Raw genomic sequence first — 68,288 nt, 5'->3', positions numbered from 1 at the left:
ATTAAAACTCAGTTCACCACCCGGGAAGGCGCCTACAAACTCCTCACTCACTCCGAATATAGCCGCCCCAACAGGGTGCCTTTTAATTCACAAGGTTCTAACCCCGTTAAAGTCTCTTTCGTCAACGTCAACGATCAGTCTGGCAACGGCGACAGAATCTGTTTCAATGTGGGCCGGGAGCTGTACTTCTATATCTACAAAGGCGTCAGAAAGGTAAACACGATCCTTTCCGTTTACAACTCAAGTTTTTCCTGCTGCTTGTTTGTAAAGCTAACTGTGTAGATATATGCTGAGTGATCTGGTTTCTGTGGAACTGGACTGAATTGCGAAGTCTGGGTTAGTTTGTGGATTGATGGCAGCCAGTTAGCTGCAAGCTAACATTAGCATCCGTGTTGTGGTATGCACAACACAGCTAGCGCGTACTAGCATGCTAAGTGGCTAGCAGTGTTAACCAGAAGTCCCCTACTAAGCTGATAGCGTCCTAAGCTGATAGCGCAGGCCCCTCTTCACCTACTGTGGACGCCCCGTGACTGTGAAGGCAAACACAGCCCAAAGCCCTCTGATTAATATGTGCAAATGTGTTAAGAACTAAGTGGTTAACTTGTTTGACCTCCGCTGCTCTTCAGCTCGGATGTTTAGTGACGTGACACTCAAAGCATTGGTGTAGACGGAGTCCCTGTGATGAGTGGAAAGCTAAGCTTATAGACCTGTAAATGTATGACTCAGCTGTGCTTTTTGGAACGGTGGTGTCATGGTACTGACCTGCTGCGCATTGGAATATATTTAGTGTTGGGTAGCTAACGTTAGCTTTGTCATAGACCTGTTTTCGTGTTGGCCCGCCAGGACACAAGTGCAGGGTTGTTTTCCGCTGGCCTAAATCAACACATTCTACGGAGGCATTGACAGTGTCTGCTAATTAGTATTGCTCCAGTGAGCCAAATGTTTCTACTTAGTTGGTCGGCTGCTCTGTTTTTCTTTCTTTCATTTTTTGGGGGATGAGTGCGATGGTGGACGGTAGTGGCCACAACGCAGTGCAAACGCGAGTTTTTCCAGGCTAAACAAACAAGCGACCACCAGCGTCTCAGATTTTGCGCACTGATTTGGCCGGCGTTGATGGCAGACAGTGCATCACGAGTGTTGAGTTAGCTGTGTGCTTCATATAGTTTGGCCCGTATTCCATTTGTATTGGCATGTAGTTGTGTACCGAAAACAGGACATGCCATTGTTTTTGGTATTTATCCTGAAACCCTACGCCTCCTGTGTCTTGTGGGTTAGTTGAGAACAGATGTTTTTGTCTGTGCTGCTTATTGAACATAGCTATGACTGACTTACGCTGTCGCACATCCGAGCCAAGTAACTCGGTTTTGATAAACAAGCAGCAAGCCTGCATAGGCCAGCAGGTAGAAAATGGCAGATTAAAGCAGCAGACTACTTGTTCGAAATGCGATCCCCGAAGTCTGCATTTTTGTCGGCTCAAGGAAGAGAGTGCTGAAGGTGGTATTTGTGAGGATTTCCAAGATTCTCACTCGTCAGGATTCCTGAACATGGCTTGGACAGCTTAATAACCTGGCTGTTGTGAAACGTTCAGGTGAAAGGGTACTCTGTCTCTTGCAAAAAGCCAGTTGATAAGATTTACGCTATTGACAACCTGGTTGGATGCTCTTCCATCTTGCTGTCATATTTTGTAAAATAAAGAGTACACCAGGCCTATGACCTTCCCAGAACCATAACTCTTGTATATAAAAGATCCATAGAAAACTTTTCAGTATCTGTTTGCTCCTGTGTGTCATTGTACTTGGAATCTTTGCTGGCAAACTCATTCAGATGCTGTGAAAATATGCGTGTTCTTTCATTGATCTCTCTCTCTCTCTCTCTCTCTCTCTCTGTGTGTGTGTTTATATGCATATGTGTCTAATGGTGTGGTGGCGGTGGCAGGCTGCCGACTTGAGCAAGCCAATCGACAAGCGGATCTACAAGGGGACGCAGCCCACGTGCCATGACTTCAACCACCTGACGGCTACGGCCGAGAGTGTTTCTCTGCTGGTTGGCTTTTCAGCTGGCCAGGTGCAGCTCATCGACCCTATCAAGAAGGAGACGAGCAAGCTCTTCAATGAAGAAGTAAGTGTGTGTGTGCGTGTGTGTGTGTGTGTGTGTGCGTGTGTGTCAATATCATTGAAGATGCTATTGATGAGTCACTCTATTGAGACCACTGCAGAAGTTGATTGATGTGGTTGAGTGTTTACATAGCCATGGTTTTTGTGTGAAAAACATGGAGACATGAGCTGAAGTGTGGCCCTTGACTGCTTGATGTTTTTGTATCAGGTTGAATGGGTCATGAGTCTGAGTTCTGCCTTTCATGTAGAGTGCAGGCATTGCTGCTGCATGGTATTTTCACAGGCACTTGTAAGGTTTCGAGAGTATTTATCTGTAGGAACCCTTCTGGACTGTAATAACAAGATGTAGTTTTTTCTTAACTGTTTGCTTTGCTGTTGTATAACAGCCATTGTGTTAATCAGTATAAATATGTAATGTACTTAAAGTAAACTTGTGGTTCAAGTGTTGAGATTCTTGCAATAACTCAACTCCTTCCTTCTTTCCTGCCAACTCTCCCCACCCTTTTCTCTCTCCTCTTCTGCCACAATAAACACCCTGACTTGACCTCCACCCCCTGCTCTACTCTGAATACCCCCCCCCCTGCACCCGTCTCAGAGACTGATAGACAAGTCGCGAGTGACGTGCGTCAAGTGGGTGCCGGGCTCGGAGAGCCTGTTCCTGGTGGCGCACGCCAGCGGCAGCATGTACCTGTACAACGTGGAGCACACGTGTGGCACGACGGCGCCGCACTACCAGCTTCTGAAGCAGGGCGAGAACTACGCCGTGCACACGTGCAAAAGCAAGCAGGCGCGGAACCCACTGCTGCGCTGGACAGTGGGCGAGGGCGCGCTGAACGAGTTCGCCTTCTCGCCGGACGGCAAGCACCTGGCGTGCGTGAGCCAGGACGGCTTCCTGCGCGTGTTCAACTTCGACGCGGTGGAGCTTCACGGCACAATGAAGAGCTACTTCGGCGGCCTGCTGTGCGTGTGCTGGAGTCCCGACGGCAAGTACATCGTGGCGGGCGGCGAAGACGACCTGGTGACGGTGTGGTCGTTCCTGGACTGCCGGGTGATCGCGCGCGGCCACGGCCACAAGTCGTGGGTGAGCGTGGTGGCGTTCGACCACTGCACCACCAGCGTGGAGGAGAGCGAGCCGCTGGAGTTCAGCGGCTCCGACGAGGACTTCCAGGAGCAGCCGCCTCCGCCGCCGCCCGTGTCGTCGTCTGCCACCGCCTCCTCGTCCTCGCAGTTCGGCCGCGACCGTGCCAACAGCACGCAGTCGCGACTGTCCAAGCGCAACTCCACCGACAGCCGGCCGGTCAGCGTGACGTACCGGTTCGGCTCGGTGGGCCAGGACACTCAGCTGTGCCTGTGGGACCTCACCGAGGACATCTTGTTCCCCCACCTGCCGCTCTCGCGAACGCGGACGCACACCAACGTCATGAACGCCACCAGCCCCCCTGGTGGGACGGGCGGCACCGGAACCGGCACGGGAGGCGTCGGGGGAAGCGGGACCGTCATCTCCACGGCGACGGCAACATCCACGACGACGGCCGGCGCCAACAGCAGCAACCCCAGCACCAACGGCAACAACAGCGGCGCCAACACGCCCTCGGCGCCCAACTCGCTCACCACGGCGGCCGCCACGCTGCCGCGTTCCAACAGCCTCCCGCATGGGGCGGCCAGTGTCGCCGGCGGCAACAGCAGCAGCGGAGGAGGCGGTGGCACCACCGGCGGCGGCGGCAAATCGGGCGGTGTGATGGACGGCGGGCTGGCCAAGTTCGCTACGCTCTCGCTGCACGACCGCAAGGAGCGCCACCAGCACCACCACCACCACCACGAGAAGGACCACAAGCGCAACCACAGCATGGGCCACATCAGCAGCAAGAGCAGCGACAAGCTCAACCTGCTGGCCAAGCAGAGCAAAACGGACCCGGCCAAGACGCTGGGGACACTGCTGTGTCCGCGCATGGAGGACGTGCCCCTGCTGGAGCCACTTATCTGCAAGAAGATTGCGCACGAGAGACTCACCGTCTTGATCTTTCTCGAGGACTGTTTTGTCACCGCTTGTCAGGAGGGATTTATTTGCACATGGGCAAGGCCTGGTAAAGTGGTAAGTCCCCTTTGAAAGCCATATTCCACCCTGTCTGTCTGTCTGTGAAGGTGCACTGAAAGGACCACCTCTCCATCTGCTGCTAAGAGTTTTCTTGTTTATCCCTCAACTGTTCGTATCTCTCATTTCATGCAACAGCTCAGAAGGCTTTCCCCACACCCAGAGAGAAAGTGTGTGTGTGTGTGTGTGTGTGTGTGTGTGTGTGTGTGTGTGTGTGCACACTTTGCCTGGTGTAACATTAGCTGCGCATGGTTTTGCCTTCTCTTCTGTGGCTACACAGGAACACCTCTCTCTCTCTTTCCTATTCTTTCTTTCTCTCTATCTCTCTCCCTCTCTTTCTTTCTCTCTCTTTTCCTTTCTTTCTTTCTCTCTCCGAGTCCCTCATCTCCATTTTTAATTGGCTTTATTTGTCTCTATCCCCTTTTCAGCTGCCTTTGTCTAATGCCGGTCTCATTAGTTCTTCATCCAGCCGAATACGCCAGGCTAGAGCGATCACTAAGATGCATATCTCTGCTCGCTGTGTGTGTGTACGTGTGTTTGCGCGTGCGAGTGTGCATTAGGAGTGTTATCTCTTGTCATTCGAAGGCAAATAGAAAATAGCTGCCTTTCCAATAAAGATCAGGTCTGCCTGGGCCAGGCCGTCCACTCTAATGGCAACTGGTCAGACTCGCAATGGGGACTTGGAGCAACACAGGATGTATTGACTGCTACCGCAAACACCTCTTAACAAATGTGTGTGCGCGGTGTAATTTATGTTTGCTTCCTGTATGTGTTTGTTTTGTTGCCATCATTTCAAAATGTTCTGCATCACTGAGGCCAGTGCTTCCTCTTAGGTGTGTGCAGACTCTGCATCTTGCGCCATAACAGCCAAATCATAGATTACAGAATACGGACACACAGCTGAAAGCCAATTTACATGCTGCTTTACTGTTAGAGGATGCTAAATGGTGGTCAATGTATTTATGACCCCCTTCAACTTACAGTGAGACACCACTATGACCTTGAAGTTCTTCAACAACCCTCGCACGAGAATAATAAAAAAAATTGTGGCAAACGGTCTGTGCATGTAAAGAAAATGGAAATGCATTTTAAGATCAAATTCAAGATCAGCTGCTACCTTTCTGTGACCTGTCCCAAATTATGCCAACTTCCTTTTTGTTTTTGTTTTCCTTTTTGCAGGGCTTATTGTCATCCCAAAACCAAGCCAACTCACCAAGTGGGACTGTAGTATAGCCACAATATTTCTGCTGCTAAGAATCCTGCATCACAGAGATGTTGAGGCACACAGAGGCGGATGCTGCTCTTCACCCTCAAAAAGCATTGCAAGTTTTGTTTTGTCCTTATACCCCTTTCCTTGATTTCTTTTTTTCTTCCTTTTCCCCATTTCTTTTCCTCCCTAGTTTTCACTCCCTGCTGAGATCTTTATGTTTTGGTTGTCACTTGTACGGCCCAGAGTTTGGTGGATGTGCATAGATACAGATGGGAAAAAAAGGGGTGTGGTGCAATTTTCTTTTTTCTTCCAAAAAGCGGCTGGTGTATCCCCGGATTTTTAAAGAGTTGTATTTATTTTAAATTCTTTTTTTTTTTTTTTTTTTTTTTTGGCTAACACACATCTGCTTCACTTTCTACCCCACATCCACTTCTGTTCTGCCTCCCCTCCCTCCCTTCTCCTCTCCTGCTGGATTTTGGATCATGGTTGACTAAATGAACCATACCAACTAATCACTGGTTAAGGATCCCATCCGGCCGATGTTCTCAAACAAAGGGAGGCACGAGTCTGAGGATTTCACCGCCCCCCAGATTCCTCCTCTCTTCCCCTCTTCTCCAACCACCTTTTCTTTAGACTCTTTCCTCATTGAGAACTTTTGCACTGATTTTTTTTTTTTTTTTTTTTTTGGTCTTTTGTTTTGTAACTACTATAAAGGATTTAAAAAAAAATGGGAAGGTTCAGGGGATGACCTCCATGCACTTGGCTTTGTTATCCTCTGTCTTGAAATTTGAAATCTGAAAAAGCTGGATGCTGCAATCATAGTTTTTTAAAACGAGAAAAAAAATGTGTTTGCACTTAATAGTTTATTAGAAGAGAATGGCTTTACATTTTTGTGTGTGTGCGCGCGCAAGGACTCGCAGACAGAAATAAGGAGGAGAGAATATGAACTGATAACTTTGTATCTATTGAGCATTTATTTTAATATTGTTTCAGATCAAAATCTGCTCTGTATGATATTGTACAATATTGTAATTCAGTGATTTGATGAGGCAAACAGCAAACTGATCAGTGCTCTAGTGGACGTTTTTGTCATCATTAAAGGAAATAGTGATCTTTCTTAAGCAGAAAACTATACATATTAATAATATTAAAATAATCTTAAATATGCAGGTTTCTGTTTTTTTTCTTTATTTTTCTTGTACAAATGTTCATCCAGAGGTATTTTGGTATAGGAGATTTTTTGTGTTAAATGCTCTCATTGACGAGCTGAAACGCTTACCTGTTGTTAACAGATTCACGAAAGAATGATAGAAAAAAAACGTAAGAAAGAAATATAGAAGTGTAATTCAGCAGAGGGGCTGTTCAGACTCTACAACTATATGAAGCTCAGGAAGTCTCAAGAAAAGACTAAAGAAAAAAAAAATAAACAAACACAAAAAAAGATGAAGATAGTTCATATTTTGCCTACCAACAGCAATGCTATTACTCAATGTAACGCTAAGTAACATCCAACTAGGAACAAATAGGTTTGAAGTTGAACAGTAGGACCCTTATCTGTGTGACACACTTAAATGTTTTTTACTGTATCCTCTTTTGTGACTACCAATCATTGTTGATGAAACCTACATTGACTACACTAACTGGGGAAGGGATGAAGACACCGACATGGTCATACCCTTGGTTTTTCAATGTGGTTGACATTTTACATTTCACCTTTTGTTCTGCATTAAAACGAGAACGTATATGAATGTGTGGCTCATGTTTCGATTACTGACAAACGACTTCCATCTCAAAGTTCACTTTGTGATTTGTGTGTGTTTTGTTGTATTATTATTATTATTATTATTATTATTATTATTATTATTATTATTATTATTATTTTATTTTCTCTCCCTTGTTTTATGTCACCAGTTTTCATGGTGTGGAGAGACCATATTTTTCACTCTGTCCTGTCCTGGGAATAAAGAATCCATATAGTTGCTTTCTAACTGGAAACAAATGACATGTTTGACATCAGCCTTTATTTCTGAATGAAAAGAAAGCTGATTATGTGGAAGGTATACCATGACCCTTAATGGAACCAGTTTTTTGTAGCAGCTAATGGTATTCACACAGTTGGTACTCTCATGGTGTCAGTTATGATTATGATCTTGTGAAACAACTTGAGAACCTTTTTGATATCTTTCCTTTTTAAAACCTGCCTGCTGCGTCTTGATTAACATTGTTCACCCTTTGGATTTGTTTCCCCTTCAATTTAATTGGCTCAAAACCCCATCATAATGGTGGCTCAGTGGGGCGGCTTGCCCTAATAAATATTGCAACATTTGCTGACCATTAGACTTTTAATATTCAGGAAGCTGGTTAGGGAATCAGTTAAATTGTAAGGAGGTTATTCATCTCTGACGTTAAAACTTGTTAGATGCACAATGGTTTCTTAGACATGAAAAGAGAGTGACCAATCTTAAAATGTCAAGTTGCGTGCTTTGCGTTATCTGTCTCAAAGTCATTAAGTTCAAGGAAGTAATGTGCTCTGACATTATACATGTAAAAAAACAAGCGTGCTGCTTTCTTTAAATGTTAACTACATTCTTTATTGCCATGGCATTTGTTTAAGCGGTGCAGGTGACAAATTATACACAGGAAAAGGTGAGCACAAGAGGAAGCAGAAGAACAAACAATGGCCAACACTTAATGCAGCGGGTGCCTATATTTATCCTGGACAATAAATGGGTTAGTTTTTACATTACCAATGGTAAAATGTCAGGAACGTACAACATGTCATAACTTCACATTAGAGAATAAGTGCTTGTATTTGTACTTGTCTTATGTGGGTGCCTTCGTCCTTGTTCTGATATGGTGATGGTTCGATCCTCATTGCTACATAAGTGATGTGATGCCAGTGATGGGAATACAGTCTCACCATTTTTATTCACCGTTTTAAAGGAATGCACAAATACTGTAGAGTAGTCCACTGGGTTAGTTTCACTGGAGCTGTGATGGTTCTTCATCCCTTGCTGTTCATGTCCTCACCACTAGGTGGCGATGCTTTTGGAATGAATTCTGTTCCATCCTGAACATGTGGGATGTTCCCTAGTGATTTCACTCAGGCAGGTCATGTATGGACAGAGTATAGGTAGTCAATGGTTGATCAGTATTCCCCACGCTTTCTCTCCAGAGGTGGCATGTAGTATGTTTTGAAAGCTGTGCGGTGAGGTTCTTTGGGCTAAAGCAGAGAGAGAGGACACCACAGGGTGAGGCAGGAGTAAACTGTTACATTCCACCAACCTACATGTAATTGTAAAGCTCAACAGTGCTACACTTGAACCTTATGTAATAAGATAGAACTTACCATGGGATAAACACTTTACGATATGGTCATAGACACATCCTGTGCAGTCAGTCAACATTACAGTTAATAATCCTTTGGATTTGTAAAATTGGAACATGACCATACTGCCATGACATGTTCATGATATGCTTTGTCTCATGACAAGTTAAGTTACACCAGAAGCTTTTTTTTATTTAGCATAATATGACATGGTCAAGTACAATTTCCTAGCTATGTTGTTCTGTTCTCTAGGTATCAGAATGGTTATACAGTGGGTGAAAAATGTCTTGTGCTGCAATGACTAGATATAATAAATACTGACCCCCCACCTGTGCGCCTGTGACTAGAAATGTGATGACATTTTCTGGTGTCGTGACATCTCACCTTTACCAGGCGTGAGTGGCACTTTTTCGAAGTGATGGCAGGCAGGGAACCCCTGTGCGTGATGGTGAGAGCAGGCAAGCTGGACACCGGGTAGGTGATTTTTGGAGAGGGGACGACCACATTCAGTTTGGGCAGCTCCACGGGGTACCGATGGGGATTGCATCGCATAAGCGGATCAGCCATGTGCTTCAGATGATGCTGCGGGACAAAAAAAAAACAAGGTAAAGTAAACAATATATAAGATGAGAGTATAAAAGGTCTGCTTTCTTTTAAAGGACAAGGGAAGAGGAGGTGCTTTGATTTGCAAGGTGAGCAGACAGTCATCTTTCCCACTCGACAGGCGCTAGAGTATGTGTTGACTCCGAGGCTCGGATGATCGGGGGGAGGTGAGCGGTTGGTTTGGTTAGTTTTATTTTTCCGTCACCTGTCTCCTTCCTTGTCTGGCGATGCGCCACAGCTGGTCCACGGAGTTGGGCGTCCCGCTGGTCTCGCCTCCATCGACTGTCCCGATGGCCCGCCGCAGGCTCACCGCACGCTTCTCTGCCATACTGGGAAAGGAGTAAAACTGTGAGTGCGTGCGTGAGAACTCTGGAAGAGCTCTACAGGGCTTTAGCTTTTCAGGTGTAGATTGGTCCATTTTTGAGATTTGAAAATATGGCTGTGAAAATGTTCAGATAACCTCAGACACAGAAGTTTTACTTGCTTTAATTAATCTCAGAGTCCATTAAAAATCTATGGCATGATGTCATTTAACATTTTTTTTATGCAGTTCTTCACAAATTAATTTACATGCCAGATTCTTGTGCAGATTCTTAATTCCACATTAATTACCTTTGGTATTTGTTTGCTTTCATCCATCCCCTGCTGCGTTCATTAAATTTCCCCCACAGCTTGACCAGTCATACATGCTTTATACATAATATTAATTTACTGAAAGGCCTAAATAACTTGATGTATAACATATGCAACTAAGAAAAAATGTAAAGTCATTGAGTGGTATTACCGCTGGTCCTTGAAGAAGGTGTGATGCAGGGCGCTCCGTGCACTGATGCGCTCGTCTGGGTCGTAGGCCAGCATCTGGTAGAGCAGAGACAAGGTGGGGGAGGGGCACTGGGGGATGAGATGGGAGAGCCCACAGCCCTTCCGCGGAGGAAAGTCGAAGCGCATTGCCCTGGACCTGCACAACAGCGGAGACAGGAAACACTTTCATTCGAGCAATGCACCTCACTCAGGAGGACGGCAATCCATCGGTATTCCCATGTCCTTGGGACCACTCGAATATGTTCTGGTTACTCCTTCGCTCTATCTGTCCATATGCATATCCTAACTCTCAGTATTGACTTAAACATTTACTCCAGGCTTAGTAGTGACTTCAAGTAGAATGCAGCCCTAACTCTCGGGGTCCCCCTACAGTTGAGAAGCCTAATAATCGGGTAGGCAGGTCGGTAATCGCCTATAGAGGGCCGCTCAAAGTGCCGTTCGTCATGATATGAGGTTATGTGCCATCAAAATGATTTTGGAAATGGTATCTTTAAACACGCTGTTAAGCCTCTTTTGCAGTGTCTTGTTAAAAGCACTACAACATAACATGAACTGGAAATGCATTTAAATTGCATCCATAACATGAACTGGAAATGCATTTAAATTGCATCCATAACATGAACTGGAAATGCATTTAAATTGCATCCATAACATGAACTGGAAATGCATTTAAATGGCATCCAAATTTCTATTGCAGGCTGAGGTAAAGAACACATTGGTTGCACTAAGTATGTCTGAGCTTCTTGCATTAAAGGCACCCTTAAGAGGTTTTTTTACCTTAATGGCATGAAAGAGATGAAAATGAGGTATAAAGCGATGAGATTTAAGCACATACGGTTTAAACTTCTGGAGCGTAGCACTGTCAGGTGTTCCCAGTACATCATGGATCTTATTCACCTGGTCAATCTCATTCGTTCCAGGAAATAGGGGTCTGAGACTGTAACCACAAAACACCTTGTCAAAGGCATGTATATAACAACATCTAAATCAATATTTCAAGTTAGTGTGGACACAAAAAGAGGCCCAGTTAACAAAAAAAAAACATTCACCTGATGATTTCATAGAAGACGCAGCCAACGCTCCAGATGTCCATCTTGAGTGAATAGTAGCCGTCGGTCAGCAGACACTCTGGAGCACGGTACCAGCGTGTGGAGATGTACTCGGTGTGAGGGGGCTGAGCGTACACACTCCTGCAGGAGCCGAAGTCTGCAAGCTTCAGGACGTCATGCTACAGGGAAAGGTCACTCATGAACTTGCCAAATGCTATTTTTGTACATTTCCTACTGGTTTTGCTAATATTAAGGGCACATGCCTGTGTAAAGGCTACGATCACCAAGGGGTATAACAGACTATACTTACTCTAATCAAAATATTCTCTGGCTTCACGTCTCTGTGAAAGATGCCATTGCTGTAAATGAGAAAAGCATTATCTCATCAATGACCAAATGCGACTTTGGCACTACAATAAAACTGTGGACTAGAAAAACATCAAACATAAAGGCTGACAAGGGTATGCTGATAGTATTTAGGGTCAAAGATTTAAAATCTTGTTTGAGAGTTCTAAAAGTATGCACTGAATCCAGGCAGGTCCTCAGAAAACAGATGAGGAAAAAAATGAAATCTGGCACACTGCTCCCCCCTTGAATACATTAATACCAGATATATAATTATATCCTCAGAGGTTGATGTCTCATACATTTCACAAAGTTTCTTCAGATCTTGTTTGGGTCACACCATCCGCAATCATTTGAACTGTTAAAGAATTTTCAAATGATATTAACCTTCAGTTCACATCTCACCTTACTTGCCTCAGCTAGATTAATCTTTATCCCTAAAACACTGTAACAAACTCCTATGCCGCACATGTGTTTTCTAGCCTCTATAGTTAATACAGGACTTACAGTAATGGAACACACAGGGCATTGGTTCCATCTGTCTTGCAGCTCACCTATGCATATGATCCAGGGATTTGCATAACTGGTACATGTAGTGCTTGATTTTGTTTTCGGGTAAAGGATATTGCCTCCCTGTAGAGAGAAACCTTATATTCAACCAAAGATGGCTGAACAGTGACTGGCAACCATGCTTCAAAATACACTTATGTAATAATATTTCAAATTAAGCCAACCTGGCCTCTCAAAGAGACAGGCTGTCACATGTAATATATCCTTTACAGATTTCAGTACACTCCTATGAATTCAGTGTTTAATTTAGTATATTGCCTAACTTCATGTAGGCCTACCTTTGATGAACTCGTAGATGTTCATGTCCATCAGTTCGCAAATGAGGGAGACGGACCCTGATTCCTGATCACTATAAATAAATAGTTAATAACACAAATTATGTCATTGCATATTTTCTTATCTTCAGTATCATTTTTGTTTGACATATCATTTCATTCATGTGATATATCTGAATAATTTTCTGAATAATCCAAAATACTTACAATACCAATTCATGAAGCTGGATAATATTCGGGTGTGGGTTCAGCCGTTTCATTGCTTGAACTTCCCTTAAGCTGTGAGCCTTCTCCAGGCTAGAAACATATAAAATGAGCCAATGAATCTCCATTTACTATGCATAAATTAGATAGCAACAATGCAGCAAATATAATGACGTCAGTAACATAATTTTGTTGCCCTGTTTTGGGGTAAATGGGAAAAAATAGTAGCCTAGTCTGAAAATCAAACACCAATTGAGAGAATGTACCTTGACCCTAGACTGTATACAAGGTCAGTATGAGGGCATGATGTCGAGTGATGAGTGAGGCTTCTCCAATTACAGTCCGAAGCTACCCTAAACAATTACAGTCTGAAGCTGCTCACACACCTAACCAGCAAGTCACCAGGTGCACTGTGAAGTACCTGTTAGCGAGCTGTTTCATCGTTTTGCAGGCATAGTATTTTCCATCCTTCAGGCTCTGGGTCTTTACTACTTCGGAGAACGTCCCCTCTCCGATTTTCTTGATTATTCTGTAATCTAAATGACAGAAGAACATACATAAACAAACAACTGAAAAGAAAGGTTTATGGCTATGTACCATATATGGGTAAACAACTGCCACATTAACATGAGTCAAACTACAGCACCGTCATGGGCTAAGTGAACAAGAAATTGTTATGCGTTGATTAGAAGTTAGCATTAGCAATAACTGCCATGCATATAAGGCTAGTTAGCCTATTCGGTAGACAAAACAAACTTTTTGATGTTACATTGTAAACAATTCCACTCCATTTGAAACAGTTTGTCTGACAAGTTGTAACTTACTATGCATTCCTCTGCAATACACTGTAGCCTATGCAAACGTAGAAACTACCCACAATACGGTTAAAAGAACTGACATGAAGCATTGTGGCAGTTACATTATCACCACGACGCTGATAGTAATGAAATAAAAAAAAAAAGGAATAGGCTGGCAAGCCCTTTCCTCAACAGTCAGCACTCGCCATGTTAGCTGCTGATCTCATTGTCTCCTTGGTAACCAGGCACGCCTAAACTCTGACCCTAGAGGTGGAGGAGGCGAAACAAGAAACTTTTCTACTGTCTGGTGACCGATGTCAGTGTCACTTGTCCTCTTTTGATCTTTCAGAGACATTGTCAAACATCATCGAGGCATAAGAAAATAACCTTGACATTTGTTTAAATAATACAAAAACGAAAAGAAGAAAAAAAAAAACATGTACTTAAATGATTCTAAAATTCAACAAGCGAACAGCGATTGTGTCATTTCACATGTAATAGGCCCGTCTAGCTCTTCTACATGGCTAACGTTACATATATGTGCTCCTTTGAAGCCTTACCTCTTTTACTGAGGGAGTTACTCAGGGTTGATTCAGACCTACGACAATGCCGTTCCCTTTTCTTGTCGACTTCCATGAAACTGCTTTATTTCATACTTTCCCCCTAAAATTATCGCGGCCGCAATGTCATTATTTTAACATGTTAAATAATCCATAATGGTTTAATGAAACCCATATTACAATTGCAAAAGCCTTTCCACAATCCGCAATGACAAGCATTGTGCACGTAACCCTATTTCCACCACTGAGCGGTTATCAAGAAACACTCCCTCGGCCTCTAGGCAGCCAGCGTAAAACATCTTGCGTATTCCCCGCGTCCTCTGACACTCAGCAGCATGCAGAGCAGAGGCTCCTATCTTGATAGGCACACACGCCCGACCGTCGACCTCAGCCTTGGCTCTCAAGCGCGCGAGTGCGTGTGTTTGCGCGCGCACGAGGTCAATGGGCGTGCGTGTGTGTTGACTTCACACGCGTTCACAGACGCCAGTTTAGCAACTGGGCTTCCGTAGACAAGTGTCCGCATGCGCAGTTGTGCCATGTTGCTAATGTGCAGAACTATGTGACTGTAGTTCAGCGTGCAAATGTTTTGATTTACATTGGAGTTAAAAGAACACCTGACAAAATGAAGACCAGATTCAATACAGTGGATATTAGGGCAGTCATTGCTGAAATCAATGCCAAGTAAGTGCTCTAATACTGTTCGTATTGTCAGGTGGGAGGCTTCCCAGCTTGCTTGATGTAGTATGTTAAACTAATGCTAGTCACTAACTTTGGCCTACTAGTTCATGAAACATTGAATTTGAAGCAAATAAACCTCTCCTGATATGGATCTAATGCATCTTATTACATGGGTAATTGCGTGGTATTCAACTGTATCCATATGTTTACGTCATCACTATATGTCTCAAAAGACAGCACTGCCCTAACAGCTTTCTCCTATCTCTGTACCGTGTTAGCTACATTGGGATGAGAGTGTACAATGTCTATGACATCGACAACAAGACATATCTCATTCGACTGCAAAAGTAAGTGCTGATATGTCACTGTGTGACCCTTCCATCTAGATACGACACCACAACAGTTCACAACTCACGAACTGAAGATGATATGGTCTTAATAGCCTTTAGAAACCAGTGTGAGGATGAACGTTAATGTGTCTGCGTTCATGTTTCAGACCTGACACTAAAGCTGTGCTGCTGATTGAGTCTGGAATCCGAATCCACTCCACGGAGTTCGAGTGGCCTAAAAATAATATGCCATCGGGGTTTGCCATGAAAGTAAGAATGTGAATATAAATGAATCTATACATGTTTTTCAGAAATTCTGAAGAAGTAGAAGAACATTTCCTCACGCTTTGTATCCATAGACCTCATTGACTCTCATGCCTGTTTCCTAGTGCCGGAAACATTTAAAATCCAGAAGGTTGGTGTCAGTCAAGCAGCTGGGGATTGACAGGATTGTGGACTTCCAGTTCGGATCAGACGAAGCTGCTTACCACCTGATAGTGGAGCTTTATGATAGGGTGAGAACCTTTGATTGTGCATTCCAACACTGGAGGATTTCTCCATTCTTCCTGGTTTTATTCTTTTCATTGGTGAAATTGATTTAATAGCCCAATTTATCTCCTTGTAGTGTGGATGGATATGTCTTAAACACATTATTTTTCCACCCACCATCACAGTCATTAGGGGACTCCCCAGCAGACAGAAATTGTGTCGCTTTTACATCATATTTTGACGAGTGACACTTGTTGCCTGGACTATAAATTGCCCATATTCGCCTTATTCACCCGGCGGCCAGAGCGAGGCTACAGGGTACACTTGCCGTTACACCTAAGTCCAGCAGATGGGGAGGTAATGCAGTCCGTTTGCAAACTGCCAAGAAAACTCCCTGAAGAAGAAGAACAGGCCAGTGAACCCTTCTTCTTTTTCAGTGAGCTTTTTTTTGGCAGTTTGCAAACGGAGTGCATTACCACCATCTGCTGCACTGAGGTGTAATGGCAAGTGTACCCTGTAGTTTCGTTCTGGCCGCTGGGTGAATAAGGCGAATTTGTCCCCTGGACTTCAAATTGGTGATGGGACTGTGATATTGAAGCCCACTAAACACCCGGTTCAATTCTGTGTTTTGTGTCAGGGTAACATCATCCTGGCTGATCACGAGTACACCATCCTGAACCTGTTGCGGTTCCGCACTGCTGAGGGAGAGGGGGAGGAGGATGTGAAGATCGCAGTAAGGGAGAGATACCCAGTGGAGAACGCCAAGCCCTCTGAGCCACTCATTAGTCTGGAGAGGTATGGTGGTGATGAGGCCTGTTTCCCTTATTAACTTTAAAAACTCCTTCACCTTCAACCAAAAGGAAATGTTTCTGTGAGGTCATCTTGCAAATCTTACTTTTAACTCAAGGGAAATGTCTCTATGAAGTTAATACACAATTCTCTAAATGTTTTCTAAATGTTTATTAAATTCCAGGCTAACAGACATTCTCTCCAAAGCTCCAAATGGAGATCAAGTCAAAAGAGTGCTTAATCCTCACCTTCGTAAGTAAAGCATATTAATTTATCCCACATACTTCATCCAGTCCCTTACTCTAACAATGCACTGTTGACCGCGATTAAAGAAATGACAAAACAAACACACAATGCACCGTGGTATATCACGGCAAATGTCGGTTACAAAATATGTTATTCTCCTAGGCCTAAAATACACAAGAAAACTTTTAACCGAGCATTGTTGTAGCAGCTTAAAGAGTTCAGAAGTTGTAGAAGACAGAATGTGAAGACATTGTTTACATGCATTTTCCTCAAAGAACGATTAAATAAGTTTGACATCCTAGCTTGATTTCGTTCTTACTTTGTTGAATTGGCTGTATTGTGAGTATTGAACCATGAGTGTTAAATCTTGTCTTGAAATATGTTGACTGTATCGTTGAGTCTGAGTTGACTGTATCGTTACTCCCCTATTCCAATATATTTTTAGTAATAGATCAAATATTATAACGCATAGGAAAATATTAACTTTTAATTTGACAGTGTTTTGCATACAGGGCAACTAAAGGGGGACAACATACCTTGAAATACTGTGTTTAAAGATATATTGTGACTGCATATGGCTAAGTTGCCTGTTATGTGGTATTATGTATAATCCCTATTTGTCACTGTGTTTAAAGATGTATTGTGACTGCATATGGCTAAGTTGCCTGTTATGTGGTATTATGTATAATCCCTATTTGTCACTGTAGCGTATGGAGCCACGCTAATTGAGCACTGTCTAATGGAGGTTGGACTCTCGGGCCTCATGAAAGTAGACAACCAGTTTGATGTCACACGAGGTAAATTATGTCATTTGGTATATGGCATGTGCTTGTTATGGGATGCTGGTAAACAATCAAGGGCTTGGGATGGGGTTAGGGCTTAGCTGAGTGAAGCATTTTTTAATATACATTTGGTATAGTGTAGTTTGATTAGGCCCTCCTTAAATGACTCTGCTACTTTATAAAGACTTGTAAGATACATTTGAAGATGTTGTTTTGGTGGTATAATGCATTGATTTTCTACAGATGTTCCTAAGATCCTGGAAGCACTGAAAATGGCAGAGGAGTACATGGAGAAAACTGCCACCTTCAGCGGAAAGGTGAGAAATAATTAATAAGCACTCGTATTTCCTTTTCTAATTGCCATTCTAATTAACCAATTAATTAAATAATATCTCTCCTTTGTGTTTAACAACAGGGCTACATTATTCAAAAATGTGAGAAGAAACCAAGTTTAGGTCCAGATAAGCCAGCTGAAGAACTGCTGACGTATGAACTTTTTAAAAATCTTTTGAATTTTGTCAGTCATAGTGTTGTGTTTATAACTGATCTGAATTTGTGGTTGTGCCCAGTTAATTATAGCATTCTTGAAATGTAGTAAAATTGTGAGATGTTTCTTATATCAGGATGATATAAATTATCATTGGTGTCATTTTATGGACATCTTTTGTTGTTTTATTCTTCAGGTATGAAGAATTCCACCCTTTTTTGTTCGCCCAAAATGCAAAAAATCCCCATGTTGAGTTTGATTCTTTTGATAAGGTGATTAACTTCATTTAGTTTCTCTTCAATCATTTTGGGCATTGATTCTTTGCCGTTTCTAAACAGCCTTACTGTTCCTTTTTCACCAGGCGGTTGATGAGTTCTTTTCAAAGATGGAGAGCCAAAAGATTGATCTGAAAGCCTTGCATCAGGAGAAACAGGCTATGAAGAAATTGGAAAACGTTAAAAGAGACCATGAAAATCGTCTGGAAGCCTTGCATCAAGCTCAAGTAAACACTTCTTGCATGTGTCAGTTTTTATGTAACAATGGTGATCATATGACACTCATTTAAAACAGAGACATAAGTCATTTTCATGAAATGGGCACAAACAGCATATTGGTTATTTGTTTATTTATTTTATTCAAATTTGCTTTTACCATTTTGTTGGTTGATCCATAAGTATAAGGTGTCTGTTTTTTTTGTCTAAACCTAAATTGATGTTGCATGTCTGTATAAGAAATCAGTTAGTGAAATCACTTGATTGTCTGAATTGCTTGTCAGTTTGACAATGATTGTTTAATGATTTGTTAATGATTACCCCATTAACCCCCACCGTGTGTGGTGTTGTGTCTTGTATGGTAGGAGGTGGACCGGCTGAAGGGTGAGCTGGTGGAGATGAACCTGCCCATGGTGGAGCGAGCGCTGCAGGTGGTTCGGAGCGCTCTGGCCAATCAGGTGGACTGGGCCGAGATCGGCCTCATTGTGAAGGAGGCGCAAGCGGCCGGCGATCCCGTGGCCTGCGCCATCAAGGAGCTGAAGCTGCAGACCAATCACATCACCATGCTGCTCAAGTAAGCATCCCGCATACACAGTACAGCACTTTCAAGATGCCTGTCTGGAATTTGGTGGAAATAAATCCTACAGTTCAAGTAAACATTACAGTAAATTGGATATTACATGTATGCTTACTCACCTGCAAGATGCTTTCATCCTTAGAAAAATATAATGTGTTTTGAGTACTATTATGTATCCTTCCTTGGGACTGAACTGATGTTCCTTATGTTAGGGCCTTGTACTAGTTAAGCTACAGACACACCATTTCATATTACACAGTAATTACATACAGTGCTGCTTGAAAGCTTGTGAACCCTCAGACATGGTCAGTTGTTTTTTCAAAAAAATCTGAATAACCTGATGTAATGCACATCCAAACCCCAATTTGTAAAGCTGACCTTCCAAATAATAGACAGAAACAACATTTTTTATATAGTTACATTATATATTTAGCACAAGTGGTTTAGTTCACAAAAACTGAAAATATGACTTTTGCAGAAGTATAAACCCATGTAGTTTCTTGCAGCACCTCCTTTTGCAACCACTACTTCAAGTAAACATCTTCTGGATCCATTAACCAGTGTCTCACATCTGGTTCTGCGGATTTTTGCCTACTCCTCTTTGCAGAACTCAGCCAGTTGAGAGAGGTTGGAGAGTCAACTGGCATGTACTGCCCGCTTCAGATCTAGCCAAAACATTTCTATTGAATTGAGGTTTGGACTTTGAATAGGCCAATCCAGAGTATGAGTTCTCTTTATCTTAAGCCATTCCTTGGTCATTTTGCTTGAATGCTTATAGGGTCATTGTCCTGTTGTAAAATGTATTTACAAAGGAAGTCTGTTTGATTAGTATGCTTTTTTGATTATTTCAGCACCCAAAATATGTTTTACATTAATCAATTACCTACTTGACTTTACCAATGCAGCTGGGGGTTCACGTGCTTATGTACATACATTAGTTCCAAGTTTCATGATTTTTTTGGCTTCTCACGCAATTTCCTCTAAACAAGTCCATGTATTTGATAAATATACACACCTGAGAGTTCATATTTAAAAACTGGTGATGATAAAATCATGATAAAACAACAGAAAACTCCAAACTGTTCAAGGGATTCACATACAGTAATGACTTTGTTTTAACAATAGATCAGTTGGATCATCATGTAATCGGTAGGTAATTATTTTGGGGGAGTTTAGAGACTGATAAAGTCTATGTATGTTGAGTAGGAACCCATACGTCGGCCCAGAGGATGAGGAAGTGGAGGAAGAGGAGGTAGTGGAGAAAACTGAGACGCAGAAGGGGAAGAAGAACAAGAAGAAGGACAAAGAACAGAGGGGCAAACTGCAGAAGAACAAGCCCATGCTGGTGGACGTGGACCTCAGCCTCTCTGCATATGCCAATGCTAAAAAGTGAGTAAGAAAGCCTCAGCCTCTTTACATACAGTATACCAACACAAATAAGTGAGTTTGGTGTATTGTTATTTTTAATTGAGTTTGCAAAACAAGACATTACAAATCCACCCGAGTATTTGCTGTCATCTAACTGGACGAGCTAATTTGCATTAGTTGATACTAATGAATACTACTGGCTTTGTCATTGCATCGTTACAATAAAATGATGAAAGACTGTTCCCTGTGATCGGCCGTTCTCTATGTATTATTTTTGTGACCATATGCTCCACCTTTGTTTTTGTCCTTGCTGTTTTTAATTTATTGTAATGTTTTTAATGTGTTTTTTTTTTTAAATATCTCCCCAGGTATTATGACCACAAGCGCAGTGCTGCAAAAAAGGAACAGAAGACAGTGGAGGCTGCGCAGAAGGTGACACAGTTGTTCTTCAGATCCTGGCTGTTTTACCAGACAATGGAGCCCAAAAGTCTATATACTGAGCTGTTGTATTCATCATTTCTGTCTCTATGTAGGCTTTCAAGTCTGCTGAAAAAAAGACAAAACAGACCCTCAAGGAAGTTCAAACTGTTACCAACATTCAGAAGGCTCGGAAGGTGTATTGGTGAGATGTTACATTGTGCACCATCCAGGGTCAATATTCCTGTCAGAATGCCACTGTTGTTATGCTTTAGGTAGTGATGGTGGATACATTGATGCTGTGCTCTGTCATGTTCTTTTAGGTTTGAGAAGTTCCTGTGGTTCATCAGCTCAGAGAACTACCTCATCATTGCTGGTAGAGATCAACAACAGAACGAGATGATCGTCAAACGATATCTGAGAGCAGGTACGTGTGTGTGTGTGTGTGCAATTGTATCCCCCCTGGCGTGATGACAGAGATAGAGTGTAAATAGAAATACTCTTCTCCTCAGGGGACATCTACGTCCACGCTGACCTACACGGAGCCACCAGCTGTGTCATCAAGAATCCCTCAGGTAACATAACTTCCAAAGTCCAGATAGCGCTCTTTTAATATAGACTTTTAATACTGTGTTGATCATGATAATTCTTTATTTGTGATCTGGAACCAAAGATACTAAGCAGACAGAATGCTGCAGGCAGTACATATGTTTCTTGGTGTCAGTGTCCCATGAATGTTTATGTGTGTCATTGTTTTCAGAAGTCAGAATCACAGTCAGTCTGTGTGTTGGTACTCTCTCAGTCATTATTGTCACAGATGACTGACTTTTTAATCCACGATGAGAACTTTGAGCAGCACTAACTACTCTTTCTGACAGGTGTGCCCGTTCCCCCACGCACGCTCACAGAGGCGGGCACCATGGCGGTGTGCTACAGTGCCGCCTGGGATGCCAAGGTCGTCACCAGTGCTTGGTGGGTCCACCACCATCAGGTGAGTCCCTTCCCACACCCCATCTGAACACATTCGCAGCTCACAATAGTTTACAAGTCAAGCCGTCAATATTTAAATTGCTGATCCTAGCACTTACCACCTGACTAGAACTGACACTTGACTGTTTAAAAACAGCACTCACTGATGCACTTATTCCTATTGTACTCTACCTTTTTTAAATTGTCGTAGAATTGTTGAGAGAATTGCTTTAAAAAGCTTAAACTGTTTACCATGCTGTTAGTCGCTTTGGCTAAAAATGCGTCAGCCAAATGTAATGTAATGTAAAAATTGTCAATATTGTGTTAGTCTTCTAGCCAGAGAACATTTGGGTATTAGGTGACATTGTTCTCATGTACATGAAGTGAACTGAAAAAGACTGATGAAACTGAAATGTCTGCCAAGGGAATATAAATATAAATGTACCTTTGGGCGATAATCTGGCATGGTAATTCTACTGTGCATTGACCTTTCGAAATGAACAGATACATAAATGTAGCAGAATGGCTTTATCATCCGACAGGGAGGGGGCTCTCTGGTGTCCTGCTTAGCTCACCAATATCTGCAGCAATCTGTCAGGAGTGCTATTATTGGTTGTTCCCAGAGGAGCTAGCATCTATATGGACATTGGGATTGTTGGGAAAGGCAATATGGTGTACTGAGTGTACAGGTGCCTTTGTGCAGCATTGAAAACAAGGTTGCATATAATTTGAAGTGTACTTGCTGAGGGTGCTTTAGTTAGGGGCACAGATGGTTATCTGTGCCCCTGTCAGCTATGTTCATGTCAGCTATGGGTCCCTTTCTCTCGCACCAGGTATCAAAGACTGCACCGACTGGAGAGTATCTCACCACAGGAAGTTTCATGATCAGAGGTACAAGGCATCATATTACACCTTCAATTAACTTCATTACATGCCTTAAAGCGATGGTTCGGAGTAATTTCACCCTAGGGTCCTTTGCACCATGACCCCGAGCCAAACACCCTCCCAGAACCTTTTTTCCCTTGGTCGAACCCTGGTCGAGTAGCGCTGTCAGAAACTAATGACGTTCTGCAGTCGTGATGGAACCAACTTTTATCTCGTAAATTACCCCACTAATAATGCCCGGAATGGTACGAAACTTCTGCAGTAGTACAACTACGACCTTTAGTCCAATAACGAGGCATTAGAAAGTTTGTAAGTGCACCAGGAGTTTATTTAAATAAGACTTGCCTGATTATCTGCTACTATACCGCTGCGTCAACATTTCTTCCGTGATTTGGGAAAAGCCTGTAAGACCTGTTTACGGGGTCATGGTGCAAAGAACCCTAGGGTGAAATTACTCTGAACCATCGCTTTAATATAGGCTCTAAATGATAGTACATGCATTACATGTCAATACACCTGAGAGAATGGCAGTGATTGTATAATGGATGAATAAACATTACTCACCTCTTTTGCATAACTAAAAATTGAATTACACGAATTGTTATGCAGGAAAGAAAAACTTCCTGCCTCCATCTTACCTTATAATGGGCTTTGGCTTCCTCTTCAAGGTACATCTTCTTATTCCTTAATTCAGCTTTTTCTATGAATGTCACGTTGTGAAATATATTGGTAGAAATCAATGTAAATACTATTGTTCAGCATTTACACATAATTTGCAAGTGATGCCTTTTGGTGTGTGTGTGTGTGTGCAGGTAGATGATGAGAGTGTACTTAGGCACAAGGGTGAGAGGAAGGTAAAGACTCACGAAGAGGAAATGGAAGATGTGGCCACCAGCACTGCAGAGCTGCTGGAGGAGGGCGAGGAGTTACTGGGTACGACACCATTCGTGTACACATGTTTACAAGCTCAGTTCTCTCATGACCACTCATGTATTCATGTATAGGCACACACAGTCATTTCCTATGTATTAGCTGCACTGTGTATAGACTGCAGGGCAGTGTTTTATGCAAACTAAAAACAAAACCATGTATTAACCGCAGTGCCCAATGAATCACAATCAGATCGTGCTTTAATCATAAAGAAGAATAAAGAAAATAAATCCATTTCCATATATAGCCCGCCCCTGTGTATTAACCTCATAGCTGAAGAAGTGTTGCAAAATCAATGTATAAACCTTAGTTAATATAGTCTTTTCTATGATTGTTAGAGGGGGGTGGGGTGGTTAAGTTGTGTGTGTGTGTGTCTTTAGGATCAGTGTTGCAAGGTGTTTAATTCTATGTTTATTTTATTTGCCATGTCAGGAGAAGACAGTGGGAATGAAGGGGAGGCAAATGGAGAGGAACAGTGCAGTAGAGAGAGCAGGCCAGAAGGAGAGACACCAGACCAGACCGACTCAAAAACAACAGCAGGTGAAGAGGAGGAGGAGGAGGAAGAGGAGGAAGAAGAAAGCAAAGATCTAGAACCACTGGTCGAGGAACCTGAGGACGTTCTGGATGAGGGCCAACCAAAGGCGATGGCAGAGCAGAAGATGGAGACAGAAGTTAAGAGTGAAGACGAAAGTGCGGATGTTGCTTTCCCCGACACGACCATCTCCCTCTCCCACTTACATTCCAACAGGAGGTGCGGACAGCATCGTCTGATGCAAAATTCGCTTGTAGAATTATTCAGAATTTTATTGATCCAATGTGGTCTTACACTATATTAACTTTTAACCAAGGTATTATCAAGGGCCAGGCAGTAATTATTTATCTTTATCTTTTCCCCCCTCCAGAGTGGCTCAAGCTGCTGGCTTTAAACAGGAGGTCTCTAACCAGGTAAAAATGTCAGTTTATGGTCAGCACTGAAATAAGTCGTCTTTTTTGCTCAGACTGTTCTTTAACTCAAACACTATTGTGCAGGTGGATGCCGATGGACAGGCTAGGAAACACTTGACTGCCAAGCAGAGGAGGTAAGGATGGGAATCACACCCGCTGCAGTTCAAAAGTTGATCTTTCTAACACATCCACTGGATCCCCAAGCTAATGCATATCTGGATGTATGGATGCATGTCTGCTTTTTGAAGGGAGATGAAGAAGAAGCCGAAGCATGATGACGCCGATGACCAAGACGAGCCAGAGACCAAGAAAGAGCCGGAGAGCAGCCAGAACAACAGCAGCAGCAAGGGTGGAGCGCCCACACAGCCACTGCTGAAGAGAGGCCAGAAGGTGACCGTCAAATACACCCGACATGTTGCTTCATCTGAAGGTCTCATATCTGGGCTTGTGGAACGGTATCGCATTTAAATGTGGACTGATTAATATCTGCGTTGGGATAAAGATATATTAAAGTCGATATCTGTGCTTTTTGTGTTCCCAGAACAAGATGAAGAAGATCAAGGATAAATACAAAGACCAGGATGAAGAGGACCGAGAACTGATGATGAAACTGCTAGGGGTAAGAATGCGATATCAGGATAGTAAAATGTATACTCACATATCGAAGAAAGTAAACAATTAAATATATTGGCAAGAGAAAATGCGAGAAATTTTGTAGTGAGATGTGTAATGGTTCAGTGCCTTGAACCTGTTGGCTGTAGTTCTGCTCTGGGTAAGAGAGATGGACTTGATTAACATACCCAGATGGACAGGTAACCTCTTGATTAACATGCCCAGATGGACAGGTAACCACTTGATTAACATACCCAGATGGACAGGTAACCTCTTGATTAACATGCCCAGATGGACAGGTAACCTCTTGATTAACATGCCCAGATGTTTGTATTGAGTGAGGCTGAAGGAAACAAAACAGTTCTGACTACGTAAGATTTTTGCCCTCATTTGGTCTAAAAAGGAATGGAGTGGACCTTGTAATACACAAGGCTGTCTTACATAAAAGATGAGAGAAAGTGCTCAAATCTATGATGACATTTTTTGATACAACAGAACGTACAAGATACAACAACAGAACGTGCTGAATGCAAATGAAATCAATGAATAAATAAATGCTAAATAAAATAAATGTTTGTCCTTCATGCCTTGTAGTCTGCAGGCTCGAATAAAGAGGAGAAAGTGAAGAAGGGCAAGAAGGGGAAAGGAAAAGAGGAGCCCATGAAGAAGGGGCCCCAGAAAGGGCCCCAGAACCCCCGGCCACAAGAGGGCGCTGTGAAGAGGCCGGAGCGGCCAGCCACAGAGGACGCCCAGGCAGGGGGAGAAGGGGCTGCCCCAGAACAAGATGACAAGGTGCTGGCCGCTAATGTTTGTGTTTGCTTGGTTTAGTTTAGTTATGTTGGATCATTTCTGTGAATGACCTTTCAAATACATTGGCAGTTAACTCCCTTGTTTCTTCTTTCTTCAAATAGGAAGCAGATGATTTGGACCAAGATAACCCAGGGGCTGAGGTGTGGTTATTGTTTGATCATCAGTGAAAATGCTGTTTTCATGATAGCATCAGTCTCTGTATTAAGTTGTAAGCTAAATGAACAAGGGCTCTCCTTTCAATACCTCAGGAGGCGGAGAACCTGTTGACCTCTCTCAGTGGCCAACCCCACCCTGAAGACGTGCTCCTCTTTGCAGTGCCTGTGTGTGCACCTTATACGTCCCTCTCCAGCTACAAGTACGTGCTGAACATCATTTAAGAGAACCAGGGGAAAGATGGAATTATTTCTTGAGCAGTTCTTTCAATGTTTAACACCTACAGTAGCAGGGCAGGTCATGGATTATCGGAAATATCATTGAATTTTACTCCAGTTTACTTCCATTATTACTTTACTTCCATTATTCCAGACATATCATTTTTGGCGCAATCAGGGAATTTTGTTGTAGCAGTTTAAAATTTACTTGCTGAAAAAAAAAACATTAATACAAATATTTTTCCACGCAGCATTGGTGTTTATATCTTTTCCTTCACTTTAATTATTGCTTGCTCCTGAAATTTAAGATTTTTGTCAAGGAAAAGTCATGAAATTTTACATTTGGCTAGAGTGGGAACCCTGACCTTGGTACCTCTCTGCTTACAGTGTCTAACTACTGTTGACTTGTAGCTAGCCTAATTCACAGTGCTATTCTTCGCTATGCTAACGAACTCTTCTCAGTCAGTCACCTTCAGACACCATGTTTTTTCCCCTCTTATCTGCCAGCTTTGTCTTAAAGATACAGGATTCAACTGCTCCGTAAAGATGAGGAAATCTGGTTGATGGCTAAACTAATCCTGTGTATTGTTTGGGGTTTTGTCTCATAGGCACAAGGTGAAGCTGACCCCTGGTGCACAGAAGAAAGGGAAAGGTACTTTAAAAATCATGTTTGTGTCCTTAAAAGTTTAACTAGACTTACTTCCAGAATAGTACTGACCTTTGCATTTCTGTGACAGCGGCCCGGACAGCAGTATTAAGCTTCATGCGTGCCAAGGAGGCCACGACTCGAGAGAAAGACCTCTTCCGTAGTGTGAAGGTAACAGCTGTCTGCGCACCTTTGTTCAGTCACAGCAAATGTTTAGAGCTACACTGACCACACAACTAAGGTTACTAGCGCAGTTTTGTTGTCTTTGTTCAGTGGTATTTGATCTCAGATTTAGTGAAAATATTTGTAACTGACGGTTTCTGGTACTACCATCCCTCATATGTTTGACTCCTTTCACTGCCCAGTGAAGATGAGAAATACTTACAGATCCAAGATGCATATTTATAGCCAAGAGAAAGTAGACAGTGGAATGGAATCAATGAAAACAGTTTTCAGCACAAATACGTCATAGCAAAAAAAGGCTGTGAAAGGACATGGTTAAAGGAACCGTATGTAAGATTGTGGCCAAAACTGGTACTGCAATCACTTTCAAATTACTGTAGAGCGGTGTATCCCCTCCCCCCTGACTGGCAGAGCTGGCAACCGGATCTGGATGCCGAAACACTACTGACTTCGTGATTAGTAGATAGGTGGAGGGTGGCGCATCCGGCCAAAACACAACATGACAACATCAACATCAGTTGAGGGCTGCAACTTCACATTTTAAATGACAATATCCTGGCCGGACTACTGTTGTCAGTGATATAAGTATTTGAAATGAACATGATTTCTTAATGTCTAGTAACATATCAGGGCCATTTTATGATTAATTGAAATGCATTTCTTACATATGGTTCCTTTAATAGGCCTGCACATGCTCTCTGTGATATGTGATGTGTGTATCCCATTTTGTTTTCTGTCTGCTCTGCAGGACACAGACCTGTCCCGCAACATGCCGGGCAAAGTGAAGGTCTCAGCTCCAAACATATTGGCAGCCAAGAAGAAATGAGCCTGCTGGGTGTCTGGCCTGGACCAAAGAATTTGATGGCTGATCTGTACATACAGTAACATGCTCGGGAAAGACAGACAGAAGCTATGAATTTTACCCTTACTGCCTGGTATGGATATAAAACCTAATCCATGCTCATGACTGCTCGTGGAAAGAGTGGACATTTTGTTGAGATTGAGGACCTCAGGACTGTATTAGGGGCGGCTGCTTCACCAACACAATTGTGTAATATCATTGTCATCTTACTGCAGTGTGAGGATATGAATATATTTCTTTTGCCTTTATTTGCATATTTGTGTGAAGTAAAGATAGAATTTTAATTGCAAAAACTTCAGACAAAGTTTGATCACTATCCTTTGGTTACGTTTATTTTCTCTCCATTCCAATTTAAAGGATTTAAAACTAAATGTCTAGACATCTTAATTTTAAAAAAAATGTTTCTGGAAATATTTTGTGCAAATCAAACGACAGAATAGTTGTTTTGTGTTCAAATTTGATCAAACTGCTACAGTACACTGTTTGCACGAAGTCCTGACCATTACATTTTTTGAGTGTTCATAAAACCAAGTGAAGCAGACATACATGAAATCACAGCAGAAAGAAAAGAAGCAGAAAAAACACACACATACAAACACACACACACACACACACACAGACACACACAGCATTTTCTTTGCAAACATAGGTCTGCACACCTTCAGAATACACACGCAGCACAGAGCAAGTCCACAAGAACAAAAATATATATAAATATATTTTGACATATGTACACAATAAAACTATGCATTCAAAAAGAAAAGCAACTCAGCCATCCTCACAAAACTGGCATCTTTCTGCTTCAAAATAAAAGGGACTCGAGGCAAGTGGACATGGGTACAAATCCCTCCTATCACAACCTTTTGTTTTGACGTGTTCTACCGCTGTGACTTGAATTGTCATCGTGTCCTGCCCTCTGATAACAAACAATGCTTACTCGCAGGCAACCAAGTAATTTCTCCAGCCTCTAGGGGCAAGACTGCGGCAGTAGACACACACACACACACACACACACACACACACACACACACACACAAATACCATACATCCAAGAGTGTCAGTGGCCTGCTCTGTTTAGGAGCCCATGGTGTTGACGCTGCTCATCCTCTGTTTGAGGCTGTTCAGCAGATGCTTGGGCAGGTAGTCCCAGATGGTCTCCAGCTGATCTCTGTGCTGTACAGCTGCCTCCATGCACAACCTGTGGAGCAGCAAATCATTCACAGTCTTAGGATACAGAGTTACAAGTGATATTATAAGTGACTGCAAGTGATATGAAGTATGATCAGCTCATTACTGTTGTTACTCAGACATGCTAAGATGATTTTGTAAAAAATGATGTGGAAATGAATGCAGGGGTTCTTTGTTTGATTGACCCGAGGTGCCCTGAAGGACAAAATGTTACATGATGTGAGAGGACCAAAGACCACATTTGTTTTCACACACTTTGTTATTTGTGACAATCAGATCTACCTGTCCTGACATGAAAAAATAATGGACTAAGGCTGAGGCAACCAGTTGCCGTATTGATTAAATGGCTTGTTTTATCAGTAATTTGATTTGATGGAACAACAGGTCAAGAATGTGGGTCAGTCTACAACAACAGAGTTCAGAGACTTCACTCACCTCGACAATGTCTTGGGCTGGACATTGAACACCAGTAGTTCATTGCTGTGGGCCTGTTAAGATAATGATATCATCAAGGGGTACTGCTGCCAGGTCAATTCAGACCGAGGGCAAAGGCACATTCAAAACAGTAACATGATTCTGTTTGACAGTCCGACTGCTTGTTGTACATTCAATTATTTATTTCCTGGGTAATTCATAGGTAAACTCAGTCATGTAATTTACCTTAGCACTCAACACCACCATTAGGTTCACATAGGAGCAAGAGCAACTCTAGACAGGGTGGAATACTCTCAGGGGGAAAAGGTGGCATTTACAACATTTAGCAATGCCAAGGCTTCGGTCCAGGAAACAAGTTCTACTTAAAAGGCGCTTTAAGCTTTAAGGGCTGTATTTTACACCCTGGCGGATGGCGTAAAACTCGTCCCCCCCCATCCGCGCAAAGTTTAAACAATGTTTATGTTTTAAACAATGCGCCCAGGGGTGTGGCAACAACTTAGGGAGTGGCCTGGCGCATTGTCTAAAAATCGCTATTGTACACCTGGTCAGAAGTCTATGGCGAGTTGTTTATATGTTATTTTAAGAGTGCATTGTCAACAGTCATATTGGCAGGTGCACGCACCATCCTTCGATCATTCATGAACGCACACCAGCGCACGTCCATGCAAAACATTACAAATTGCACGATTACAATGGGAAACATAATTAGAATAAAGATATTACGAAATACTGTACACCATCATTAGTAGTTATTCACCATCATTTGCAAATTGGTAATGACGGTTGAAAGTGATTAGGGGAGAGGCGAGAGACACGTATGGAGCACAGCTGAAGACGCACTGTCACGAGATATAAGCAATTCCTCTCCTCTGAAGGATGAATGTTGTTTTGTTTAGTCATTTGAGCAATATTTGTATTTGTGTTGAGAAAAAAAAGTGTTGCTTTTTTCAGCCTATGTTTTTCGATGGTAACCCATTGTCAGTCAATAGTGAAAGTAACTACATATAACTGTCTTGTCGTTGACTGACACCTTGGTGAAGTTAGTTTCACTTTGCCAATGAGTTCAAATAATAGACGAGTGCAAATGCGTGAAGGCTATGCTAGGTTTTAGTAAAGCATGGTTCAGTGAAATGATATTCCATATGGTCTCACAAGCAGCCTCCTTCAAATGCGCCGTAGAATGTCAAAATACCGATGCATTTATTTGACATCGCGCTTTGCGCCGTTAAAGGGAATGACGGATGTCATTCTCATTGGTTTAAATGATGTTATGCCCCAAACACACCCATATGACTGATTAAAAAACCTAGGAACACCTTGTTGCACCATGCACTCGACGTTTGATAACGAACCCCTCCCAATGTGGACTGGACATCCTACTAAATTTGAATGAGCTTTTGACGAGTGACGATGCGCTTTGTCATGATAGGGCCCTAAGTGATGTTACGCCGTTTCTAAGCTAAAGAAAATTTGTCACATACAGCAAACATCACCTCACCATCCGCTAGCTGCCTATGCTCTGAATACACACAAAAAAAAAAAAAACACATGGTCTCTTTGGACAGTCCAGGCTCCAAAAACGGCCTTGCCTGGACCATAAAAACAACAAACTGTTCCAGCTAGTCACCGACGAGACAATCGTTTAGAAGAGTTTCAATTGCACAAGAGGGAGGGGAGGGACATCACTCGCTTAGAGCCTTTAAACCCTCGTCCCCCAAAAAAGTGAATTCTTCAAATAGTTGCTTATACACGTACCACTTAATGATTTTGCGCAAACACTTTTTGTTGGCTAAGGATGTAACATGCAAAACAATTTTTCATTATACAGTTTACTAGTTAAGTGCACAATAGGACTGGACACTGAAGAGCTCATTCCATTTTGGAGGGTATGGATACTTACGGCTCGCTCACGGGACAGGAGATTATTGGCACAGCCTCCAAACACAAACACTTCTCCCTCTGGGCCATAACACGTCGTATGCCAGAGCCTGCACCAGGGAGAGACACACCACATCATCCTCCTCCATTGCAACCAGAGAGCCCACAGGCCCTTAAGGTGCACTACCAAACTACACTTGCAGGTCAAGCATTAATGCTTCAACCTAACAGCTGTTAGATTTTTCCATTGTAACTGAAATAGTAATTGAGAACAGACAGACATTACAAAATGTAACACATTAGCCTGCAGCTGAGAGTCTGTTTTCATTTTCCAGGTTTGCAAGCCATCAGCTGTTGAAATGTACAGGGCCTTAGTACCTTGGGTTCTCTGAATGCTTGTGCTTGAAGGACTTCCATTCATTCTTGCTGATGCAGTACAACCAGGCATCACCTGTGGACAAAATTTCAGAGCTACGTTAAAAAATCTGAAGAGCTGTTATTCTGTGAGAAAGACATTTACATTGACATGTCAATTAATTACATTTACTCACAGGATTCTGTAAAAGCATAACTATACTGTTACTGCATCCATACTTACTCAGTGTCTGTCTGTTAGTGGTGAACCCACCAAACAGGAATATGTGGTCTTGGGACACCGGTGTGAAGGAATGCCAGGAACGGCCTACCGGACCATTCTGGGGCACAGACCTAGGAAAACAGGAATACTAGCTCAGTACACACCAATGCAGGTGGAGATGGTGCTAACCTATGGAAATCGTGAGTACTGACAATAACAAGAGCTGTTGCTGTTTAAGGTCATCTTAAATACTGATTGAACACTAAGCATTATATAGGGAGTATATTTCTCATTTTCCTTGTTTCTGTGTGAGTGTGTAAGCAGAACATTTTCTCATTTTCATTTTCTGCTTAAATAAACTTACATCTCGCTCCATTCCCAAGTGTCCAAATTGATGTAATACAGGTCATTCAAGCGGTAATTCTGGGTGAAGACCACAGATAGTCAGTACACAATTCAAGCACAACAAATATGACTTTGGGAAAGTCATCAAAATGGGACAACAGTCTATTACTAGACAAATGACTCACTGTTAACTAATGTTCCTTTATACTTCAGTGGACTTAAATGGGTAATCTTCCATGATTGTGAAGGATTTTAAACACACAAAAGTATATGCACCTTCATTACACAGAAAAAGCCACCCCAGACAAAAGACTAGGTCAAAAGAAAACTGTTCACACAATAACATAAATGGTCTTCTGGGATATGTTTTGCTTTAAAGGATAAAGAAACATGTTTTAACAACTTCATCAACTCACCATATATCGACCCCCAAACACGTATCCTCTATTGCCGACAGTTGCACAGGCATGAGCTGCCCTCGGAGATGGCGAATTACCCTAAACAATGGGAGAGATAAGGAAGGTCGGTCATAAATTATTCACTCCTATAGATTATTTACACAATGCATGTAAATAGAAGAGTAAGTAAAGGGACCCGCAAATGGTTGTGAACAAGGACATGACTGACCAGGTAATGATTGTGTGACTGGTTTGACTTTATAACATACAACTGGGCCCACCTTTGTGACTGGCTGGCTCCATGTCAATGTTTCCAAATCCAGAATGTGGATATGGTTGTTCCAGCCACGTGCTATATGATTGCCCTATGACAAAAAGACATACATAAATAAATATCACACCAAAGTTCATATGTACAATGCCCTTTTGTCCCAACTGCTAATACATTTAACAACTCACCATAATGATAGAAGTCTCATCAAATTCAAAGGTCCCTCTATGACCCTCTTGTGCGAAGTAGCCATAGCCACCGAAATACACCAAGCTGTTGATTGAAACATACACCAAAAAAGTAAACAGAAAAGAATTCACAAGACTGATTCTCAACTTCATAATGGTGACATTCTACAATAAGAGGACTACTAAACCCTGACCACTGTGATTTTGAAACGGCCATATTGGACTTGTGGGTAAATACTTACCATGAACTTGACTTAACAGTTGAGTATTTTACTCTGTCCCTCACCTGTTCTTGTACACCCAGCAGCCCAATTTGTCTTTGCAGGTGGGGGCCAGGCCTTTGAGATTAGCCACCTTCTCCCAGCGCAGCACAGGAGACCTCAGAGGAAGACGATACACCTGAGGGGCAGGGGGCAGCATAGCAGAGGCACAGTCACAACAACCACCGCTTACCATCTAGCTAACCACATGATCCTACAGGTCACACAGGTAAGATAAGCCAATAACTGGGATAAGGTCATAGATAATATTACCAGTACAATCGTATGCTTTTGGTTACTCAATGGTTGGTTTAATTAAATATCCCACTTTTGTATGACTACAAGTCAAGTCAAGTTTATTTATATAGCGCATTTCATACACAGAGGTCATTCAATGTACTTTACATAAACAAAAGCAAAATAGCGAATAAAAGCATAGAAGGGCAATAGTCAGAGAATATTTTTATTCTCAAATGAAAGATGCAATACAAATGGTTTCTGTATTTAAGTATGACTTACTAGGTTGGTGTTTCCATTGGTATGGTGTCCTCCAAACAGATAGAGAACGCCATCAACACATACACCACAGCTGCCAGACATGGAGGCTGGCAACTCACCCTCGGTTTCCTGCATTTTCCTGCAGAGAAACCAGCATTAAATGACACTCAAAGAAATTACACACTTCAGGCCAATGAAACCCATCATAAAATCTGAACAGCATAATACAAAATAATTACCATCTTTCAGTTTCCATGCTGTAAATCCACATTTCACTCCTGGGCAGATACAGTTCAAACAGCCCCATAGCCTCTGCATTCTGATTGAGGGGAACAATTTTTTAGAGAATTTTTCAATATCGAGCATTAACTGAAATACAACTACTGCAAATCAATTAGGCGAGTTAAATTATTCAACTGAGTAAAAGAGAAAAAAAAAAATCAAGATGTTCCCATAAAGAAATAGTGGCAAACCTTGATGTTTAAGCCTTACTTGGAAGCATACCTTGTATCCTCCCCACACATACATGAAGTTTCCATCAACGACAGCGATGTGACCACTGCGCTCTGGAGGAGTGTCCACCTTTGACAAGTGTGTATCAGAGTCTACCACCACCTCCTCCTCTTCTTCCTCATCCCACACCACCCAGTCTCTCTCATCTTCATCTCTCTCAGAATCCTCGTCATCATCAGGCCCTATTCTGGGCATACCATCAGGCAAATCGTCCTCCATCTCGGCCATGCTCCTGATAAGCAATCAAAGCAATTCACAAGGTGAAATTTAAGCTCCTCTAATCATCCATCAATTGCTGGTGTGATGACACAAATATTGCAGTTATGTGCAATTTGTAATTTCCTCAACGGCTAGCTGAACTCCTATGGCAGCATCCGATTAGCAATGCTTTAAGGCTAGGTTTAGGCTACCCATGGTCTTTTTTTATGCCAACACCCAAACAACTGATTCAAAATAAACTTGAGGCTGAGAATTTCGACCACAGTCAAGTAATGCTATACTAGTTGAATAAGGTCGCGGTCTTCGTTAGCACAGCGTGTTTGAGGGATCAAAACAAATGCACATGTCAGCAGCAGCAGGCATGTCAACAAGAAAATGGCAATACGAACCAACACATACATAAACAACGGATGCGGTGTAATATGTATGGTTAACAAATTGTTTAAGGTGTATTCTTACCGTTTAAACCAACCAAACGTTCTTCAGTTCGTGCTAATGTTGATAACGTGAACGTTACTGTAAGCAGTACTGCTGCTGTTCGTTCTAGCTAATGCTAGCAGGTTAAACTAGGTTAACTACATACCTAGTGCAGCTGCATGCACTGGAGTTTACGAACACTAAAGGAGAACCACCTGCAATCTTGAGACCAAACGCGCCAAAAAATATTGTTAAAACAAGCCCGTGGTGGATCGGATTGAGTTAATTGCAACAGAGGCGAACAAATTATATTTGTTTAACTGCAGGAGGCCGGACCGGAAGTGAGTGGTATCACCCCAGATTGGCCATACATGTGATGTCACTGACAGTGAGAACCGAACCTGAACACGAGATGAAAAGTCTTGGGTGGCTTGAAAGGTAATTTGCATGATCAGGACCACCAAATTAAAGATTTAGCATCGCCAAAACATGTCCTAATTCATAAATAATTGAAATGCTTTGATAGGTTTTATGAAGATACTTTTAATTTGAAACTCTTAATGACATTTCTTGTGTCTGGTTGTGCCAACAAGAATAACTCACAAAATGAGACTATAAATCTAAGATGTTATAATTTTTCCAAGAATAATCTGATTATTTGGCTTCAGAAATGTAATGAGGGGTATAGCCTATCCTTCATCTTTAGCATAGTCAAATAATTTCTACAATCAGTCTAAATTCAACTGTTAATGGTTATGGTCGCACTCACACAATCTGTTTTTCAAAATGAGAAAATCACTGACCCTGAACCCTCACCATGACTTGATGACTTGGGTGTATGACTTAATAAGTGACTTGATGTGGCTTGATAGGTGCGCTTGTGCTCAGTGCCAGTGGCAAGAGCCTAGAAATCTAGACGCGCCCTAGCTCGTCAGGCTAACGGGTATCATTACTGTAGGTCACTTCAATTTCCCCTACACATTTAAGTACTTTTGTCAGTTCGACTAGACGAGCATAGATTACATGGAAACGTATACAAGCTTGGTCTTGTATAAAACGTTGTGTGGTGATGATGATTGATTTTCAGTGATAATAAATAATGGCAATTCTGTGATAATGAATGATTGACTGAGGAGGACTTTCTTTCCTCAAGCCATCCGCACCCTGAATACATAGAGCACTCTAAATACATTACATGGACTTGCCACACTTCATTTTTTTACCCCCTTCTCTCAATCTATTTATTAAATTATTTTAAATCTTTCTTCTTTATACTTATAGTTAGGGATACCTCCACAGGAAAGTTGAGCAGCTAAATGCCATTTCACTACATGTTTTACAAAGTATCTCTATGTATGTGACCAATAAAATCAACTAATCTGATTGACTTTTGATTAGAAAAAAATGTTTTTTGTGTAAGGGTTACTCCAGAGTGCATATACACATTTAGAACTGGTCATATCTGATGCCTATGTAAAAGAATACCGTAGTTATGTATAGACTAAACTTGAACATGAAAATAGCATATTCAGAAGCCCCAGATTTAAACCTATGAATTTACCTTGACCCACTACGTATATAACAGTACACTATTAGTATTTTATTTGGATGTCCCTAACAATTACATAAAACTTTGAATGTTTACTGTTGCAATTTGTTCGTGGTCAAATCAGATTGACTCATCTAGTATTGACATGTGGGCACAACAAGTTTGTCATATTTCATTCAAGTGACTGGCTTTTAGACTGTCACATTCTTTATTCATGCTTTTAACTTCACTGCCCGAAAGTAGGAACACTTGCATTTTTACTTTCAATTTTTAGTAACCTAAACATGAGAGAATCTTTTAAAAAATAAATATGAAAAGATTGTTTTTTATAGTGTCATTATACACTTTTATTGACAGTAACAACAAAACAGACATGAAAACAAATGGAATATTTTTAAAAAGACATTTCTAGAAAAAAATATTTTACAAGAGTGTAGTCGCACAACAAGATATTGAATTGCCAGGTCTGCTACAGTCCTTGAAGTTTGCTGTGAAGACAACAAATGCAAGCATTTACAAATGATTGTCAACAGAAATCAGCATTAAACAGATCTGAGTGGCAGAACTAACGCAAACATTTATTTTATACCTGTCCTCAGCTGTTCGATTAGAGGGGTAGTACACCTTAAATGTGAAGCCACTTCTGGGAAACGATCCCTAAAATAGCAAAACATGCAAATTAATGAATAAATCACTGACACTTTTTGTAGATGTTATGGATTAAATATATGAAATAGACAACAATGCCAGATTTTTCTACTGAAACCTTGTAAAAATTAATAATAAGAGCGTAATATTGAGATCTCCATTTTCTTCACAGAAATGACATACCGGATTAATACAGAGACAGTCTGTGTTGGTGATGTTGAAGGGGTCATATTTGTCAGCAAAGACAACGACATCTGGAACAGGGTAAACCCGCAGCGCATAGTCATACGACCAGTATACTGGGCTGACATACAACGGCAAAGGACTCAGATGACCTTGGCACAAGATGGTCTTCACAAACTGCAATTTATCAATCACAAAAAAAGAAACATTAAATGGTTAATAAATGAACATCCCTAATATGAACAGGGCTAAGGAAAGCATTCAATGTTGTGTGCACATGAAATCACTCTAAAGGTTCAGACAGGATTACTCACATGGTTTGGGATATCCAGATTGCCACTTGGCAGGCGCACGCAATTCCTGCACATTTTGTTTACCAAGTCTTCTCTGATCACTACGATCTCCTGGCTACAGTACTGGATTCTGGAGAAGGAAAAAAGATTTGGTAAGTCTAACAAACCAGGTATATGGTATTATTATTATTAATATAACCTTTATATAACCAGGTAAGTCTTGTTGAGATTTTCAAGAGAGACCTGGCCAAGATAGTTATATTAAACGATCACAAAACAAACACAAAAGAGGCAAACTCAAGTGCATTCCAGTGGAAATAAAAGTGCCATTAATTAAAACATTTGCAAGTATGGATGGACTCATGTTCCATGGCTTTAACATAACCTTTAAAGTCTTTTAAGGAAATTAGACACTGTAGTTTCAGAGTTTTCTGTAGGTCATTCCAAGTAGAAGGTGCAGCTAACATGAAAGCCTTTTTGAACAATGTTTCCGGGCTTGAGGTACATTCAATAAAATAGTGTTCTGAGACCTTAAGCCATAAGTACTCTGTTTAAAAGAAAGAAATGTGGATATGTAACATGAGAGCCTGCCTATAATGGCCGTATATATGAAGATATAAAGGCGAGTAAGCCGGCGATTTGACAGAGAGGGCAAATTCACTTTTGAGTAAATTGTACAGTGATGAGTGAGGGGTTTGCAATTTAAAATGAACCTTAAAGCTCCATGATACACAGCATCCAACATCTGAAAACACTGTGATGTGGCATTCATGTACAACAGATTACCATAATCAATAATAGGGAGAAATGTGGCATCGACTAGCTGCCTTCTGGCAGAAAAAGTAAAACAAGACTTGATATTATATGAATTATATGTTCGATGCAAAGAAATCTGCAGTGAACCTCCAAACAGAGCATGTTTAGAGTTGTTGTTGTGTCCTATAATCTAGAACACTAGAAAAGACTGTGTCGTGCACATGTAACATCTGCCCAGGCCTAAACCTGCAAATTGCAGCACCTCAGACTGAGAGGTTGGTGTAATAGATAGATAGATAGATAGATAGATAGATATAAATACTTTATTGATCCCTAGGGGAAATTCAAGGTCACAGTAGCATACAGACAACATACACTCACACATTTACTAACAGCAGAAAAAGTAATTAAAAGTATATAATATTAAAAAAAACACAACTAAGCAGGACTGTAGAAGATAAAGAATATACTTATATACTAAAATACAAATTATACTAAATAAAACTTAATCTAAATCAATTCTAAAAAACAGTATCCACATTAATCAATCAGGTGCGCTTGCAATGACTGAAGCAGGGACTGAGCCTGTGGTCCTCTGTGCATAAGGTAAGGTAAGGTGCTCTTTGTGAATGAGTGTCATGGTGATGGTGCAAATGAGTAAGTCAAACGAGTAAGTCAAACAGTGCAACAGTGCAAGAAGTCTATATATCTATGTATAAATAACTATATTAAGAAAGGTAACTATATTAAGAAAGGCATCAATAGCAAGGAGGCTAAAACCAATGGGTGGTAGCGTCTGTCACCAACCTGTCTCTTAAGGCGCTGGGAGGGAGATTTACATACTGCACAGCTACCGGACTGATCCAGCTGGCAACACACTGCACAACTACCGGGTCATACCAGCTGGCTATCGTTACACACACCACAGCATAGACTAGTAGACTCCATAATGCCATACTGATGTACTACTTGTGTGTACGACTTACTACTTTTCAGTCAAGATCAGTATGCGAGCAGTGTACAGTATGCCATTTCGGCATCAGCCTGAGAAACTGTAATATCAAAACTGAGACATCTGACATATCATTAATGTCTAAAATGACCATGGAAAGATGATGTTCTACCTGCATGGATTGGTGGTGAACACTGAGAACGGCACTCGCTGTCTGAACTCCTCTGTGATGTGTTCCGCCAGTGGAGGCCTGTGAGTATTTATTGTTCACACACATTCACCAAATGTTACAAAACAATCCAACCATTCACACCACTCGGACTGTTTATCAAAATACTCTAATATGAACAGTCAATGGAACTAAAATCTCATTCCAGATATTCTCAAACATGTTATATGACACTCAAGGCCCTATCCGAGACATGTAACTGGAGAAAATGGATGTAGCACTCTCACCTAGGCAGGATTGCACTGGGACCAGGGTCTTCAGGCCCAGGGACAAACACAAAGCGACTACTGCAGTTTCATAGGATAAAAAGTCTGTTAGAAGGTTCTTGATTCCAATATGCTTAGAAAACAAGATGGCTTGGAGACTTGTGTATCTTAACATACAGCCAAACAAGAGCAAGATACATATTTAGTTTGTGAACATCTACATGAATTTCCCCCAGGGGATCAATAAAGTATCTATCTATCTATCTATCTATCTATCTACATGACTTCTCAACAGGACAACAAAAACATTCAAGGGCTGTACACATACCTGTTATGGATGTTTGGATATTCACAGATCACATCAGCAAGAGCTTTCAATGATTCTATAAGGACAAAAGAAATCGAAAACTAAAACATCTTAAAAAAACAAAACAGAGGTGCCAGTGCGATGCATTTCATATCAAGATAATTTTGAAAACACACCTTTCAGTGATTTGATTTGGTTTCTTCCATATGGTGCAGAGGAGAAGTTGCCACAGAAGATGAAGCAGGTGGGAGGCATAGCTGAATATCCTACAAAGGCCAAACAGACACTGTTAATTACGTTGAAAACAATCAGCCAGAAATTAATAGCAATTTTAAACAAAAGATTTTTTTGATGTTTTGCCTTTACTCAGATAGGACACTGAAGAGTGACATGCATGTTGTTTACCATGCGTGTGGTTTATCAAAGTAGGAAAAAAATCACAATACCTGAAAACATAGTGTGAATCTTCTCCAGGACCTCTACATTGTCCAACCACAGGTCAGACACAATGACAAACATGGCATCTTCATTCTCTTCCTCCAGTTGTTTCAGCTTGGCAGAGGTTTTGACTGAGGTGGTGGAGGGGCCTCCAAAAAAGTTCATGTTTCCATAATAAGCTCTGTAGAACGAGTTGAGAATAAACAGTAATAATCAGTATAAACATTTAACATGCATTTATCAAACATTCATCAGTACTAGCCAAAAACGGTAAAGGCACCAAGAAATGGCAAGTGAAATGTGTTTGTCTGATTACCTTGTTGTGGAGGAGGGTTCAGTCGGTGGAAATCCAAAAGCATTTACATGGAAAACTGAATCCTCATACCATCCTATATAATAAGTACATTTAAGGGCAATTAAGAACAGTAACTACTCATTGAACTGTGACTGCTTTAAGAAAAAATATGTTTTGGGAGCAAGAATTGCGATGCGATATAGTGACAATTCATTTCTAACACATACTGGGTGGAAATTCATCTTAAGAAAGTTGAATAGCATAATATACACTTTACCTTCAGCAAGAACGAAGCAGGACTCTGTGTAAAGACCACTGTGGAACTGGTAAGGAGAGGGTTAAGGTACTCAACGACAATGGCAGGAAACTGGGGGGTATTCCAAGTATGTGGTTTAGAGACAAACCTGGATAAGTTAACTCAGAGTAAGTGGTAAACCTCCTACAACAAGAGCCCTATGGCATTGCTTTGTCAGGAGAATGAAGCCATACAGCTCTTCTATTAGGAGGTTTACCTCTTACTGAGTTAACTTACCCAGATTTGTCACTAAACCACATACTTGGAATACCCCCCTGGCTATGCAAAACGTAAACACATGTCCTACAAAACTACTGCTGAATGCCAAAGGATATTGCCTTCGATATGTCCAGCTGTACTGTGCCACTTGGATCTTCAAGATAATATTTGCCCTGATGATGAAAAATAAAGATAAACATGAGGAGGTCATGGAATCAGTGTCAAAAACAACAACAAAAAGACTAACTTTGCTTTACCTCTTTCAGTTGTGTTACCATGCCCAAGACAATGACTTCTCCCAGCTTAGACGTGCTTCCCAAGAGTGCTTCCACCGTTTTCAGCTATAGATCAAGTAAAACTTAATTACTTAAAGAACTTTAGAGTTTAATGTGTTATTTCATAACATCTTTGTTATGTTTGTTGAGGTGCCATTGTTTCTGCTAAATTATGCCAAATGTTCCATGATGGTCACATTACCTGGAACTTATTTCTGCCCTCCTCAGGAGCTGAGCCAATCACAGGAGGAGTGAAAAGTTCATGCCTGTGAGTGCGCTATGGAAATAACACAACTATTTCAGAAAAAAAGTAACATTATGCTGAACAACAACAACAAAAACAACAACAAAAACAGAATGTTTCCTACATGAGAAAGGCCCCACTAATGCTTTGCTTTGCCAAATGACTTAGTGTAAAAACAAAAATTTACAGAATGAATATATCAGACTGCACTGTATACTGCATACCATGATATTAAAACCCCAATGCTTTCTGATTCAATGCATGGTATAATTTCTGACTTATAGACTTTTAAAAAGGGAAGGTTGGTTGAGGCGCCAGACCTGCTGTAGGATGGTATAGCGTTCCCTGAAAAGCTCAGCTTTGTCCCTGGCCACGCCACAGAGGCTGGGTGATGGATGTGTGGTCATGCTGAGACTGTTAACAGAACCAGAATCATACAGTAGCATTAGAGATTAGCATCCAACTGAATGCATGGTCACATGCACATCATAAGGAAAATGGTCATGCGTATGATCTGTGTGAACTTACGGTACAAATTTCTTCCTCTCTGAACTGTAAATATATCTTGGAACATCGAAGGCTCCAATGATGTTGAAAACATTATCTCTACAAACACAACAGCAAAATGAATCACTTTCAAAACAAAAATAAACACTGCCGATGTAGTGACAGGCTGTGTTGTCTGTATGTAAACTTACATAGTTTCATCACATGACTGACTGCAGTCTTGCACAGCTGTCTCCACGACAGACAGTTCAATCATGCTAGAAGATACTGGCAAAGGAGAAAATTGTCCATTCATTAAAAATGAGCCATTAGACACAACAATAGACTGTAATGTTACCAGTAGTGCTAACAGCAGTTTTTCATAATCTAAACCAGTATGTGTCCTTACATGGCTGTTTTTCCACAGCATCCAGTATGCGTTCAATGACATCATTCAGATCAGTCTCACTCACAGATTCCAATACTTCCAATAAATACTTGCTGGCTTCCCTGTGAACGCACATCATAGTTGTCAATACCTGATCCCAGCAGGGCTGTACACACTCAATCCTAATTCACAGGATTAACACAGGTTTAATAAGCCTATTAAACAGCATTTCAACACGTATGTGTGGCATTTTCCTTGTCTACACAGAATGACCATGAACTTGGGGTGCTCATGGTTGTTTTAAGGAAAGAGTGATCATGTTGACAACACATTTCCAATAAAAACAACTCAGGAAAAGTCTTCTGCCTGCATTTTGTATCCTTGAGCGTAACGTTGTCAATCCAAAACATTGTTCTTAATACACTGACTGTCCATCTGGCTATATTAGCGGTGCTAACCATTTTTGACAGTGACCTGGTGAGCACAGAGCTAACAACAACTACAGCGTGCGGCATATCTTGGAACAGTATTTGTCTTCAGAGAGAACATGATTGTGGTATCATTAAAACAGCATTTATTTGATACATTTTTTTACATACGGTCGCAGCATTAATCCCCGCATCTTGAACCCCGAAGAAACTTTGGTCTTCACTTTCCGTACATCCATTTTCAGCTTTAACTGTTGGCGCTAAATTTCAACTTCCGCTTCTGTGTTCAGGTTTCCGACAAGAATACAAAGATATTTTGTCAGGGTGGCGACCATGCACTCGACCACTAGGCAAATAATTTAGCATAAATGACATGCGAGGCATGATCTTTTAGTTTGAGCTGCTGAACTATTTTAAGTCCCTTGTAAAAGTATCTGCTATTAAGGAAGGTGTTGCGACAGCAAAAATTACACTATGCTGAATAGGCCTATGCTTAAAATGGCAAGATTGGCTACTTCTTCAGTAGCATTTTTAACTGAGAACATTCTATCTAAAGTAGGCCTATAGCAGGACACGATAACAAACCCGTCTCTACCTTTTTGTCATGTTACTTTAACAGGTGAAATAATGGATAAACCAGAGTGATAGGAAACGAAGTAAAAATAACAACCAAACAGCCATTGTACATAACAAGACTAGTGTATCTCAGTGGATGTGAAATATCTTTGTTGACAGTGTTTTCTGTTTTGACCAAAATGAGGGTTGGATCTTTTTCAAAATAACAGTTTTCATATAACCGGAAGCATTCCTTTTAAGTCTTTAAAGCCACTAGTTATTTTTCTTAAGCACATTAAAATATAAATGATATAAATCCATCTTGTAAAGAGGTGCTACAGGGGAGATATTAGCGTAGAGCGAATACAAAGTTTCGCACCTTCAGACTTTCCCCCCCACTTCCCTGCCTTGGTAGACTTGGCTCCGCCTATCTACAATCTTTGGTAAATCACCCTCCTCTCCTCCTCTTATTTGTTTCGACCTGTCAAATCGTTCGCTGCATTTGATGACTGAAAACAAATTCTTATTCATGGGATATAACAGAATTATAATTTGAAATTTAGCTTATGGAGCCGCAAAGTGAATATCGTGAGGAACTCGTGGCCCGTGAAAGAAGTGGACACACAGCTGTTGTAGAGGGCAATTTCCTCTACGTTTGGGGGGGATACGTGGTGAGTGTACTGGGTAGTGGTTTGTTATGATTGTGGTTAAGTCTAGCTGTATCAACACCCTTTGTGAATTGAAGGCTGAATTAAATACAAATCTAAGTGAAGGTCTCTGCTCTGTGATCTTTTATTTTCTTTATTCTTTAGTCAATTGCTGAACATGAAATCTTCCTCCCAAACGATGAGATCTGGTTATATGACTTGGACAGTGGTGTTTGGTAAGAGGTTGTCTCAGAAAAGTATTTTATACGAACTCATAGCATATATACAAATATTTACCTAAAATACAGTATTTGCTTACATTGAAAAATATTTAATGAGTTTGCTTATTTGACATGTTCAATAATAAAATTGCATTAATTATAATTCTAGTCTAAAAGAATGATTCGCAACGTAGCATATGCCTTCACGTCCCAGTGTTTTTAACACACATACTTTTATGTATAGGGAAATTGCCACCATGGCTGGAGAGATCCCACCATCCATGTCAGGCATGTGTGGATGCTCACTCAGTGGCGAAATGTTCATATTTGGAGGTTGTGGTGATCATGGCCAGACAAATGAGGTTAGTTGACAAATATTTACTCTTCTACCATTTAATGATTCATATCATCTTCAAGTTCCAAGAGATCATACTGAAAATGGTCCTTGTTATCATGTGTGTTTTATAGCTTTACTCTGTAAACCTCTTGGATAAAAAATACACATGGAGGAAGAGGAAACATGAAACGGGGTCAGTGCCATCGCCCCGAGATAAACTGTCCTGTTGGGTTCATCAAGACAGGTAAGACAATTACAACCTTTTTGTTTTTTCCATTAACTCGGAATGTGTTGCAAAAGCCTATTCTTTCTACAGCAGTTCTTTCCCATTGACCTGCAATTGAACAGTCCAGGTGTTGTGTTAGTTCAAAGAATAGCAATCATTCCAACGCATTCAAAAATTCCAAGAGACCAAGGGTTGAATAACTGTGACTTACAACTTTGCTTTTCTTATGAGCACTTTGCTTGCTTAAATAACGAGGGACTTTAAAATGTCCTTTAGTGCCATGTTCTAGAACTAGTTTTCATTTTGTCAGTATTTGCTGTTGTTTACTGCTATTATGCTAGTTCCTTTACATTGACATGTTTTTCAGGACAATCTACTTTGGTGGTTATGGTCACAAACTCCTTAGTGAGCTCACCAACTCCAGAAACTTTATTGTAGATGAGGCATCATGGGTGAGCTCAAATAATTTAATCTATGACATTTAACACTTAAAGAAAAGTGTCAATGCTATCAGTGACATTTACATCTATTTCAGATGGAGGATGTATTTTGGGGATGGAATAATGAAGTTCACGTGTTTGATCCACGAACAAACAGCTGGAGTCAACCACGCACCTTTGTAAGATTTTATTTTTCATATTGTACATTATTTGATGTACAAAGAAAAAAACACACATTTTAAAAATTACATGAATAAATACAAAAGAAATTAGAAAATAATCTAGCATGTTTCTTGAGGTGTTGGAAAGGAGGTTTTCCTAATGTACATAATGTGCAACTATATCTTACCTGCTGACAACCAATACTGTACCATATATCTATCTATCTATCTATCTATCTAATATTGAGCATATAAATACTTAGTTGTAGATATGTTAAATACATCTATATCATGTGATGTATAACTTACCTTTTTATTGACCAACCCTTATTTTTGTACTTTGCTGCAAGTTAGTGTGATCATATTTTTTTCTCATACAAAGGGTCATCTTCCTGCTCCAAGAGCAGCCCATGCGAGTGCTGTTCTGGGAAACAGGGGATACATCTGTGGAGGCAGAGTCATGGTCAGTGGTCACTTCTGTAAACAATATACAGGTGTCCTTTCAGTAAATACATACAACCATGTAATAACGTGATTAGTACTGTACATTTTGAAGGAGGTTGATCCCCCCCCCCCCACCACCCTTTTATCTTTTGCAGGAGACTCGAACAAGTGATGTCTTCTGCCTAGATCTGAAATCCTGGACATGGTCTGAAATGTAAGGTTGACATCATTTCATTTCATGGCTCAGTTGATAACCCCTGTCAGTAAATATGCAATTTGAAGATTTGGATATTATTGATTGTACATTATGTAATTTATATGCACTCTTGTCTCTTCATATCTTGGTAATGATAAGCTCCCTTTGTATGTTGTAATTGTTTGCATCATAATTGATTACAGTTTTTTGGATCTAGTCTAATTGCACACCAGAATAACCCTGTTTGACACTGGGTTCTTTAAATTCAGACCCTGGTAATCTAAAAAGATTAAGGGTCTGGCCACGAATAATGAAAATGGCCCAACGCGAGGGGCGGCACCAAGCATGCATTTGAAAATCTCACAGCACACAATTGGATAACACTATGACCAATGTTTACTGACTGATTCCGGACTTCAACACAATTGGATAACACTACGACCAATGTTATTAACTGATTTGTTGCAGCGCTGTCGTCATCTGTTTAGCTCACCTCATGGCCTGCCTATATCAGATACACTGATGTGATTGGCTCCTCGCAATGCAAGGGGAAAAAGTAATGTGCATCATTATTCATTGGCAAATTGTGCTTTCGCGAGAACTCTGGATTTCCAGGGTATTGACAAAGGCCAACAGGCCAAAACATTGGTGTCAATAAACTAGAAGAAAGAGATAGAGTGTGCGGTGACCAAGTTTTTTATAACCTCTGTCAGTGACCCATAGTTGACTAAATTACGAGTATTGCAATACCCAAGTGTTCACATTAGGGGAAATGGTACACATTAGGGGAATGGATACTGGTATAAATAACAGCTACTGTGTGCTTGCAATACAAGAGTAATGAGTAACTAATACACCATTCAAATAATTTCCAGCACTCCTATCTCTGCTCTTCCTGTGGGGCGCTCATGGCATACCCTCACAGCCATATCAGACACATCACTGTTCCTTTTTGGGGGACTAAGTGATGACTGCAAACCCATGAGTAAGTAAAAGGCCATTGTCCATTAAACATCTTTAGTTTATGTTACCATACCATACCAAATGCAATATTCGTAAATATGATGTAAATCTATGTATTGAATTTACATGGGAATAGGTGATGGCTGGGTGTTTGACGTTGAGACGAAAAAATGGAAGGAACTGGATCACCCTTACAAGGACAAGCCAAGGTAGTTCCATACAAGTGTACAACCTTTATTATCTACACATGGCTTTGTTGTCATACAAGTATAAACTTGATATGGTCAATTCTGCCTCATGGTCTCTCCATTGAACTTTTTAATTTATTTATGTCAGGCTATGGCATACTGCATGCTTGGGCAGGGACTCTGACGTCGTTGTATTTGGAGGAAGTCGTGACTACATCCTTCTTGTTGACACTGTGGGTATCCAAGCCATCTTCGCAATAATTTCCTGTTCAGACTTGTGTAAACATACTTTATAGGGAACAATTAACGTTTTAATGGCACTTTATTGAAATGGCATGTTAGACACATTGAAAGCAGCTAGAAATGTGTCATATCACAAATCAAAAATAGAAATGAATACTACAGTTGCAATATTACAATGATGACACATTGCACAGTAGGCTATTATGAAGACTGATATTTTTGTGTCAGTCATCAATGAATAATATGTATTTCTTTACTCAGGGCCATTGCAATGATGCATTAATTTTCCAAACCCAGCCGTATCCCCTTCTAAGGTAATGTATTTAATATAATTCATATGGCGGTACACTGAATGATGAAGTGCTACTTCTGATCACTGAATTTGTCTGCCTCTTTTTAACACTAACTAAAATTAGGGGGAAATCTTATTCAGTACACTCAGTAGGCCTACTAATAGTATCCAGTCCTTACAACTGCAGTGATGACTTAAGTTTAGTGCTGTGGAGTTCCACTTCAGTAATCACTAGGTTACTCTCAGCATACTGTATGTGATAGGGCCTATGTAGGCCTGTAGGCTATAAACAATTATTGTGTGATCTTTTGAAATTGTCACTCCCTATTCTGTTTTTAGGTTATGTGAAGACTTCATTGCTGGAAAGTCTACAGTGTTTCAGAAAGAACTTCCCTGTTTGCCAAGAAAACTGAGGGGGGCTGTAGAAAAACGGACTTCTTTTTTTAGACCAGCAAGTAAATTACCAGATCAGATATGAGCTTTACCTCAGGCACCTCCTTTTCAGCTAAATGTGTGTACAGACGAGACCATGTCCGTCACACTAATCAACTCGGAGACTAGTCTCCTCAAGTACTGCTCTGAAACCTATAACCTCAAAAGATGCACATATCATATGAGTTGTGTATGGTTTCAGCATTTTAAAATGTTTACTATTTATTTTATACATTGTACTTTTAGCTGAATAAGTGATCAAGGGTATTTCATGAAGGACCCTTTATTTCATATCATGTCCAAAATGATTATGCATTGGAATAAATAACTTTTATTTTTGTGGAATGTGTTTGTGGAATGTGTTGATGTTACCATAGTTACCTGAAAGCGTGTTGGTAATGTTCCCATGGCTACCACAACTTTTGTTTATGCTAGTAGCTTGCTAACATCGCTTTAATATAAGTTAGATACTTACGCTGGTGCTGAAATAGTTGCTAGATACAGACACAAACGTAAACATATAACAAACAGAGTTGGATATTATTCGGGTTTTATGAATTCAATCTCGTTTGTTGCATCCTAGGCCTGCGCAAACCACCGCTTATTTACGTTAACAGTTGACGTTAAAGTTAGAACTAGCTAGTTTCCACTGTAACAGCCAGAATTAGATTAACGTTACCGTTACCATAATGGAATTTGGCTCGAAACTTCAAGAGATGGATCTGACATCAGACGAAATAAGCCGTCTGAGCAAAGCTTTGAAGGATGAAACTTTTCGGAAAATGTTACACGAATATGCAGAAGAAATTTCAAATCCAGAAAACAAGAACAAATACGAGGAGGAAATAAAGCTTTTGGAAAAGGAAAGGGACATGGACGTCCAGTTCCTCCATCCGAAGCCTTTTCGTGTACTGAAAACCAGTGACGGTAAGCAGAAGTGCTTCATCAATATCTGTTCAAATGAGTTGATCAGAACCGCAGAGTGCAAAGCCGTCGCCGAAGATGGCAGAAAAGGTCTGAACTGGTCACTTCCATACAGTCTGACACCAGGAAGGTTAGATGTGGATTCGAATGGAAATAAGCACATGATATACGACGTCGTTTTTCATCCTGACACTCTCCACATGGCAAGTAAAAATGATAGATTCATGGAACTTGTCGACAGTACTGCAATGGACGGGATACAAAACTCGTTCAAGGTCAAGCTGGATCGGAAGAACACGAAAATTCTGAAGACAAAATACAAAGGTGCACCCCATGCAGCTGTGATAAGGCAGCCAACACCTGGACAACAAACAACACAAAAAGTTACGGACAAAAATGATCCCTTCGCATTCCCTTACCCGTATGACAAGGGCGAGACATTGTCAACAATGAACAACGATACAACGAGCTTGTCTGGTGGGCAGTCAACACACACGAAACCTGCTAAAACCATACAAACTTGCGGTTCAGAGGAGCAACCCATAGAACCAGAGAAGCACCCTACAGAACCGCATTACACTATAAAATACAGGTCAGTTGTTGATTTACAAGACTACAGGTGCTCCAGAGACTCTGCACCCAGCCCACGCCCCAGAGAAATAGAGATAACCATTGATCTGCCATTGCTCAAGTCTGCGGCAGATGCTGACCTGGAGGTAACAGAAAAAGAGATTTTTTTAAAATCCAGTAAGCCTGCATACCTTCTAAAGCTTAACTTGTCCTACCCTGTGGATGAAAAGAAAGGACTGGCCAGGTTCAACAAAAAAAAGAAACAGCTGGTTGTCACCTTGCCAGTTCTTCCTCTTAAGGAATCTCCTTTGAGTTCAGAGAGCCTGGAATTTCTTGCTGTTGGTGATGGTGAAAGGGAACTAAATGGGCCAATCAATGGGCCAATCACTGAGGAGCCAGAGGAAATAACTTCAACTGGAGATAGCCTGCAGACAGACAAACACATGTGTATTAAAACCGATACTGAAAAGTCTGGTTTAAATGTTCAGTGTGGGGAGTCTACTGTGGACAGTGCACCCTTGTCAGACTGCAGTGGGCAGCCAAAGCCAAGATTGATTGAGAAGGAACGGCATATATCTTCCTCAGATGTCAAAGAGGATACTCCACAGTCAACTGACCTTACCAGTGCTGAATCTTTCACTGATTACACTGAAGAGGAGTCTGTACAGGAACCTAGAATCAGAGAGGTGGAGGTCAGTAGTTCACCATTTCATTTCCGAAAGTAGCCATATTTGTCTTTCATGTGAATGTCTTTTTTACTGATGTTGTAACAATGCTTTGCAGGTGGACACATCCATAGATGCTACAGCAAGCTCATTAATAGATGACACACTGGAAGAGATGGAGGACTCAGGTTCACAGGTGAACACTAGTGTGATGCCTCAGCAGCTGTCTGACATCGACAACTCTGTGGCCCCACATCACCATGTGAATGACAGTCCATCGCAGGACAAAGTCCAGAGCACACGCGAAGACATGTCTGAGCCGCCTTGCTTTGTGTCTGACATACGCAGTGACGGTAACAAGAATGAAACGGTAACTCATGTACAGGCCAAAAAGGCTGTGCGGTTCAGCGAAAGAGTGTCTGTGGCTGTGGAACGTGACGAGGATGACTTGCCTGAAGAGCAGAGCTTCACTGGCACTAAACACATCAAGCAGCCTAGAGTAGTTCTGCGCGAGATGAACTCCGAGGACGGGACCGAGGTCGTCATCAGCGATCACACAACGTCCTCTGCTTTCGTGTTCCAGAACTCCCTTCTTTACGAGCTTGACTGAAATACTGAGAGACACTTGAATTAATATAGTAAGCCTACAGGGAGTTTGAACTTTTACTTCTGAGTTGTCTCACAGGATTCATAAATGTACCATATAAAAGTGAGAGGAAATGAAGTCATTCTATAACATGATTATGGAAAGATTTCCTTTTTGTCTGACAGCCTACAAGAACTGATTTTGTCAACTTGCAAACAAGACCTGTGATGTGTAGGCTATAATTTTCAGTTTCTTCAGAAGTTCAAGTTACACTTTAAATTAGCATTACTTCTTCAAAGTTTGTTTGACAATTGTATCATCCTGTTAGTTCATTTTCATATGTTGTGATTCTGTGGCTGTGCAATTCCATCCATATCCAATACAAAGAGCTACATGATAACACAGTGTATTCTCAGGCAAAGGGAATAATGTTTTGTATTTATTTGAAATTCAATAATCATTCAAGCTTGTAAATCATTACAATACGTAAAAAAAGTGTTCGCATTACACTCAAGTATGCTAATGGAGTGCTTTATTCCAACGTGCAAGTGCACCCAACAAGGAGCAAACAAGGATAAACAAACAAACAAACAAACAAACAAACAAACGAAATGACAGCACACATACAACATACATAGAACGTTCAACCACCAATCGCCACTTCTGCCTCCAAAGTCTGACCTCTTAAATACTGGCACATGAGTTGTGAACAAACCAGCATTCTGTCAGGAACCAGCGTTAAAATCACAGCATCGAGACACCCTTCTATGAGTATATCCAAACAGGTTGAGATCCCCACACTGGCTAGCTGCCAAAAAAGGTCCAGCTGACTCAACCATTTTGAAATATATAGATAACACACACACACACGAAAACATCATCTGACCCCTCGCTGCACACAGTTGTCAAGAAACTCGCAGTAACACATGAGTGAGCAGAAGTGGCGCTGCACGGGCGCCTCTGTGCCGCCCATGTCGTCCACGAGGACCACTGTGTGGGAGACCAGGTGGAGGTTCATACTGACTGAGGTCTGGATGAAGGAGTCCAGGCAGGCGCGGCCGCAGTCACACACCTTGGCGGCGTCCAGCTCAGGGCACAGGTGAAACGGGATGCTCTGAGGTCCATAAGGGATTCTGTGAAATGAAAACAAGGTGTTTAAAACAAAGACGACACACTGTTTTGCTGCAAATAAAAGCCACAACAGATTCAGTGCAGAGGCGAAAAAACAGAAAGGCCCGACCTGTCTGCCCTAAGTTATGTTATTGATTAATGTACAACTGAGCACCATCTCCACAGGGACATGCTCTGTGGTCTCTTTCTAAGTCATCAACATTTTGAAACTAACATTACATTCATATTTTAACGACAGAGGTCACACTGTTGTCATGGGGCTTGGGTAGATTTTGTGAGGGGGAAGATTAACTAAACATCCTTGACATCAAGATTGGTCAAAAGTGACAACTTTATGTTAACCAAGCGCCTGTGTCCTTACCGGAGATTGACAACAGCCCTGGAAGCTAATTCCTGCAGTGTGAGAGGGAACTTGAGCTGAATGGTGTGGTCAAAGGGATTGGGCTGTGTGAACGGGTTGCCGAACAGGTCCAGGTTGTCCAACGAGAGCTTCCGGAAGTCGCTGGGCAGGTGCGCTAGTTGGTTGTGCGCGGCGGAGAGGTAGCGTAGCTTGGACAGCTGCCCGATGCGGGCGGGCAGGCTCGTCAGTTTGTTGTCGTCCAGCTTGAGGTTGACCAGCTCCCGCAGCTGGCAGAACTGGGCCGGCAGGGCCTGCAGGCGGTTTTGGCTGAGGTCCAGATGCTGGAGGGTGCGCTGGAGGCTGGAGAGGCACAGGGCGGGGCTGAAGGCCTCCAGGTGGTTGTTGTGGAGCACCAGCTCGGCAAGCAAGCTCAGGTCGCCGATGGTGGCGGGCAGCTTCTTGATGTGGTTGTGGCTAAGGTCCAGCTTGCGGAGCAGCTTGAGGGAGAGCATGCGCATGTCCACACGGGACAGTTTGCAGTAGGAGACCTGCAGGTGCTCCAGGGAGTATGGGAAGTTGGAGGTCAGTGGGTAGTCCTTCTTGGAGACGACGACCAGCTTCTTCTTGGGCTTCTCCACATCGCGAGCGCGGACCGGCGTCAGGGTGGAGAGAGGCATGCTGTCTGCATCATTTCCTCTGTGAGCCAGGCGCGCAGCAGAGAGGAAGTTCTTGAGACTGTTGGCATCAGCCTGGAGGAGCAATGTCACAACGAGCTTGCTTAAGGGCTTTGCACATAAGTAAAGGACTGTTATTGCATAACAAAAGGTAGAAAAACAGAGAACTAAAGGTGCGCTATTTCCAGCTTCTACAATGCAGTAATCTGTTATCATTATCATTATCAGTAATCAAACTTTCACAGTACAGTTTTCCTTTCTATGTCAACATCAAAATAAGCTTTCCAATCTGCAAGCATGATTGCTGTTTAATGAGAAACTGGAAAAAGTATGGCCTATTTAAAATGGAATATAATCAACCTAACTTAGTTCATCTAACTCCCTTTGTTTTCAGTGCATAGCATAAGAAAACTCCAGGGTTGCAAATGGCCTTGTGTCTGATGGTAATAACAACAGAAAAAAAAAAAAACTGTGCCCTTCAAACAATTAATTAGTCCAACACATTTGTCTGGCAATAACAACACAGCAATTATGGCAAATGACACAGGGATTACCTTCACCGCTTCTGTGTCGACACACCCTTTTATAAACTACAGTCTCTCTCTTTAGAACTACAGATGCTGGGGCACAACATAAAAAATGTCAGGAGCTATCGTCTGACGGGGCCTAACCACATGTGCAGGAACTGGGGGAAAGGTCAGCCGAGCTCAGCCGCCACTCCAGCGCTCACCCAGGGAAACAATGACTATGCCATCACCGATTCCATTGTCTAAATGCACCACTGCTTGCATCTTATTCTTTTTGCAGGACCTGTTGTTACATGCCTCGTATGGGAAAACAAGCCCCTTAAAAACATGCAGAAGTGGCAGCAGAAGTGTAATCATAACAGAAGGGGGCGGTTGTCACCTGGCTTGCTATACCCTTGTTTACAGGACAACATACAGGTAACAAAAGTAATGACAAGAAAGTCATTGCGCAACTGGTGTCTACTGAAACTACAGCTGAATGAAGCTTGCCATAACATATCCTCTACTCACTATGAGGAACTATCATGCCTTGACGTAAATTATGATGGCATGGTGGCATAGTGAGTCACAGTGTGTGTGTGTCTGCCTTTGTTGCATGTTCTCAAACTATTCATATCTCTTCTTTGATCTTCCTTTGATGGTAACAAAGGAAGCTATATGTATCGTTAGAGAAGTGTGGATAGTAAATACCTTACCTTGCTTAAACAGATGTCCACAGCAGGCTCCTTAAGTCTTACAGTAGCTTTACCTTCGTCCATGAACATTGTGAAGAACTTCTCAATGTTTTCCTTCAGCTATTGGACCCAGAGGTGCATGGACAAGTTTAACAGGAAGAAGATTGTTAGGAATTCGATGAGGCACGATTTGCCTGACTTAAATACTCCAAAATAAAATCTGTATGTTTTCACCAGCTGCCAAACAGTGATCTAGCTACTGTGGTCTCTCATAATTACAGAACCATGTTTTGGGGGAATCTGTGAATTGTCATGCAACTTCATTAGCAGGCATAGCTTTTACATTTCAAAAACAAGGGCATTCAAAGTCACAATTGAAACAATACATTTCGAGATAGCAAAATTAGACTAACCTAGTGTAAAATATTCCCCTCTTGTTTAAAAAAGCACACAAACACACATACAGGGCCCAGACCAAAATACCTTTCCCACAAAAACTGAAGGCTGAATGGAGCAAAGTCTGGATCACAAGTAGACACCTACCCACCTTATACTTTGAGCCAGCTCTGTCTTTTGCAGTACAGATCAACAAATAGATGCTACTCCGCTGCGTTGTTTTGTCCACGTGTCTCCCAATAGACAGCACTGCTCTGGCTCCTTTGCCTCCACCTTTCATCCCATATGTAGGAAGCATCCGATTGATCACTTCAACATCGCACTGAAGCTTCATCGTGGGCCCAATGTTTGGCGTCACGTCTCCCAAAAGTTCCACCTGCTATGTCAACGTGCACCTGCTACGTCAATGCCGTGTTCGGGTAAATACTGCCAATGCCCATCCCATTTCAGAAAAAAACAAAAACCACAAACCATGATGTATTAAGGTTGCGAAAGATTCCAAAGAGTTCCTCTCTCTTTGAGTATTTCGTAGTCATTAGTATTGTCACACGTGGAAAGCCCTTCATAATATATTATATTAAGAATTGCCAATCAATCCCAATATGTAATTTCTACGTCAAGTTGTCAGCTAACATTAACTCGCTATTCAACCATAGGCATATTCAACAACAAGCATCAACTAGCTCGATAAGTGTGGCCATGCATAACAACGTTTTGATATCAGCTAGACACATTGGCTTGGTAGCTGCTAAGCGCCATAGACAATTCTCTTACTCATATCACAAGAAAATCAAAATCATGCTAGCAATTACTACATTTAAAAACAACAAAACTTTATGCAAAGTATAACTTACCTGACTAGAAGCTAGCTAGCTAATGGTACCTTTAGCTAGCGAGCTTGCTTGCTGGCTAGTTGGCGAACTTGTGTCTGAACTTAACATCCTCGACGGGAAACATCACAGATTTGCTAGTTGATGCATTTTTATCTCACCAGTTTAAATGAGAGTCCGTGTCATTTTTACAATTCCAAAACATTACTGAGATTGCTGTCAATGTCAACACTAGCCCCTTGTTATTTTGGTGGGAACGACCACTCCGCGCCTGTGATAAGACAACGCATGCGCAGTGAAGACGCATTCGCCCCGCTCTGTTTTGAAGATAATCGGGTCGCATCCGGTCGCATTGATGCAGTCCTTGCGCTGGTCTTTAGTTGGAAGCCAGCATGTATTTCCCCCGCCCACAAAAAAAAGGAGAAATTCATGCTCTTTACATTTGATTTGTCTAAAAAGCCCGTAGCAATTCACAAAGGGATACTTGAAGGCCTGACCAACAACATAGGCTACTAATTAAAATGTATGTTTTGACCTATGAATGTCTACAGTGTGTGCATTACGGAGGCCAGGAGGTGTCATTGCAAGATATTTTTTTAACTAATTTACCAAAATGTACTAAATTGTGCGCACGTTTTACTAAATCGTTCATTTTACACAAATTACACACAACTTACTAAAATGAACACAATATTTAGATGTGCATACAAGGATACAAGGATACAAGGAAGTTTATTGTCACATGCATATAGTTACTGGATGTAAGAAATGCGGTGAAATTATGTCTGGTGTCAGCCTATTTGTGCATTTATGGTGCGTGAAAAAGTGCAGAAAGGCTAGGCAATCAAGGACATGGGTAGATAGATGGAGGAGAAATCAAAAATAATTAAATAAAAAAGTTCTATGGAGATGTGCAAAAGTTGGAGAAAGTCAGATATGTGTGTGTGCGTGTGTGTGTGTGTGTTTTGACATGTGATGAAATAAGAAAATAAATAAAAGTAAATTAAAAGTGCTAAAGTCATGTAGGTGTGTGTGTGTGTGGGGGGAGGGGGGGGGGGGGGGGGCTCATGAGTGCACAATTTAGTAAAACGTGCGCAGGATTTAGTAAAATGAGCACACAATTTAGTGAAATTAGAGCATGTTTTCTGGATACACCAACAAATATCTTGCAATGACCCCTCGAGGGTTCCGTAATACATGCATCAACAAGGGCACTACAAAGAATTCTACTCTGTAGGAGTGTTGTGCAAAAATAATATCCTGAGCCTTGTTGTCCCTTTCTTTTTTTATGTCTGGTGCATAGAATGTAGATCATCTTTCTTTGCCATGAGAGACTAGATTGTGGTCTTTCATCACCGTTTAAAATGGCTTAACCTGGCTAACACCAGACAGCTTCTCAGATCTTTATTGAGATAGAGAGTGGGTTTGGGAACCCTTCATTCACTTCCAATTTGTAAAGGGTGTAGTCAGCAATGAAATTAAACTTAAACTACATTAAAGGAGAATTCCAGTGTGATATTGACCTAAAGTGTATTGAAACATGATACCGAGTGTGAATGTATGTCTCATAGCCCATCTCGGCTTGTCCCCTGCACTCCAAAATCTGGCGCTAGTTAGCCGATGCTACCAACAGCTTTTTCAATAGTGGTGCTTCGGCATCGGGCTAGCCATGCAAATAAATCACTGTTTTACACCCATTTACGAGGCTCAATGTATCTCCACACCTCATTGGTAGACTTCCGAGGGCCCTGACATTTAAAACGAGACATTGAGAACTTTGAAAAAGCACTGGTAGTTTACTTACAAGACGATTTATACAGACAGTATCTTCACGAAGTTTAGCGTTTGCAGCCATCTTGAATTTAGTCACGATAAGTCGAGCAACGAGTAAGAATGAACAGGTATGATAAAGGATCAGATGCCAAAAATAATTCAGTGGAAATGCATGGATTCCAGTTGCTGCTACTGGAAGAAACTGGAATCCATGCATTTCCACTGAATTATTTTTGGAATGGGCTATGAGACATACGTTCACACTCGGTATCATGTTTCAATACACTTTAGGTCAATATCACACCGGAATTCTCCTTTAAACTCTTACCCAGTCTTTTTGGAAGTAACACGTCTTTCCTATAAACAAAGGTTTTGAATAGAGCTGTTTTCTCAGTTCCAAAGAGCCATATTGTATAACACATGATATCAGCTCAGCTATTGGTTGCATTGAACAGCACTGCTACCCATACTTCTCTGTCTATGTCTATGTAAAGCCCGCTCCATGCTGGACAAGTGGTTGTGATTGGTTCCTGCGTTTTTGGTGATTCGGATTATGGTGATTGTCTTCAATGGGATAACAGGGAGTTTGGATGTCGCTTGTTGCTGTCTGTGTCCAGATGCAGGCCAGAAGGTATTGTGCTCATATGATAATAATAATCTATCCATGCTGATAGCTAAGTAGTAAAAGCTGTTAGCGCTTAGTTCTCATGGCTAGTGACCTTTTTTCTGTCATTTTCTCATTTCACATGATTGTGTATACTTCATCATATCCTGAGAACACCCGTCTACCTAATTGAGTAAGTTTACTTGCCAAAATCTGACATATCTCCTGTAATGCAACTTACACTGATCTATGCCTCGTCCTTTGCCATTTTAATGAAAGTTCTGTAACCTAACCATGGTCATGCATTAAGAAGTACATCACAGTATACCCACTACAGCTAACTAGACTACACCACTGCTTCTCTTGTTCACTGTTGCATGCACCAATAACTGTGAGTTGCACAATGGTAAATGTAGCCAACATCATGTGAATTTGACTGCAGTTTAGTTGCACTTCTTCTGTCAACCACTTGGTGGTAGAAAAGGTCTGTAAGGGCCAGCCATATATCGGGAAGGAAAAAATGTCTATATTGTCAAAGATGTCCTGACATTCTCTTAATATGTATGACTTCAGTGAAAGATTGGGAGGTGTGTGTGTGTGTGTGGTTCATGCCTGGTTCTTTGTTTTGTTCTTTGTGTTTGGTGGGTTTACCTTTTCTTCCCATGCTTAAATTACTACCTTCCCTGTTGTACATCTAAGAGGCAGAAGATTTAAGTATAAATCTCACTTTTCATTCAATTTAATCTCATAATTGTCTTAAAAAACCAAGGAAATAATAAGATCTTTGTTGTTTTTCTTGTTATATTGGTACCTTCATTAGCTGTACACTACATTGCATTCATTAACAAATTAGCTACATTGTACAGGCCTTGAAGAAAACAAGGTGAGTCGCGGTGAAGAATATATGTATGACATGCGCTGATATGTTATTCTGGCTTGAAGTGTACTTCAAAGTTTTGACATGTTGAGGGTAATACATGCAGCCTAAAGTAGGCTATCTCACCGTGAGTGTCTGCAGTGGAAGCAATCTTTATACACCAGAAAAGATACTCACCAAAACAGATGGGTAATCGTGTATGGCAGAGTCTAGAGCGAGCAAGTCTTTATGTCCTCCATGCATTCAGATGTCTGATTAACACAGCTTCCAAATGAAGTCGGTCTCACTCAATGTGATTAGGCATGTCAAGAAATACTCCACAATATGGAGAATAAAGTGGAATAATCTCCTTCTCTGTGGCCAATGCTACGACCAGCTTTTGTGTAAAACGGCCCCATGATATCCCCTTTGATTTGGTCATAATAAACTAAGATAATAGGTGCTAATGCTGTGGGAGACAGGCTGAGTTGTGTGAAATAAACTATGATGTGCCCGAGATTCTTGTCTGAGCCTCCAGAACCACTCCGAAGTCCATTAGTCCTCTGATTACACATCTGAATGGAGTGCCTCTGCGCCCGGCAATTCATTTGGAAAAGAGCAGCGGAACATCCACAGATGTGCGACGGGTTTGTATGTATCCTCCCAAGTTCACAGATTATCCTCCAGACCATTGTGAGGGAGTCTTTGTGGCAACAATCCATTTCCAAGCAGCAGAGTTTTCGGGGGGTTCAGGCAGGCGCCTGTGACTGTGCCTAACTGCATATTATAAAGCAGCTGTAGCCAGCCCCTTTTTGTCTAATGTATGCTTGAGCTATCCACTTTTAATAGAAACTTTAAGAATTTATGCTTGCAATATGGTGGGAAACACATGAAACTAACATGATTTCTGCACATGCAGTATCTGTTTCCTACGGCATAACAATATTTCTGTGACACCAACCAGCACAATTTCAGTGTAATATTCATAAAGTAATTAAAATAAGATGGAGGCAATGTTGCCTCATTACTCAATAGGCATGTATTATTGCAGCAGACTGAGCATGATATTGAATTTTAGATTTATAGTCTCTCAACACAGTGAATATTTTTCTATAAATTTCAAAGCAAACCCTGGTAGGAGATATGCAATCAGTCAAAGCCCACTCTTTTGATCAACACCTCCGAAGTGCGCAAAGATATTTATTCTAGGCCATGAAAAATTTGACGAAATAACATTTCATCTCCTCTGGACCTGAAAGAGACTGGAAACAAATATTAAACATTGTGGGCTAGAGGGTGTTACAGAAGACTATTTAATCTGTCAGCACCTTTGTGAACTGGATTCCCCTTGTCTGCCCAGCTTAGTTAAGAGTAGTGCTCTCTGGATAGGGAAACACCTCTCTTTAAAAGCAGATGTCTGACAAACTAAGGCACTCTAGGCCTCAAAGCTGGACAGATTAAACTGTACGATAGCTCAGAGCACTCTGACAGCCAAGGTCTACCACTGTGCCCTTTGCCCTAAAAGAGCACTGTCCTCTATACTGGTTTAGGGGTGTTCTCAAAGCTTGCTTGCCCGAAAATCATTTCACAGCTATACACAGAGTGATATTTTAGAACAAACATATTTTCACACTGATTTTTGTTGTTGCTGCAGTAGCTCGTTTTGAGAATACCTGCAAGTTGAAACTAACTTCGATATGTGAAGAGTTGGATAGCTGTCAGTGGAATTTTATCATAGCTGTGACCAGGGAGTGGAATGAGCTTCTGGAAATATTCCATGAAATGACTGAAATGGTACTGAAAGAGCCCAAAGGGCTTGTCAAATTTCAGGGCTGGTCCTGCAGTAGCATCATCGTAAATCTAAGTGCAGATGAAATCCTGTTGTTTTTCTAAAAGTATATTTTTTGGGTCTTTTTTGCTTTTATGTTTGATAGGATAGTGAGAGACTGACAGGAAGTGAGTGGGAGAGAGAGAGAAGAGGTGGGATCGGGAAATGACCCTGGTTGGACTTGAACCTGCGGGCACTTGGACCCCGAATTTGGTACGGGTGCTGTAGCCCTTTAGCCTAGAAATCTAGACGCACCCTAGCGGCAGCAAATTACATTTGCTGCCAGGGCTAGTCTAGCAACTCTCCGTTGGCTTGTGAGCTCGAAAAATTAAACTTCTATCAGGCCAATCAAATCGTGTATAGAGTCGTTAGGTGGGCTTAACACAATGATTGATGGCAGAGTTGCAACGGTTTGGCTTGAATTCCCTGCTACTTGAAGACAAATAACATGGATGTTGCTGTTGGCGAACAGTGTGACACGAGTTAAGCTTTTATTAAGTTGGCAAAAGTTTGAACTAGCCAACTAGCTCCGCTGGTGGGAAACGCATGGGACTCATAGCCTGTCTTATTGCGTGCAGAGAGAATTTGAAAGACAACCGATTATCCTGCCCCTCGTACTGAGCACTGCGAATGGTGAGTGCCCAGATCCTACATTTTAATGTGGGTCTGGCTCGTCAGGCTAGTAGCCCTTTGCAGCCCCTCTGCAGATGAAATCTTGATGCAAACAACGGTCAATGAATTGAATCCTGAGTTTAATAATAGTTTGGAAATACACGGAAAGGGCAGAAACGAAATGATTTAAATGTCTGCTGATGGAACTGATGTGTTCATTAGGGTAGTTGTATATTGGAAAGGATATGAAAACAAATTGTATAAAAGTGTAACAGTATGATAATTTATTCTGGATAAAAGCTGTACTCTTTAATGAAAAATGCAATAAGAATGTGTAGTATCAGACAGCGAAGTTCCTTTTATCTTGACAAAAGCCAGTAGCTTGACTCTGCTTATCTAAACAGTCTTGCAGACTTGCATGTCACTTGTGATATCACACACATTTTAATCAAACCAACTGAAATATTGTTCATTTTCAGCAATACTTTTCGAAAACCCACATTCAAAATAACATGGAGTGATCAGGCATGTCTAGGAAAATGTATGCAGTATGTTCTCATAGAGCATTTTACATAGCACTCTTTCTCAATTCTCCTGGAGGGCATTGAAATGAAATTACTGTTGAGTCTTCATCATGTATGTGTTTCAAATGAATCAACATGATGAGATTAGTGCTGGAATGAAAGTGATCCATGGACTCCCGTTAATGTGGGCAATAAATCCAACTGTCTGTTGGTTGGCCATGTAGCATGGATCGAAGTCAGGCAAGATCATAGACTCATCAACCACACTCATGGAAACCACGCTTGCTAGATAGTCAATTTTATTCCATTCGGGGTAAAAAAACACTCTCTAAGGCTTGCGCAGATAGACTCTCTGACCAAAGAATGATGACAAACAATGAAGATTATAGAGGTCCTGACATGGCAAGTGGGGAAACACTGTGAGAAGACCTCCATATTGCCAGGAGGGGAAATGAATATATTCAGTCTAATGATCAGGAGCCTTCCATTGACATTTCACAAAAATCCAATATTCGTCCTCAGTGAAAGCAATCTCAGCGCGTCTCCATTTCTCTCCTGGTGATGTGTTTTCCGAACGTGCCGCAAACCAATAAACATTTATAACCCTCACATACATTTGGCATCAAGCCTGCCCAGTCCAGCTCCCACGCTACCACAGCGGCCCAGCTATAATAAGCTGCCTGGTGTGACATGGATGATTGTGTGTGTTAATGTGTGTGTGTGTGTGTGTGTGTGTGTGTGTGTGTGCGTGTGCGTGTGTGTGTATGTGTGTGTTTGTGTGTGTGTGTGTCTGTGTGTGTGTGTGTGTGTGTGTGTGTGTGTGTGTGTGGTGGAGGGGTGTTTTGAGTGTGTGTGATTGTGTGTAAGGGGGAAGTGGAGGTTTATTGTTTATTGTTAAAAAGATCCCCATTAGCTGTCACCAAAGTGGGACGAGCTAGTTATCCTGGGGTCCACAGGTCCTGGGGTATGTAGGTAGAGTTCCATTGGAGATCTCCCACAAACATGCAAATCAACAGTGCCATATACACACGGTTACGGTTCAAGTGCACGGCACTGACGACAGATGCAGGACTTCAGGGACCTCAGCCTCCATACAAGGCAATATCATTCAAAACCACAGGGGGATCTGGGAAAATGAGTCGACTTAGTGCACATGCCTGCACCACGCGGGGTGAGGGTGAGGTAGTGTCAAATGAATATGGTAACGAGCTATTAACTATGTCTGCATGACCTTTTAGTGTCAGAGTTTACTTGGTCAAGTTTAGTTTCTGGATGTCTGTGGATGAAATCCATTTAACAATGGAATTTGGATTTTTTGGAGTCAAATTCCTTGTTTGTTTACACAAACCTGGCCAATAAAGCTGATTCTGATTTATATGTTTTAAAAAGAATGAAATAAACTGAAATGGGAAAAGGTTCACATACTGTAGGATACATGTATATATGACATATATACAGTATTTTAAACACATAGAATGATTATATAGAGAGTTTTTATGCATTGAAATACAATGTATGCAGTCTATCACATTTATCGTCAGATGTAAGTGCAGAGTATTGTAATGCCATGGTGACTGAATGTTGAGTGAGAATGTAAATGATATCCGGCTGCCTGGATATGTATCTCTCTCTCTCTGTCTCTATCTCTTTGTGTGTGTGTGTGTGTGTGTGTGTGTGAATGTGTGGGATTTAAAGCACTGCCAGTTTAGCAGCATTGGCTTCACTGCCAATGTCCTGGGCAGGGTATTGGTCGCTGCTCTCCCGGGCCCAGTAGTGGCCAGAGCCCTCTATCAATTCCAAGTGCACGGAGCAGCTCTGTATCATATCTTAGGGTGCATCAGCAGTCAGGTCCAGGGATCACCATTGATCTCCTTTAATGAGGTACACAGATACAGTTTCCCTTTTTTTGTGCAAGATAAGCTCTCAAAAGCCCAAGAGACAGCAATTAGGCCATGCAAGTGTAGGCATCCCATTCAGTCTGCATATACACTGTATCACTACGGTTGTCTTTGTTTGATATTATGCATGGCAATAAAGGCCAGGTTTACTGGAGGGAATAAAGCCAAACTTGTTTGTGCATATAGTTTTTCCAATAGCATGATCTGTGCTTCGATGTGTTATAAATCATTTATGCGTTAACAGCAATATTTTTGATATTTTTGGCTGGCCGGTGCCCCATACATGTTTCAATGAATGCTTTTCAGCATCTGCACTTTTTAAATATAACATCTTATAAGCGAATGAGTATTCACTACCATTATCAGTGGGGGAAGAAGAGGACTTGTCATCGCTTGTGTTCTCAGGATATATTTATTATTCTGAAAGGCACAAAAAATGTCAAATTAATGAAAAGGTTATTCAGGTTTTGTTTGAGATTACCTTTTTCTCATATATGGCTTTTCATAAAAACACAAATGTTGATCAGGCCACAGGAGTGCAAGATGGAAGCCGCTGTGCAAATTGTTCTGAGACTAGGGGATTTCAGTTGCGTATCTCAACTAATACGCACTCCCATAGACAATTAAATAAATAGACAAAAAGAACACATTAAATAGCTGGAACGAGCTGTTCAAACACCTGTTTTCCTTGGTTAGCTAACAGATTGAAATTATAGGAGCTCTCTATATAGTCTAAATTAGCATGTGTTATTAGCAACAAATTAGCAACATATACATATAACGTCTGCTAAATACAATAACCATAGCCATCTCTATTTAAAAGTGTAGTTCATAACTGCAAATAGTTTAAGGATAATTTGAAATGTTTAGCATCTTATTATGCAAACCCTCACCCCACAAAAACACCTGTGTTCCTTTATGACCACAGAGCATTATATCCATGCCTGGAACAACATTAAAATGGCCGCAAACCGGCCAAGAGAAAATCTGTTGCCCTCCCAATTTTGCACAGTGGGAGTTTAATTAGTTGTGCTGAATGTGTTCAATTAAGGCAGCGAATAAACAAAGAAACAACAGTAAATCACACACACACACACACACACACACACACACACACACACACACACACACGCACACACAAAATAAATAAATATAAACAAGGATGGAACATGAAACGAGTTTAGCTTAAGCTGCTACACCAGATTACCTTGTTGACCTTAGTAAAAATTAACATGGGCAACTTTCACCCTTCTCCTTCTTAATTAAACTATAGCAAATCCCTGGGTGAGATCTTGGCCCATGTGGCCGAAATGGCAATCACCCATGGAAGAAATTGCCAATTTGCAATGGTGCCAGTGTTTAAATACTCAGTGTTCCCACATTTATTTTTTCATGTCTGGAATGTAGCCTGGCATTCAAATCAGCACCGGCAAGTTCCTCCAATCTCTAATTGTGATGTTTCCCTCGCCAGCTCACACACAAACCAATTCACTGCCCTGACCACACACACATACACACACACACGCACACATGCATACACAAGCACACACAACACAGGTTGTGAAATTAGAGAGGCGTATAAGCCTAACATTTCATATCAAAGTATTTTACGAAGGCTGTATCAAACTTTATAAATTAATTTGCCCTCCAGGTTAGGAATTAAGCTACTTTGCTGAGAGTGTGTGTACATGCCACATGCATAACAGCATGTGAGTGAGAGAACCCAGGTTTGTTTTTTGGACGTGCTTGTTTTTGCACACAATTAGTCTACCTGAACCAAAATATTTACTTCACTGCTATGCTGCCAAAATGAAAAAAGCAACAACTCCACAGACATTCAGAGAAAGGATTACTATGAAATATCTATTTATAGATATTAGATGAATATACATTCACAATGAGAGATCTTCCATTTATGGGGTTCCAATAGATTAGCATGTGTTCTTCCTTAACTGAACAAGTTATAATTGCACACAGCTTCAGCCTGGAGAAACTCGGCTCCATGAATGGAATATTACTCTCAAAGATTTAGTAGTTTGGATGTCATGTGATCAATTATAACATTTCATTACTGAAAATATGGATGCAACATCATCATTGCTTGACTCCTACCTTAATCAAAGAGGCCTACCCTAGCCACCCCCATGCATATAAAGATGCAAGTTGACTGTGATGAATGATGTGATTTATCCATATCGTCATGTGTCGAGTTCAACAGTACTGATTACAAAAGCAACCTTTCAAAGTCAAATGTCATATACTCCCAAACTTGACAAAATGTCTTTTGAAATGAAAAAATATTGCCTGGCTGATACCAGACAATTTCTCAAATCTCAGAAGTTGAGGTTGACAGTGGGTCTGTGGACCCTTTATTCACTTCTGATTTCCAAGAGGGCGTAACCAGCAGTGACATTAAACTCAAATCAAACTCTTACCAAAAATATTTGGAATTACAGCTAAAAATGTATTTCTTGTAAATGAAGGAAAGAGGAAATATTAATTTCATCTCGCTTCTTTTCCATGCTTGAATTAAAATTGAGAAAATATGGAATATGCTCGGGACTCTCCACCCCCCTCCAACATATCAAAGACACCAAAAGATGCCAACCTCCATGTTCTTCATCAAAAGCCCTGCAGATATGTGCATAAATATCTATTTTTTCCCCTCTGCATCGTCTTTGATTCACTCTGTTCCCTGTCAGGAGTATCCTCACGAAAAGGTGAACGTGTCCCACTGACAACACCATCTGTACTGTGCAGACAAAATACACCAACATCTTTAAAAAGCCATTTGCATAGGCATAGCCCTTTAGCTAAGAGCTAATCCCTTATACACTTCAAGACCAAATATTGCATTGCCCGAGTTAGCAAGGCATCAGTAGAGTGGAGCCAGTATGGCGCCTGCATGCTGTCATTTATTTGTATTTGTGTAGCATTTACATTGCCTTCCAGTGCACATGTGCAGTAGGCTGTGTCTCTGTCACTGATTACAGCTCCAAGAGCTGTGATGCAATGTAAAGCAATTTATTTCTGATTACATTCAGAGTTGCATTTCAGGTCACCTTCACCTCTGAAAACTCCCAGCAGAGCAAAAGACAAAAAAAAGGGGTCATCGTTGTGCATGAGCATTATAATGAAATGCATTTGGAATCCAGTTAATATTTTAATTGCATTCCGTTTTAATTAACAGTATAAACATTATTTCAATTTATAGGATAATCCCGACACAATAATTGAGCACATACCATTAAACGTGGCATCTGAATGCTCTGAAAAGTCCATATGCAACTGAACCCACAACTTAAAGGCGGCTTAGACGGCTCATAAGAGAAATGTTTTTTTGGTGAAGAGAAGGTGCCAGAAGAGGCCAGGAGTGTCACACTCCAATAAGCACCTGATGAGATGCTGGACTCTATGGAGAGAGGCTGGATGGAGCACTGTAGCAACATTTTAAGGAGATATTAATCTGATATCCTGGTCTCCTTTCAGCTCCTGCCCCATTTGGAATGATTGGCTTAATGGTGCATGTAAGTGATTGCAAATAGCTTTGCAAATGTATGCATGGTCAGAATACCAGAAACATTGTAGAAATGGACTGAAATGATTAATCTATCAATTAGCGCAAAAAAAGTTCACTTAAATGGGTGGGAAAGCTGTGATAATTGAATGCATGTGTGGTAAGTGCGCATGGCAGAGGAAGAAGAGAGACTGAGTGATTAGAGCATCGTTAGCATTTTAATGTGTCCCCAGGCCTCTGTAGATGCTCTCAACTTCTGACTAACCTACTGGAAGCTCTGGAAGTATACGGGCCAAAAGAAGGCACACTCAAGTAAGCACCGCAGTTTCTGAGTGAATCAATCAAACAAATGGGTATCGTTGCAATGGGTATCGTTGCAATAGATGTGGAAAAAGTGTTGAAAATGCTCATAGACTGTGGAGGAACTACATGGACAGAATGCTCATGATCTTTGGTTGAGGTCATTAACATCAGCAAGTATGATAGAACACATCTTTCCGGATGATGATATTTTCTTTTTTGGTTGTTGTTTAAAGACTGACTTGCATTGATAGACAACATAAACACACACAATATGTCATAATCATGAAGTAAGACACTAATCTTTTGCCAATAGGAAATGGTTATTTATGCCATCTATCTGAGAAAAGTACAATAAAAAGCAGATGTTTTATAGTCTTTGTTCAATAGGCATGGCTGATTTTGAATTTGTACTTACCCAATACCTATAGTGATTGTGGCGTGAATGCAAGTGTGTGCAATACAGTATGTGGAGTATAATATGTGATCTCAGGGTGGGTA

The 68,288-nt window shown here is 41.3% G+C and overlaps 8 protein-coding genes across 12 annotated transcripts in view; 4 read left to right on the top strand and 4 right to left on the bottom strand.

Moving 5' to 3' along the window:
- The window catches only part of wdr20a (WD repeat domain 20a), a 7,250-nt gene extending 86 nt beyond the window's left edge, over positions 1–7,164 (top strand). The window contains exons 1-4 of the mRNA XM_042072118.1: positions 1–213; positions 1,936–2,118; positions 2,710–4,206; positions 5,386–7,164. The exon at positions 1–213 is cut by the window's left edge and continues 86 nt beyond it. Coding sequence (XP_041928052.1) covers positions 1–213; positions 1,936–2,118; positions 2,710–4,206; positions 5,386–5,439 — 1,947 coding nt within the window. The 3' untranslated portion in view covers positions 5,440–7,164. The remainder of the gene's footprint in view (positions 214–1,935; positions 2,119–2,709; positions 4,207–5,385) is intronic.
- An 821-nt stretch (positions 7,165–7,985) lies between these two features.
- On the bottom strand, positions 7,986–14,393 carry LOC121693003 (MAPK/MAK/MRK overlapping kinase-like). Of its 2 annotated transcripts, none has more exons than XM_042072126.1 (12): positions 13,970–14,393; positions 13,034–13,148; positions 12,616–12,705; positions 12,412–12,482; positions 12,118–12,196; positions 11,529–11,577; positions 11,219–11,397; positions 11,005–11,106; positions 10,132–10,305; positions 9,553–9,676; positions 9,129–9,326; positions 7,986–8,639 (listed from the first exon to the last, which is right to left on the bottom strand). In XM_042072126.1, the coding sequence occupies exons 1-12, from the start codon at positions 14,043–14,045 to the stop codon at positions 8,565–8,567; spliced, it is 1,332 nt and encodes a 443-aa protein (XP_041928060.1). In that variant the 5' UTR covers positions 14,046–14,393; the 3' UTR covers positions 7,986–8,564. The 2 variants fall into 2 exon arrangements, with proteins under 2 accessions (XP_041928060.1, XP_041928061.1); XM_042072127.1 differs by lacking the exon at positions 13,970–14,393 and adding an exon at positions 13,437–13,644.
- Positions 14,394–14,485: 92 nt separating this feature from the next.
- On the top strand, positions 14,486–28,128 carry LOC121693109 (nuclear export mediator factor NEMF-like). Its single transcript, XM_042072300.1, has 32 exons — positions 14,486–14,650; positions 14,926–14,994; positions 15,144–15,246; positions 15,366–15,491; positions 16,103–16,260; positions 16,439–16,506; positions 17,208–17,297; positions 17,526–17,599; positions 17,698–17,768; positions 17,966–18,041; positions 18,131–18,271; positions 18,626–18,834; positions 20,044–20,226; positions 20,574–20,637; positions 20,739–20,827; positions 20,946–21,049; positions 21,135–21,197; positions 21,501–21,613; positions 22,425–22,482; positions 23,086–23,144; positions 23,289–23,409; positions 23,839–24,157; positions 24,309–24,351; positions 24,436–24,485; positions 24,600–24,741; positions 24,893–24,970; positions 25,558–25,755; positions 25,875–25,913; positions 26,022–26,128; positions 26,753–26,796; positions 26,882–26,961; positions 27,722–28,128. Exons 1-32 carry the CDS (start codon positions 14,592–14,594, stop codon positions 27,797–27,799), a joined length of 3,276 nt encoding a protein of 1,091 aa, XP_041928234.1. The 5' UTR covers positions 14,486–14,591; the 3' UTR covers positions 27,800–28,128.
- A 12-nt stretch (positions 28,129–28,140) lies between these two features.
- On the bottom strand, positions 28,141–35,377 carry klhdc2 (kelch domain containing 2). 2 transcript variants are annotated; one of them, XM_042072301.1, is made up of 14 exons: positions 35,065–35,377; positions 34,366–34,618; positions 34,113–34,192; positions 33,895–34,012; positions 33,402–33,514; positions 33,116–33,200; positions 32,938–33,021; positions 32,675–32,755; positions 32,278–32,336; positions 31,935–32,044; positions 31,715–31,787; positions 31,359–31,446; positions 29,459–29,511; positions 28,141–29,033 (listed from the first exon to the last, which is right to left on the bottom strand). In XM_042072301.1, exons 2-14 carry the CDS (start codon positions 34,612–34,614, stop codon positions 28,910–28,912), a joined length of 1,317 nt encoding a protein of 438 aa, XP_041928235.1. In that variant the 5' UTR covers positions 34,615–34,618; positions 35,065–35,377; the 3' UTR covers positions 28,141–28,909. The 2 variants fall into 2 exon arrangements, with proteins under 2 accessions (XP_041928235.1, XP_041928236.1); XM_042072302.1 differs by having other exon boundaries at positions 34,378–34,618.
- A 1,528-nt stretch (positions 35,378–36,905) lies between these two features.
- On the bottom strand, positions 36,906–43,869 carry pole2 (polymerase (DNA directed), epsilon 2). 2 transcript variants are annotated; one of them, XM_042072203.1, is made up of 20 exons: positions 43,809–43,869; positions 43,385–43,493; positions 42,807–42,907; positions 42,610–42,685; positions 42,440–42,517; positions 42,232–42,325; positions 41,870–41,944; positions 41,650–41,733; positions 41,509–41,565; positions 41,156–41,204; positions 40,900–40,972; positions 40,592–40,764; positions 40,322–40,411; positions 40,167–40,221; positions 39,860–39,919; positions 39,576–39,653; positions 37,717–37,825; positions 37,403–37,579; positions 37,161–37,228; positions 36,906–37,059 (listed from the first exon to the last, which is right to left on the bottom strand). In XM_042072203.1, the coding sequence occupies exons 2-20, from the start codon at positions 43,450–43,452 to the stop codon at positions 37,041–37,043; spliced, it is 1,584 nt and encodes a 527-aa protein (XP_041928137.1). In that variant the 5' UTR covers positions 43,453–43,493; positions 43,809–43,869; the 3' UTR covers positions 36,906–37,040. The 2 variants fall into 2 exon arrangements, with proteins under 2 accessions (XP_041928137.1, XP_041928136.1); XM_042072202.1 differs by lacking the exon at positions 43,809–43,869 and having other exon boundaries at positions 43,385–43,547.
- A 351-nt stretch (positions 43,870–44,220) lies between these two features.
- Positions 44,221–48,903, top strand: LOC121693126 (kelch domain-containing protein 1). The gene is made up of 13 exons (XM_042072328.1): positions 44,221–44,439; positions 44,581–44,651; positions 44,881–44,998; positions 45,105–45,217; positions 45,567–45,651; positions 45,735–45,818; positions 46,183–46,263; positions 46,400–46,458; positions 47,316–47,425; positions 47,540–47,612; positions 47,740–47,824; positions 48,096–48,148; positions 48,466–48,903. Exons 1-13 carry the CDS (start codon positions 44,335–44,337, stop codon positions 48,602–48,604), a joined length of 1,176 nt encoding a protein of 391 aa, XP_041928262.1. The 5' UTR covers positions 44,221–44,334; the 3' UTR covers positions 48,605–48,903.
- A 39-nt stretch (positions 48,904–48,942) lies between these two features.
- Positions 48,943–51,494, top strand: dnaaf2 (dynein axonemal assembly factor 2). The gene is made up of 2 exons (XM_042072324.1): positions 48,943–50,744; positions 50,836–51,494. The coding sequence occupies exons 1-2, from the start codon at positions 49,248–49,250 to the stop codon at positions 51,325–51,327; spliced, it is 1,989 nt and encodes a 662-aa protein (XP_041928258.1). The 5' UTR covers positions 48,943–49,247; the 3' UTR covers positions 51,328–51,494.
- A 226-nt stretch (positions 51,495–51,720) lies between these two features.
- On the bottom strand, positions 51,721–56,191 carry lrr1 (leucine rich repeat protein 1). 2 transcript variants are annotated; one of them, XM_042072326.1, is made up of 5 exons: positions 55,900–56,191; positions 55,197–55,424; positions 54,671–54,769; positions 52,796–53,523; positions 51,721–52,436 (listed from the first exon to the last, which is right to left on the bottom strand). In XM_042072326.1, exons 2-5 carry the CDS (start codon positions 55,377–55,379, stop codon positions 52,181–52,183), a joined length of 1,266 nt encoding a protein of 421 aa, XP_041928260.1. In that variant the 5' UTR covers positions 55,380–55,424; positions 55,900–56,191; the 3' UTR covers positions 51,721–52,180. The 2 variants fall into 2 exon arrangements, with proteins under 2 accessions (XP_041928260.1, XP_041928259.1); XM_042072325.1 differs by having other exon boundaries at positions 55,197–55,471; positions 55,900–56,190.
- Between the last annotated feature and the right edge of the window lie 12,097 nt (positions 56,192–68,288).

This window comes from Alosa sapidissima, chromosome 19 (genome assembly GCF_018492685.1).
Source record: "Alosa sapidissima isolate fAloSap1 chromosome 19, fAloSap1.pri, whole genome shotgun sequence".
NCBI classification, from domain to species: Eukaryota; Metazoa; Chordata; class Actinopteri; order Clupeiformes; family Clupeidae; genus Alosa; species Alosa sapidissima.
The sequence above is the reverse complement of the archived record's forward strand: the minus strand, read 5'-3'. Positions and strand labels throughout refer to the sequence as shown.

What these genes read in the sequence shown, in the direction of transcription:
- dnaaf2 (XM_042072324.1), top strand. Translation starts at nt 49,248, where the DNA reads ATGGAATTTGGCTCGAAACTTCAAGAGATGGATCTGACATCAGACGAA. An exon ending in CTAGAATCAGAGAGGTGGAG is followed by an intron (nt 50,745 to 50,835) that starts GTCAGTAGTTCA and finishes AATGCTTTGCAG; the next exon opens with GTGGACACATCCATAGATGC.
- LOC121693126 (XM_042072328.1), top strand. Translation starts at nt 44,335, where the DNA reads ATGGAGCCGCAAAGTGAATATCGTGAGGAACTCGTGGCCCGTGAAAGA. An exon ending in ATCATGGCCAGACAAATGAG is followed by an intron (nt 44,999 to 45,104) that starts GTTAGTTGACAA and finishes TGTGTTTTATAG; the next exon opens with CTTTACTCTGTAAACCTCTT. An exon ending in TCCTGGACATGGTCTGAAAT is followed by an intron (nt 46,459 to 47,315) that starts GTAAGGTTGACA and finishes AATAATTTCCAG; the next exon opens with CACTCCTATCTCTGCTCTTC.
- lrr1 (XM_042072326.1), bottom strand. Translation starts at nt 55,379, where the DNA reads ATGAAGCTTCAGTGCGATGTTGAAGTGATCAATCGGATGCTTCCTACA. An exon ending in GAGCTGGCTCAAAGTATAAG is followed by an intron (nt 54,770 to 55,196) that starts GTGGGTAGGTGT and finishes TGGGTCCAATAG; the next exon opens with CTGAAGGAAAACATTGAGAA. An exon ending in TGGACATCTGTTTAAGCAAG is followed by an intron (nt 53,524 to 54,670) that starts GTAAGGTATTTA and finishes TTGCTCCTCCAG; the next exon opens with GCTGATGCCAACAGTCTCAA.
- LOC121693003 (XM_042072126.1), bottom strand. Translation starts at nt 14,045, where the DNA reads ATGGAAGTCGACAAGAAAAGGGAACGGCATTGTCGTAGGTCTGAATCA. An exon ending in TCCCTGGATCATATGCATAG is followed by an intron (nt 11,578 to 12,117) that starts GTGAGCTGCAAG and finishes TCTCATTTACAG; the next exon opens with CAATGGCATCTTTCACAGAG. An exon ending in CCAGACAAGGAAGGAGACAG is followed by an intron (nt 9,327 to 9,552) that starts GTGACGGAAAAA and finishes TTTGTCCCGCAG; the next exon opens with CATCATCTGAAGCACATGGC.
- pole2 (XM_042072203.1), bottom strand. Translation starts at nt 43,452, where the DNA reads ATGGATGTACGGAAAGTGAAGACCAAAGTTTCTTCGGGGTTCAAGATG. An exon ending in TGCTGTGGAAAAACAGCCAT is followed by an intron (nt 42,686 to 42,806) that starts GTAAGGACACAT and finishes CTCCTTTGCCAG; the next exon opens with TATCTTCTAGCATGATTGAA. An exon ending in GAACCCTCCTCCACAACAAG is followed by an intron (nt 40,765 to 40,899) that starts GTAATCAGACAA and finishes CTCGTTCTACAG; the next exon opens with AGCTTATTATGGAAACATGA.
- LOC121693109 (XM_042072300.1), top strand. Translation starts at nt 14,592, where the DNA reads ATGAAGACCAGATTCAATACAGTGGATATTAGGGCAGTCATTGCTGAA. An exon ending in CCACTCATTAGTCTGGAGAG is followed by an intron (nt 16,261 to 16,438) that starts GTATGGTGGTGA and finishes ATTAAATTCCAG; the next exon opens with GCTAACAGACATTCTCTCCA. An exon ending in TTGACTGCCAAGCAGAGGAG is followed by an intron (nt 24,486 to 24,599) that starts GTAAGGATGGGA and finishes TGCTTTTTGAAG; the next exon opens with GGAGATGAAGAAGAAGCCGA.
- klhdc2 (XM_042072301.1), bottom strand. Translation starts at nt 34,614, where the DNA reads ATGGCCGAGATGGAGGACGATTTGCCTGATGGTATGCCCAGAATAGGG. An exon ending in ATGAGACTTCTATCATTATG is followed by an intron (nt 33,022 to 33,115) that starts GTGAGTTGTTAA and finishes TTTTTGTCATAG; the next exon opens with GGCAATCATATAGCACGTGG. An exon ending in ACTTGGGAATGGAGCGAGAT is followed by an intron (nt 32,045 to 32,277) that starts GTAAGTTTATTT and finishes CTGTTTTCCTAG; the next exon opens with GTCTGTGCCCCAGAATGGTC.